The following is a 72089-nucleotide window of genomic DNA, read 5'->3' as shown; positions in this document are numbered from 1 at the left end:
CATTATTATTATCCACATCAAACCAATTCAATTGTTTAATTAAAAACCAGATACAGATCAATGCCAAGGTTCTTCCTACATTAAAACACACATTCGCTAATCAGGTATATATATCGGATCGTTTATATTCAACTTCATGTTATATATTTTATCTTGATCACCAAAGATGTTGATGCATACATGTCCTCAATAAACCTAATAAACCTATTATATGCGCTGATTGACATGGTAATTATTCAAATTTCATAATTAGTTTTCATTTAATTTAGTTGTTTGTATCCTAATTAATTGAAATCTTTAAAATTTTTTATAATAACGATCAAAATAATAACCCATGATTTTCAGTATTCATGTTACTGATCTTTTGTTTCCTTATTCCTTTTTTAGCATAATATTATATCAATTCCCATTACTTGTTAAGTATAATTAGTTTTATTAACATGATTTTAATTTATTTGTAAATGATCAAAACCAATAGATAGTACATATTCTATATAAACCACTCATGACCTACATTATATAGTTGTTTAAATTTCTAGAAACAATGGATAACCGGTCAACCTCTAAGCAGGCTCTGTCCATGAGTCAGTCAACATCACATTGTGAAGGTTCTTTTTTGGTCAATTCAATTTTGAAATGACATTGATAACAGTTTATTCTTGGTCATACTCGTCTGAGTAGTTTATTTTTTGTTTAAATTAGTACCAGTATTCATGTTATTATTTATGTTTTTATAGTATGTGTAGGTTAGTGATTGCTTGTGTGTAGGTTATTTTGATGTCCTTGTTTGCTTATTAGTATGTGTAGGTTATTGTTGATGTTTTTATAGTATGTGTAGGTTAGTGATTACGTGTGTTTTTATTCCATAGGAATCAAACCAAATTATAATTAATTTTTTTTTACCTTTTTAAAGTTGTTTTGATCTTTTATTTGTTTAATGTTTTTGTTAAACATTCTCAACCGCATCTACGGTTCTTACCAACACCATACAAAGTTCGCCGGTCGTTAACAATGCATCCATCGGCGACACAAGCTCGCAACACAATATTAATAACGAACGTACGAACAAAACTCAAAGTTTTCCAACATTATTAACATTTATCGTTCTAAATGTTTTTATTTTTTTCCAATGTTTTAAAGACTGTGGAACCTAATTTTTACTTCTCCCCGGATGGAACAAAGTACTAGATCCTGAGGGTCCCTGCAGCTGAAAAACTTAAAATAGATACAGAATTTAACCGTTGGGAAGATGTTGTCATCATATACAAGTCCTACGCAGAAAAAGCCGGTTTTGATATCAGGATCTTAACCAAAACCTACACAAATGGTGTTCCTTCGCATAGGTACATTGTTTGGTCGAGAAATGGTAAGCGGTGTTTCAAACCGATTTACACTGCAAATGCTAAATCATCTTCAAAGCAACGCAACACGGAGATTAAATGTAACATCCGTTTTTCTGAGAATTATAAATAACAGAAAGTTTTATAATTAACTGTGTGTCATTAACTTAATTAGGTATGTTAATGTTTGGATAATAAATGGAATTAGAAATGTGAGTCGGTTGTGGGGCCCATAGTCCCCTATATAAACCCAACCCCTCCTTCCCTTCACCACTTTCTTCCCTTCCACACACACTCAAGAACACACACATTTTCTCTCAAGACCCGAATCCGAATCCGGGCTAAAGCAAGGAAGATCTTGGTGTTCGAGTATCTCAAACATCAAGAAAACGTCCAGATCTTCGGGGCTGTCTAGATCTGAACCGAACCCGAAGCAAAAAGTTAAGCTTCGGCCAAAGGGTTAAGTTTTATGGTTATAATCGACATGCAAACCGATGTAATGATAGATTGGGTTGTGAAATGTAAGAAAAACATGAACTTGGTGAGTTTTAGCCTCACGGGTGTATTATAGAACAAAAAAAGGTGACGTCTGGACTATGAAAAACACGGGTATAAAAAGTTGGTACAACCTAAAACCCATAAAAAGAGTATAATCGGGTCCTAAGAAGGAAACAAGGAGAAAAATGGCTTTAAAATGGTAAAAAACGACTAAAGGCAATATTTTTGCATCGCACAGTCATGCGAAACGAAATTCCATGCGAAGCGAAATTCTTCTATGCGAAATTTCATGAAATTCATTTTCTGATGCATTTTTGTTAAAGGACTTTTAGTGAAAATAAATTTTTTTCAAGCTGACCTGGCTGCCGCCCCTAGACCTCGCTACCAGGGGGCTGCCCCCGGACCCCCGTTAGTTGAGGGTTTCACTAACTTAGATGTAGGAAGTAGTAGTAATGGATAATTGACACGTGTAATGTGTTGTACAGTTAGCCGTGCGCAACTAAGGAAGGGCATTACCATTAACAGCGAGAGAAACCGACTCCAGGTGAATTCTAGCCCCTATATCTGTTATGTTTCCGGGGCTGTGTGCATACTCCTATGTAGTAGATAATACACTTACTTGATTGGTAGGTGTATGATACGTGTATGATTGTGTATTGAATGTATTGTTACATAACGATTGTATGAACGAGTACGTATATATATTTATAGCTAGAACATATGCAAAGTATGCACGCATGATAAATGTATGGTTATTCAAGACAGAAGGGAATAGACCCTTATAATATCTGTGATGTTATGGATCAGACCCTTATAATATCTGTGATGTTTAAGATAGAATAGCTTATAGTATATCATAGGGTTTCATGAAAGAAAGTATGTAAGAACGTATGCATATATGTAAGGTATGTACGAAAGAAGTGATAGTAAATAAGGTATAAATACGTATCTCCCGACACGTATGAGTATGGTATGAATGTAATGTATGTTAATTGATTAACTAGAACTCACTCAGCGTAGCTGACTTTTAGTATGCACGCAGGTGAGTAGGATGAGGCATGTTACTTGAGGTGGGACACGTGGCAAACAGATGGAGACTGGCATCGAAGACGGAAGATTCACGTGTCGTTTATGTTATTGTTTAAGACTTAATGTATTTTGTTAAGACAAGTACTTATGTTATATAAGAATGTTTAATACTAAGTATTCCGCAAAAAGTTTTTAATTAACTCTGATTTTAGAACTGTGTTTATGAGTAAATCCAACAACAAAGTAGGGTTATCAAGGACGGGACCTTACATTAAACTTACCGGCTGCTGTGCATGTGTAAGAGTTAACATTAAAGTTGTAGAAGGCTCAGAAACATACATTTTCTATCACTTTAACGAGCCCCATAATCATGGGCTTATGAGTGAGCATAATATGGACCTAGCTAGAGGTAAAAGACAGCTATATTTCTCATATAACGAGTTCATTCAAGGTCTCCAATCAATAGGGTTCGACCCAACAAAAGCTCATCGTGTCCAAAGCTCTTGTACGAGGAACTAAGAATGACTGGAAGAACCATATTCGAGATGTTAGGTGTTATATTGCAGACAGGGACGCGTAGATGGTGATCAATAAGTTAAGTAATAGCAGCCTCCATTTCAAAAACAACTTTTTTGAGACCTTGCAAACGTGGGAGAGCTAAGAAATATGTTTTGGGCGGATGATATATCGCATAGCAACTACAAGTTGTTTGGCGATGTGTTAGCATTCGACGCTGCTTACCATACTAATAGTTTACTATCCATATTATTATATATTATTATGATAGAGTCGATAATTTCCATTAGTTAATTTATTAATAGCATTATTTTTTATTGTATGTATTCCATGATTTTTGTCCACTTCACGGGTGTTGATTTCCACCAAAAATGTGTGACGTTTGGGGCAAGGTTAATCTCTAACGAGACAATTGACACATATGAATAGTTATTGGAGGTGTTCATCAAGGCTCATGACAAGCAGCCCCAGTTGGTTTTGACAGACCAAGATCTGGCTATGAAGCAGGTTGTGTCTGCCGTTTTGACGGATTCATATCACAGGCTATGCGTGTGGCATGTGACCGATAAAATCCCTAAGAAGGTAATCACTTCATACATATTACAGTTCCTACATAAGCCAAACACATCTTGCACATACTATTACATTATGCATCCTAAACATATTAGACTCAAAAAATATTATAAATAATTTTTCTAATATAGAAACATTTTTTCGAACAGGAAGTCAACAACATGTAGGAACATATATAATGTAGGAACACATAGTAACCGATAACAATCATTTTGCACTTAGTCATTGCATTAGATTTTGCTGATGTAGGCTCATAGTCATGCATGAAGTCAACCTACATATAGCTACATCATGACGTATGCAAATAAACAAAATTCAAACCGTTGGCTGCTAATAATTATAAACAGTTGCTACACGTAGGTTGACTTCCTAATCAAAATGCACATTAGATACATTATTTGTAACAGCCTACACAGACACTCTTTATAACTTTGTTTTTGGTTCGCTCATTTAAACATTTTATTAAACTTAACTTTCTTCATACATAGATGAAAGGAGAAATGAAGCGTAATATATAAATAAAATCTCGTGTTCATAAGCTTGTATGGAACGTCTTCATAAAGCCATATAGACCTTTGAACAAAGGTGGCATGAAATGATCAACGACTTCAATTTATCCGGTAACAAGTGGTTGACTGACATGTATGCTATACGTCACCAATGGGTCCGTGCGTACTTCATAGAGTTACCCATGTTTTGTTTAATGAAAACGACATCTCGATGTGAGTTCGAACTCGCAGTTCAAAGTCTATTCTAGCGATGGCAACACACTTGTTCAATTCATGCTTTGCTTTGATCAAGTTTGAACGCTCAACGTTTCGTTCTACGACAACTGCAATATGATACTGCAACATCACCACCTCTTTTGACCCAGTTCCTATTTGAACTTCATGCTTCGAAAATGTACACAGAAACTATTTTTAAAGACGTTCAAAAAGAGATACGGTGGTTCAATCCCTCGCTTATCCTCTTCACTGTTTAGCACTAACGACCAGCATTTCACAACATTGTTATTAATGATTATGTTTGGTTGTAGGCTTTCGAACCATGTTCAAAACCCACTACGATCTTCCCTTGTATGGAAAATCAACTCCCTACACAAAACATAAAATTGAAACCCACTATGGAGTTGGTATGGAGTTGATTTTCCATACAAGGGAAGTTTGTAGTGGGTTTCGAACATGGTTTGAAAGCCTACAGCCAAACATGAACATTAATAACAATGTTGTGGAATGCTGGTCGTTAGTGCTAAACAATGAAGAGGATAAATGAGGGATTGAATCACCGTATCTCTTCTTGAACGTCTTTGCAAATAGTTTCTATATACACGTGTGAAGCATGAAGTTCAAATGGCAACTGGGTCAACAGAGGCGGTAACGTTGTTGTAGTATCATACTGCAGTTATCGTTGAACGTTCAAACTTGTTCAAAGTAAAGCATGAACTGAACAAGTGTGTTGCCTTCACCAGAATAGACTTTGAACTGAGAGTTCGAACTCTCACATCGAGATGTCTTTTTCATTAAACAACATATGGGTAACTCTCTGAAGTAAGTAGGGACCCATTGCTGACGTATAGCATGCATGTTAGTCAACCACTTGTTACCTCATAAATTGAAGTCGTTGATCATTTCATGTCATCGGTGTTCAAAGGTCTCGAGCTTTAAGAAGACGTTCCATACATGCTTATGAACATGAGATTTTATTTCTGTATTATGCTCCATTTCTCCTTTCGGCTATAGATGAAGTAAGTTAGGTAAAATAAAATGTTAAAATGAGCGAACCAGAAAATAAAATTATTAAAGTGACTGTGTAGGCTGCATGTGTAGACTGTTAAAAATACCAACGCAGATTGTGTTACAGTGTGTATTATGATTAGTAGCACACGGTGTGAATTTTGGTTCGTTGCATACGTCACACAGTGTAGAATGAGTGTTATTAGTTTCTATGTGTTCCTACATGATAATGTTCCCACATGTTGGTTGACTTCCTATTTGATAATGTTCCTACATGTGGAGTTACTATGTGTAGGCTGAGTAACAAGATACATATTTGTCTATGTGCTATGGCATATTACATATATAATAATGGGGGCTATAATAATGTTATTATTTGTTTATATTATTATTTGTGTTTAATATGTGTAGGATGAATAATGTCATACAAAGTGCAAGACGTGTTTGCCTTACGTAGGAACTGTAATGTGTATGAAATGATTACCTTCGTATGGATTTTGTCAGTCACATGCCACATGCATAGCCTGTGATGTGAATCCGTCAAAATAGCCAAATCAGCCTACTTCATAGTCGGATCCTGGTCCGTCAAAACCAACTTAGGCTGCATGCCATGAGCCTTGATGAAGACCTCCAATAACCATTTATTATAGTCAATTTTCTCATAAAGATTAACCATGCTCCAAAAGTTACACATTTTTTGTGGCAATCAACATCCGTGAAGGGGACAAAAATCATGGAGTACCTACAATGAAATTAATGTTATTAATAAATATATTAAAGCAAATTATTAACAATATAATAATAATAATAAATAATAATAATAATATGGATAGTAATACTAACGATAAGTAGCGTCGAATGCTAACACAGTGCCGAACAACTTGTAGTTGCTTTGTAATATATATCATCAGCCCAAAACATATTTCTTAGCTCTCCCGCATGAGCAAGGTACTCTAAAAGGTTTTTTTGAAATGAAGGTTGTTATTAGTTTACTTATTAATAACAATCTGCGCATCCATGTCTGCAATGTAACACCTAACGTCTCGAATATGGTTCTTCCAGTCATCTTTAGTTCCTCATACAAGGTGCTGACCACCCTTCAAAGAGAGCTTTGCGCACGATGAGCTTTTGTTAGACCGAACCCCATTGATTGGAGACCTTGAATGAACTCCTTATCTGAGAAATCTAGTTGTCTTTTACCTCTAGTTATGTCCATATTATGCTCACTCACAAGCCCATGATTGTGGGGCTCGTTAAAGTGATATAAACTGTATGTTTCTGAGCCTTCTACAACTTTTATGTTGACTCTTATACATACCGGTAACTTTACTCTCCGTGTTGCGTTGCTTTGAAGATGATGCAGTATTTGCAGTGTCAATTGGTTTGAAACGCCGCTTACCATTTCTCGAGCAAACAATGTACCTACGTGAAGGGACACCATTTGTGTAGGTTTTGGTCAAGATCCTAATATCAAAACCGCCTTTTTCTGCGTAGGACTTGTACATGGTGACAACATTTTCCTAGTGGTTAAATTCTGCGTCTATTTTAGGTTTTTCAGCTGCGGGGACATTCAGGATTCGGTACTTTGTTTCATTCGGGGAGAAGTAAAAATTAGGTTGCAAACTCTCTAAAACATTGGAAAAAAATAAAAACAGTTATAATGGGAAATGGTAATTATGTTAAAATAAATACAAAAAAGCTAGCTTCTTTATGTAAAACTTTGAGTTTTGTTCTTACGTTCGTTATTAATATTGTGCGGCGAACTTGTGTCCCGATTGATGCATTGTTAACGATTGGCGAACTTTGTCTCGTGTTACTAAGATCGGTAGATGCTGCTGAAAAGGTATAAGAAAAACATAAAACAAATAAGATCAAAAGTCATAGCTTTAAAAAGATAAAAGAAACATTTAAATATCATTTGGTATGATTCCTATGGAATAAAAATTCACATTAATATCATACACATGATCATATACAAAGCCTACACAGAGATCTAAGACAATGTATAGAAAGGCCATACACATAAATGGATGCATCTAACACAATGTACGGAAAGGTCATACACATAAATCGCATGAAAAACATGGTTTTTTGATTTTCCCAAAAGCAAACAAGGACATCAAAATAACATACATAGACGTAATCAAAAACCTACACATACCGTAAGACATCAACAACAGCAATAAGGTTACTAATTAAAACCTTCACAGATAAAGTGCATATTGTTAAACAGAAAATTACATTAAACTACACAAACTAGTATGACTAAACATAGAGTTGTAGAAAACCACAAACAAAATGCATGAATAATAATAATGACGACTGTGTGAAAACAATTAATAATGTAATTTCACAGTAGACTTGAACAAAAAAGAACCTTCATAATGTGATGTTGACTAACTCATGGACACAGTCTTCTTAGAGGTTGACTGGTTATCCATTGCCTCTAGAAAGTTTAAACAATTGTATAATGCAAGTAATGCATGGTTTATATAGAACACTGGCTTTTGAATCCGTGTATTACACGAGATTTGCCAAATAATAAAAATAAATAAGGTTCGTTATTTGAAAGAAATGAGCAAAATTAAAGGTAAGAACAAAATAAAATATATGGTACAAATAATAAGAACTCAAATTTACAAATTCAAATAAATCTTTTTATATACAACATTTATCAAAATTATTTTGACCATTAACCCATGAATAGTTATAACGAATGAGATAAGAGATTAGAGAATTATAAGGGAAATTATAACCCATTTGTCAAAATTGTTTTGACCCATGACTAATGCATAGGTAGCATACATAATATGGAAAACTAAAGAGTTTAACAGGAAATTATAACCTATTTGCCAAAATTATTTTGACACATGGATAGATAGGATGAATTAGATGAAAGATTGGAAAATTAGAAAGGAAATTATAACCCATTTGTCAAAATGGTTTTAACCCATGGATAAGTAGGATGAATGAGAAGAGAGATTAGGCCAAGAATAAATGTGAGATTGACACATCATCCTCATTATTTTCTATTATTAGTATATTTAGATTTAGATTAGATTATATGTACAATTTGTTGGTTTTGATCCTTTACAAAAAAAAGAAAATCATGTTAATAAAACTAATGATACTTAACAAATAATGGGAATTGATATATATCATGATAAAAAAGGAATCACTAAACAAAAGAGCACTAACATTAATAGTGAAATCATGGGTTAATATTTGATCGTTCTTAAAAAAAATTGTAAAAATTTCAATTAATGAGGATACAGAACTGAAATTGAATAGAACCTGATTAGCAAATTTGAATAATTAGCATGTCAATCAACGCAGAAGATCGGTATAGTGAAGATAGGTATGCATCAACATCTTTGATGATAAATTGTGATGAATCAAGATCTGTGGAATATATAAGATTGAGTTGAGTATAAACGATATATATCCTGATTAGCGAATTTGTCTAATTGAGTTGAGTATGTAGGAAGAACGATCTTTGCATTCATCTGTATCAGGGTTTAATATAAAATTGAATTAGTTTGATGGATAATAATAATGATCTTCTGGGTTTTGATTTCAAATTGACCGTATATGTGTTTGATTTGAACATGTTTAAACATAATAAAATGTTCAAGAATTAATAGGTTCCATATAAACTAAATACAATGATTTACTATACTACCCCTATATTTAATCAAAAGAAAATAAAAAAACAAAAATCTAATCGACTACATCGACTTCTCACACTTAACGCCATAACTTGACTTATCGCCTGAATTTAAACATACATATATATATATATATATTTGTGTGTGTATTCCTTTAAGTAAATCCTTCAAAAGGTGGGTTAGGCCTCCACCGTCTTTGAATATCCTATCTGGTACGCTACCAACTTATAAGGAACAACTATGACAATTGATAAGAGTTGGACTAGATTGCGAAATCGAAATGATCCGGTTTTCAAGGAAGGCCGTGAAAACTTTATAGAGACTGTGAAGAACCATCTTGACAGTGAAGGAAACACTTATTGCCCTTGTAAACTATGTATCAATTCGAATCGGAACTATCCGAATGTGGTTAAAGCCCACATACGTGACAATGGGTTTCTACCATCATATCAGACATGGTTTTATCACGGAGAAGATTTTGCTAATGCTGCGGCTGTAAATGAAATGTTCTTATTGATGATTTGTTTTTTAATGAGGAGTACATTAAGCGTTATAAGAAAAACTCGACTAACAGAAAGAAATGACCATATCCTTCTTGTGGGAGCAGTCCTATGCACAGTACCGATACATTGAGGTAAAAAAGTTGTTAGTATTATCTAACTCGTTAAACGGTCTTAATAATAATATATTTTGTTGTTTAAAGAGAAAAGAAACCAGAAAATCAAGTGACATCGAAGGCTGGAGCAAAATGCATCACAAGATGCAACCCGGTTGGGTAAACGACATGGCGAGGGAGGATTGGGTAAGTTTGTATAAATATATTGCGAACACAGCTTGTTTGGCATGTTTAACCCAGAATGTGTATGTATATATACGTGTATATATGTATGTGTGTATTGATTTGTTTAAATATATATAATTTTGTTTTTTTTATTTTTTTATTCATGCATTTGGATGCGTGCATATATGTATTTATATAAGTGATAGTATTATAAATGCAACTCGTTTTACCCGTTTGACCTGTATGGATATGTGTGTAGCGTATATATGTACATTGTATTAGTGTTAGCATCATAAACACAACTCGTTTGGCCTAGAATGTGTATGTATGTTTACATGTATATATGTATGTGTGTATTGGTTTGTTTAAGTATATATACGTTTGGATTCTTTTAAAACTTGTTATTCATGTATTTTTATGTACATTGTATAAGTGCGAGTGTAACAAACACGACTTGTTTGGCTCGTTTGACCAGGATATGTATGTTTGTATGTATACGTGTATATGTGTATTGGTTTGTTTAAATATATATATAAGTTTGCATTTTTTTTAAACTTGTTATTCATGTATTTTTATACATGTATATATTTACATTGTGTAAGTTGTAGTATTACGAACACGACTCGTTTGTCCCGTTTGGCCCCGAATGTGTATGCATGTTTACGTTTATATATGTATAGGTGTGTATTGGTTTGTTTAAATATATATAAGTTTGCATTTTTTTTTAGTATTTGTAATTCATGTATTGTTTAATACAGGAAAAAAAATACAAATCGAGCTAAGTAAAATGCAAAGTGCCCAACTGAAAGGTGAAGAAATTGATGAGGTCGAGTGCTTAACCCATGCCCTTGTTGAACCTCGTGGTTGGACCAAGGGTGTGGGTCGGAAAGTGAGGTATACACCTTATGATCCATCTTGTGGGACGTCTTTCGCTACACCCAAACAATGGCAAGAAATGCAACAAACAGTGACCGGATTGGTAGCCCAAATACGTGAGTTAACAAAGAGGCAAAATGATAAGTCAAGTCAAATTGAGGAGGGTGACGATGACGAAGGTAATGAGGATGAACATGATGAAGGAAGCGAGGGTGAATATTGCTAGGTATTTGGTTATGACAATTTAATTACTTGTAATACAATTAACCTAAGTAACTTAGGACATTTGGTAATATTTTGTTTAGTTTTAATTATGTACAAATCAACATTTGGTAATTTTTTATTTAGGCTTAATTATGTATTAATCGATGTTTGGTAATATTGTATTAGTTTTAATTATGTACAAGTTTTTTTCATTTATTAGGCATTAAATTTATATTATTCTGCAAAATTAAATATTAAAAAAATGTGTTTTAAACAAATCCTATACCGACCACAAGTCTTCGGTAAATGCATATTTAAAAAACCCTATATAGACACCGTAAAAGCTTTTTAATATTTTATTTTACATTTATTTTTAAATGAGAAAAAAATTGCAACCACTTCTTGTCAGGAAAGGTATATGTATACCGACGACATAGCGCCGGTAAAAGTTTTTTACTTTTTTATTTTACATTTATTTTTAAATGAGAAAAAAATTGAGAGCAAACTTTTTACACTTGTGGTCGGGAAAGGTATATGTATACCGACCAACTTTATACCAACCACAATTCTGACTTGTCCCGACCGTTTTCTAGTGGCCAACCTATACCGACCACATGTGGTCAGTAAAGGCGGTCTGATCATAGCAAATTTCTTATAGTGTGTTCAATACTTCAGTCCATGAACTTACAACTGACATATGTATGTACAGACCATGTTGCAATGCCTCCATGACAACGCTCCCTACCGAGATACCGCTAGCAGGGCTAAACACAACTTCCCTGTTAAACGCAGTTTATCACAACACAAATACTAAAATAAATACATAAACACATTTGCATATTAAAATTATCTTACCACGCTCCACTATACGCTGCGTAAATCATATCTGAAACTAGACTCTCCGGCTTAATTACCTGCTGCTTTAACTCAACAACACGCTGCATATTTTGTAGATTATCAACATAAATCAACATAGAGCATAACATTACATATGTTGTATGTTACGAATATAATAACTATAAACTTGTACATCTAAAGGCAGAGGTGGAAAATGTTGTATATGATATTTTTATATAATTGCTAGTTCTTTTTTCTCAAATAGTTTGTTATATATTTTTGATTCGAATCTATTTGGTCATTTTTTTATAAAAACGTCATTTATATATTTAAAATATATAAATAAAAAAAGAAAAAATTATGTTCACCCCAAATCCGCAAAAAATTTCAAAACTACCTTCCCATACCCTAAAATGCTTTAGGTTTTGGGTATTCCTGTGGGATTCGGGTTTCATTTTTCATCCCTAGAAAAGGGTGTTCGTAATTTTGTTATAATATATAACAGAGATTCTGGCTTACAAGGTATCAAAATCAATGAAAAAACAATTTCATAATTTCAGTTACTATTGAGAAGCAGGTATTATATATGCACTGTACAACTTATACAAGTAAGGGATTGAAGCAAACAAGCAGATAATGCTCAAACTGAACCATAACCAATGTACGCAAATTTCAATAAAAAATCATCATAGCATAAAATTAAGGAATCTTACTTTTTGTTTGTATTTTATGAAACCGTAAATAGTTTTATTTATTTATTTATTTATTTTGGTGATAATATCAAATGTATCACACACTAGTATAGGGGTTAACATTTTACCTAATGTATAAAAATTCCGAGAACACCAATTCCAGCAAGGGACCGAAGATAATCACCACGGGATCTTGAAAGGGATAGATCGCGAACACGCCTTCATGGTTATGAGGAAATTTATGAAATTCGAGGAATTTAGGTTTGGTGGTGAGGATATGAAAACGTGAGACTGTGACGGCTAATTTGATTTAGGTTAAAATGTTAATCCCTTTATATATAGTATGGTGACTTTCTCTCTCTTTCCCTTTTTAAAATTTATTTACCGTAAACAAAATAAAGAGTTAAAAAATTGACGACTTAAAAATGTAGAGGAGGCGAACTGTCCTGGGCTCGAGCTCTGCGTAAGCTAAACGAGCCGAGCTCGAGCCTAGTTGTGCTCAGGCTCAGCTCGTCTCGTTTGCACCCCTAGTTTATGTGTTAGAAATAAAGGAGGTTGTATGAGACTGTGAGGGGGATCGGTCGTCAGGGCCGAACGGCTTTAACTTTAAGTTCTAAAAAGATTTTGGAGTTATCTTCAAAACGATTTTGTTAAAGTGTTTGAGGAATTCTTTGACTAAGATTCTTTTAATTTTGGGTGCATGTCATCCTTTATCGCATTAATTCCAAAGGTAAAGGATCCAACTTCGCTAAACAAGTTCCGTCCTATTAACCTAATCGGTTGTGTTAACAAAGTGATGTCAAAGGTTTTGGTTGGTAGGCTTAAAACGGTGATTGGAGGTCTAATATCCGAGGAGCAATCGGCTTTTATTGCTAACTAGCTTTTTTTTTTATTGATTTAGCTTAGCTTGACTCGTTACTTTATACTATGTTTGTTAGTATGCATAATTTAGAAGATGGCTGACCAATTGTTAACCTTAGATTTCTTGTTCAAGGGTTACGATTATAGAATCTTACTTGAATATATCATTTATGTTCATATGGATTAACCAATCTCGATTCATGAGTTTAATACCATGATTTTAATTATAATACACATCAACTAATTTAAATATAACAATAATCTAACATACCGTATGTAGTTGGATTGAACGGTTTGATTGAAACATTCAACTTGTGGATGTTGAAGAAGAAGCTGTGATGATGATGTATATATAATAATTTTCTTATGAGTTGTATTATACTTATAACATGTAAAGATACAACCTATATTGAATAGGGATTTGAATTAACATATTTTTTTTCAAATATTATCATTAAATGTTACGAGAGAATTAATGCAAAAACTAAATATTTATTATTCATCCTTGCCACATTCTAGAGATGTACTTATCATTGTTTATGAGTTAAAATTTGAGCTTCAAAATTTCAAGATAGCATATAACATTTCATCATAGAAGAATATCAAGTATCCATTTGAGCTCATGATATATATCTAAAATAGTTAACTTTGGTTCAATCCATTCTTGTGGACCCAAACCCAAATAAAAGCCTTCATTCATGAATATAAAAAAAAGCATGTTCAAAATAGCATTGGGAGTTCTTTAATCTTGGTTTGCAATATTCAAAGGAACCAGATGCTATTTGAAATTATTTGTATTACATAGTAAAATAAATAATACAACCATACATTGTAATGCATATTGCGAATGATTGTTAAGAATAAATATAAATATGATACAATATTATAAGCAATATGATTGTCAAGGATAAATATCATACGGAAAACATTTTAAGGATATAAGGGAAGTACCATCGTTTAAAACTACTATAGTAAAAGATCAAACAACAAATAGGCCGTTGACATTTAACCCGACCGGTTAACCCTACAATTTTTACCAGTTATCGAACCAATTGAAGACTTTTTACAAAACCTATAACCACCACATAAAAATAATATGCCACCGTCGTCGTCGCCACCGCCAATGCCAGCAACACCATCACCACCACCATCACTATCACCATCAACACCACCACCATCACACCAATAACAAAGCTATGTCTCACGCCAATAGCAAAGCTATGATCGGGTTTGAGAAGAGTTAGATGTAGACAGCCTTAACTCTACCATGTAGGAATAAAGAGCCTGCTTCCACCGGTGAGACCCCCGGCTCAATTTAATTCTCATCACAATACAACAAACAGATAGCTTGTTACATAATACATGTCATCATCTCTACAAAACATACAATTACCAAACTTAAGTACTCAACGGGCCCAGTTTCTACACTTGGCGGTTTGACTTTACTTTCGCTCTGATTCTTGTTGACCACCTCGGTGTTTCACCATTTCCCCAATCAAATTCTGACAACTTGGGCCCAACCAAGTGAGCTTTCAGGTATTGTTCTAGCTGCTTTCGGCTAGTTATTTCTTCACCCGTTGGTACAGTAAACACAATTTCATTCTTGTTCAGGGTCCCGCCTTCTTTTGGCAGAAACTACATGAAAAGAATTATAAAAAAAACAAATTATTACAATTTCATTCTTCTTCAGTTCAATTTGGTTTTTTCAGTTTTACCATTGGGGATTGAAATTTTTTGGCTACAAAATAGGTTGGCCCAAAATAATGAATTTGAGCTTAAATCTTTTTGTTACATGCAAAACCAACATGGAAGCGAAAATTCAGTTTTTACAAAAACATAAAACCGTACTGTCGGTTATTTTTTTATTTTTCAATTATGCATTGGATTTTTCCATTAAAGATCTGTTTTTTCAATTTCATGCAAAATGTATGTTCGTGTCATTCTACACTAAAAGCAAAAATATTGATGTCCAACAAGTAAAACATAACATCAATAGAGGACATGTCAATTTTTATAAATCAAACGGGCATACATATTTACATATACAAGAACTGTCACACTAAGACAACAATAATAAATCAAAAGATACTAAATTTATTCAAACAACCATAGACCAAAAGATGTATTATACTGTATACAAGTAGTTTAATATATGTCTAATGTCATAATAGTATAGTAAAAAAATTATAAATGTTAATAGGCCCATTTGCTATATATTTAACAGAATTTTTTTAGTTTGTAAATGTCAAATATGACGATAGCGGGCCGAGAAATCATTAAAAAAACAAACTCATTGCATATTGTTTCATCTTAATTGTAGTTGCATATACACAGTTCCCGTGCATTTGGCGTCTGCGGGAGCCTGGATATCAATTATCAACAGTATGTCGTAACGTATTTGACCGTGCTCATAAAGTTGACATGTATTTCCAGAAGTTGTGAATCATCGTTAGCAAAGTGCCCAATAAGCGTTTAATGCTCCAGTGCAACGCCTCAGCGCGCCAGCTGGCAGGTTTTCTTCAGCTTGTAGGCGGACTTTTACAAGATCAGTAGGGTTTGCTACTGCAACTGTAAGAACACTTGCACAAATACAACCAAATGATGAAAGGAACATCTCTCCCTGTTCGGTTCGTTTACAGGCCTATTTATAAAAACTTATTAAAAAAGTGGTTTTAAGCTCACCTTAATTGCTGATGACCCAATGCCATTGCATCATATGATTGAGCAATTGCTGCACATAAATAGATTGGAAGATGAGTAATCATTTAGTCATATAGTTTAGTTACTAAAAACAAACAATACCAAAGAAATAATATCAATTCTTACTTGTTGCAAGGAACTAAGGTTCCATTCTTACGTCCACCTAGACGGAATGGGCCCACAACCATCACCATGTGAAGCTTTTCGATTCGGGCCAAACACCTTAAATATGATTTATAAAATCGAAATACAACACTCAAAATTAACCATTAGCATGTTACCAGTGTCAAGATTGGCAATGATGATGTTTTCACCATATCTTGCTTCCGTCCAAAAAGAAGACGAACCTATGAAACTGTTCTTTTCAAGGTTTAGGAAATGCAAGGACCAGGTTGTGTATAGTTTTGATTCTACATTCTGGATCATAGTCACCACGTCCGTATGCTCTACACGATACAGATTATACAATGATTCTCCAATCCTTCAATTTGTAGAACTGTACATAGCAAACTTACTTTCAAAATTCCATATATGCCCTCTCAATTAGCCATCAACAACAAATATCATAAACACGATGGCTAAAAACATTGCCTTTATATCAGTGTAGTGTCCCGAAGTAACAGTGATTATGAATCTCCACGACACAACGATAAAATCAAACACCTAAAAAAAAGACAGTGACAAAATCTGTTAAAGCATGAACAACAACTAAGCTTAAGAAGCATTTTTGCAAGCAGTTGGTGTGCAATATGAATAAGTAACGAAACTACCTAATCAAGCTTTAATCCTTCACACAGACATGAGGACTTGAATAACCTGCAACCATTCATGTATATTAATTAAAATATTAAACATAATTTAATTTTGGTTAATATTAATAAATTGAAGAAAAAACAGCATACTTGAAATACCCGTTATTATATGTAAACTATGACGTGGCGAATTGTGTTTATACATTTGATATTTATATATTTATATTAATGTCTTAGGTTGAAGTCTATATATAGTTTGTTTGCAACATAAGCATTTTCCCTCTTTTCTTTCCGACTGCTTATAGTTACTGCAACAAAATCAAGATCAAAGCATTATTACTTTTATGATAATTTAACATTTACTAAAAACAATAAATCCATTCAAATATGAAATCGAACCAGATGATAATGGTTCTTCTGATGCAAACCTTTTTGTTGTTGAACACCTTATAGTTTCGAGCCCGCCAAATACTCCACAGGCACAGCGGCACAAAGAAAATCCTGCAAATAATCCTTTGTTTCTTATCATTCCCCGTAACCAAGAAATGGAAATCCAAATAATCTTTTAAGACTTAAGATAGAAGCAGCAACCAATTTGCATGAAACTTGAACATGCCCAATCTATTTCTAGCAAAATTACAATGAATTAAAATATACTCCAAATCTTAGATGCCTCTCATAGAAAAGACCATCATAACAGGAAGCCGATCCATAAAAGCTTTCAACCAAAAAAATTAACCTTAGTTGGAAGTGGGAACCGAAGACTCCCTTTTATACGCAATCAAAGAACCCGAATCAATCCTACCCTTCAGTTTAAAAATGCAGATCTTTTTTTACCCAAAAAGATACCAACATCAAAAATTTTAATCTTACTTAATTAGTATTAAGATTCAAAACCATTAAGACAAAAAAGATCAAAATTATTAACTTTCAGATATGGCATACCGGAAATTAATGATTGTAAATGAATAATTGATAAAGATGAATTGAATTGATGGTTTAGCACCTCTCATCTTATTTGTAAACAAAAACCCTAAATTGAATTGATGGTTTAGCACCTCTCATCTTATTTGTAAACAAAAACCCTAAATTACCTGCAATCGCTAGCTAGCGGTAACAGCGAGACCTCGAGATTTGCTTCAATAACATAACCTTCAAATCGTGAGGCAGATTTCAAGTTCCAGTTAGGGTTTTTGGAATGAACTACAATTCCAAGTTAGATTTGTGAGAAGAGATATGTAGGGTTTGGAATGGAAGAGTTAGTCAGTTTGAGAGGATATAATCTTTGACTCGATCCAAACCCATCACAAGACCCGTGACCCGTGAACTTTAATGCTTAAACAGGTTCAAACCGGATTAAATTAATGAGAGCTCACCATTTAAAAATTAAGCAATCTGGTGGCTTTCATAAAAGGGGTGAGCGACCACATCACGACACGTAGGATTTTAGTATCTTCGTATATATTATAGATCGAAGTATCTTAGATGGGCCGTTAATTAATTCTTAATGAAGTACTTACATGGTTGAATAGAGCTAACAATGTGAAATGCTATTTAAAGTTGATCTCGAGAAAGCCTACGACTCTTTGATTGAGGCTACTAAGATTCGGTTTTGGAGTAAATGGAATTCCCGATGAGATGGCGTAAATGGATCTCGGCAATATTTTCGGCTAGTCGGGCTTCGGTTTTAGTGAACGGTTCCCCTACCCGCATGGGCGGATTTACATAGAAGTTAGGGGATACACGGGAACCCCCGAGTTTCAAAATTGTAGTGTCATTCTATATATAAAATCTGGAGTGTACCCCATTATAAATTTGAAGTGCACCATCTAACCAAACCAAATATTCCAGTTAGATCACTATATTGCCCGATTTGTTAAGAGCTGGAGAAATCAACCGAACATATATTTTTGTCTCGTGTTGTCACACCCAAACAATGTAGACTTGTAGAGTGTAAAAGGGCTTTGGTGTAAATTGCCTAGTATTTTCCTTTTCAGTTTTCAAGAGGATGCACCGAAGTTACACAAATCCTTGAAGCTCCCTAAAGAGAAAGCTAAGGTGCTTCATGCAATTTGTCAAATTGCAACTTGGTGTTTAGGGAAAAAGCCGAATGCGTTAGTTCACTCCGGGTCTCCAATCCATTTGTCTTCATTGATTGAGGAGATAAACATGTTGGGTTATCTTTAGATAAAAAATAGAGTGAGACTAGGTGGCTATCTTAGAATGAGAGGTGCAGCTTTCGCTTGTAACGAATAAGGCTTGATGGGTGTTGGGTACGCAATTTTGTTTTTTTTCTTTTTTTTGTGGCACTTTTTTGGACGTTTGTTGTTTGATTGGTTGGTCTAGCGTCTTGCTAGTTTTTAATTGAATTGCTTTTTGTTGGCTGTTAAAAAAAACGAAAGGGTGATCGGGTTAGGGGTGGCGACGGGTAAATGGGTGTAGGTGGAGCGGGTAGTCCGAAGAAAGGAGAAGAGGGTGTGAGATGCTTTTCATGTACAAAAAATCGGGTTATAGAACCCGGAGAAAGGAGAAGAGAGTGTGAGATGCTTGTTTGTGTAAGGGAGATTTGGAGCAGAGGGTTCATGGGTAATTAGGTGCCGGTGGGGAATGGTTTCGAACGAGTCAAGGACAGAGGCTGACTTGTTGAAATCTATTTGGTTTTCTGGGTAATTGGGTGCCAGTGGGAATGGTTCTGATGGGTTCAAGGACATCGGCTAACTTGTTGGAATCCATTTGATTATGAAGTTTTAACTTTTTCTTTCTTTGCTTTAAGGTAGCGTTTGGTGTGCATGAATGAGAGGCGGAATGGAATAGACCATTATGATGGAATGAAAAAAAGTGGGTTTGGTTGGACAATGGAATGGAATCACCCATTACCATGTCCATTCCATTCCCCCCCTAAAACACCACAAATTCATTCCATCCACCCCCTATGTTTTTTTTTCTCATTCCATCCCACTTTCACACTATGTCACATCCACCACCCTCTGTAAAGCCAAAAATATGACTTGCGATATCAAATGACAAAACCCGTTATATATTTATGGTCAAGATAATATTTAATGTCAGCGAGCAAATCCGGACACGAGATGAGAGCTTCGACACGCGTTTAACTTCAGCGGGAAAGCTTCTAGAATGTTTTTTTGTTTGGCTATAAATAGGACTTTATTTGTTAGTTTTGTGTGTGTTTTTGATGGTGTAAACAACCACACAAGGGGAGCTCACCTTGGATGGGATCGGTTCGTTTTAATATTATGAATCTTTTGTACCGGTTACGAGATCGTTTCTTTATTTTATCGTTATATTATTTATATTTAGTCGTTTGTTTCACCGCACCCGTCTCGAGCAATTATCAAGAACAAAGCCATTCGTTGTCGGATCCGGCGGTTTCGGGACCTACAATTGGTATTAGAGCGGGTCGAATCTTATGATTCAACTTTGTTCTTGATATTCGGGTTCTATTTCCGCTATTACCCGAACCGAGACGTTAAAGAACCGTTGAAGTTTGAAAATAAAGTTTGAAGATCTTGAAAATAAAGTTTGAAATAAAGTGGGAAATAAGCGTGTTGAAGCTTCTCCTTGTAGATCCAGATGTTCGGGATCTACAAGTGCCAGATCCGGGCGTTTCGGGAACCGTTACGCCACACACCGAAATTCCGGCGGCCCTACGGTTCTTCTCCGGCTACGATTCTAGAGATTGGAGATGTAAAAATCAAACTCCGAGCGTGAGTGTCGGTTATATCTGTTTGCTGTGGGAGGTCGGTATTCTGGTGAGTGTGGTGGTGGTAGGATGATGAAGGTGGAGGTTATGGTGGTGATTCTAGCTGGCCGGAAAAAGGGGTGCCGGAACCTTAATCGGTGATGGGAATTATGAAAAAGAAAAACAATATTGGTGCCTTACAATAATATCACAATATACGAGTGGCAGTGTTTAGTGATGTTATATGGCTGACCGGAGCTTGTTTTTCCGGCTAAGGTAATCGGTGGTTTGTGAATGACAGCTGATGACAGGTGGTGTTAGAGAAGAGCGATGGTGATGATGTATATCTTGATTTTGTTAAGCAATTACTGATGATGTTTGAAGGGTGCTGGCCGGAGCATGCTTTTCCAGCGAAGGCTGGCCGGTGAACTCAGGTACATGTACCATGAATATTTTACATGGCTTGCTAGGTTTTTATCATTTTTGTCTCGTTCATCAAATCACCAGCAACAAGTTATGGGCCTACTTAGTGATGGACTGATAGGTTGTTTTATTTGAAAACATGTTATGGGCCTTGTGTGTTGGGCTGGGCTAGCAAATATCTTTTGGCTGTAAAGTGGACATGCCATTATAGATTTGGGCATGGCTATTTAATCACAAATTGGGCAGATTGTATAAAACCGGTCCAGGCGCGGGTTCGAGCGCCAGCGGAATATGCCCCAGCTCAGTTTGAGCTATGATACAATTATGTCACACCCCAACTTACGGCGGAATATGCCGGGGCGTGACATAATTGTATCATAGCTCAAAAGACACTAAAATAAATCCACGTGTCAATATCTAAATTATCAAATTCATATTATTCAAATACGCAAAAGCACAAACATTGTCTCATATAAATAAACATGACAATTAAATATAAAGAAGTAAATAGTCTTTAATTAATCATGCATCCTAAGGTCCAACTACTTTTTAATCCCTTGATTCTTCATCCAATGTAGCTACCTGCGCCAGGCGGGAAAATACATAGTTTGTCAACATAAAGTTGAGCAAGTAAACACGGTTTTTGAATACGTTAATATAAAAATGACAATTCCTTGCGATAATATGAAATACTACAACTAGCATAACGACAATATAACAATAATATAAAAATTGTCTTTTCACTCGAATCACATGGATAACGAGCTACTCCGACGGCGTATGATCATACTAATGAGGATGAGAATGAGATACCAACCACCAATGCATAAATTAAACACATAGTCACATTCGCACATATAACTAATTGAGCAATATCATAATACGCAAATAGTGGAATTGTAGTGAAAATGGTTTAACGCATAACGCCCCCAAAATATAAAACGGTAAAAAAGGGGATGTGAATTACTTACCTTTTAGTGAGTGGTTTAGTGAGGATGAGACAATAATAAAAGAAAACGAGGATGAACACGTTCAAGCCTTTGAGATACGTCAACAAAGATGCCCTAATTGTTAACGATAGTATAATTAATAAATGAGGAAAAGAATTTATAACAATTTGAGGTTTTAGGAGATGCATTATTTGTTGTTATTATAACTAAGATTATTATCATTATTATTATTATTATTACTATTATTATTTGTGTTAATACTATTATTTGGTAAGCGATATATATTTTATCCATATTTATATTTTCTTGTAAATAGATCTTAAATAAATAATAACCGATATTAAGTATTAATAAACATTATATATATATATAAATGAAACATTAATTATATAAAAGAAATTTCATATTATTTATCCTTATATATGTATATAAAAATATATAATATATATATAGGAAACTATGACGCGAAGCCGTGGTCAAAATTACACATCTTGGGTTTGGTTTCATTAAAATAATGTTTATTTATTATTATATTATGATTATAATAAAAATAAAACAAAGATTTAAGTAAAATAAAATAGATAAGTAAAAACCGGATCCAGGGGGCTTGAACCTGCGCCTGGACCGGTTCTATGACTTTTTTGAAAGTTTATGACCAGATACAACCAGCATTAGTTTCAAATAACATAACCCTAGATCATGAATTCGTTGATTCGTTTGCTGTTTGTTTAAATTAACTTAAGGTTTTTGTTAATGGAACAAAAACGAGCAGAAACCATATATTAATTACCGTTTATAGTTGCGGCTTGAGGGTTAACGGCCAACAGTTGAGTCGCGGACAAACTTGAGTTCGTTGATGGTATGGACGCGGTTTAATCAACAATTGAGTTAGGGTTTAGTTTCGTGGGGTTGAGAGGAACGTGTGTGCACGTTTAATTGAAATTTTGTTATGTATTTATAGGGTATTAAGGTTAGGGCAGTCGCGGGTTTATAATCGAAATTAGATGTGATTTTGATTTGTTTTCCATGAATAGAGTGTCGGTTGAACGCGTTTTTGATCAACAAAAGATTTGGCAATATCGATTTTGTGATTACGTTCGTTAATTACGGCTCAAGAAAGGAAGGGGGTATGGATGCTGACGGGAATTAGAGAAAGAAAGGAGGGAAAAGAGATAATATTGCACTTAGGTCCTTGAGCTTTAATGTGTGATGCAAAGTGGTTTAGAAGTAAGTTTAGGGGTTAGTTTTGCATATTGTTGATAGTCTAATAATAAATATATAAAAGAAAATAATTAAACAAAAGAAATCTTTTATTGATATCTCCCCGAACACGATCCGGGTCGGGTAACGATTACAAAGCATTAAACGGAAACCTAAAATGTTACAATTTAATCACAAATTGGGCAGATCATGGGAACTTTTTATTGTTGTCGTGAAATAATTTTATGTTCGGGGTTGACCAAGCTGAAGAAAGTCAAATGCGATCGGGTTTTTCGTCATTGTTAGACCGTGTTCAAAGTGTATTATTTCCATATTATTTTTCAAGGTGCTTAAAAGGGAAATAATAAGCTTTGCCATTTGATCGTTGACTCCGGTATTTCGTTGAGCTCGTCTTAACCTATATAGCTTAAAGATCCGAGATGGATAAAGAAGTGAGAACTCCTTCATGAATGAATTAGGTGGATCATACCTTGAGGGGGTGATTGACGAAGCTTCGGTTATCGGGTTGATTTGCGAAAATGCGAGACACGGTTCGACGATGTTTTGAGATCACAAGTCAAGGGGGTGATTGTAAGGCCAAAAATGTGACTTGCGATATCAAATAACGAAACCCGTTATATATTTATGGTCAAGATAATATTTAATGTCGGTGAGCAAATCCGGACACGAGACGAGAGCTTCGACACACGTTTAACTTCAACGGGAAAGTTTCTAGAATGTTTTTTTGTTTGCTATAAATAGGACTTTATTTGTTAGTTTTGTGTTGTTTTTGATGGTGTAAACAACCACCCAAGGGGAGCTCACCTTAGGTGGGATCGGTTCGTTTTAATATTATGAATCTTTTGTACCGGTTATGAGATCGTTCCTTTATTTTATCGTTATATTATTTATGTTCGGTTGTTTGTTTCACCGCACCCGTCTCTAGCAATTATCAAGAACAAAGCTGTTCGTTGTTGGATCCGGCGGTTTCGGACCCTACACCTTCCCACCACCATTACCCATTGCCTTCTCACCACCCACCACCACCGCCTCCACTGCCCGCCACCACCCATCACCGGCTCCGCCTTCGCCACTGGCCATCACCACCACCCTCCTCCGTCGACCGTCACCACCACCCTCCTCCGCCGCCAGTCATCACCACCACTCGCCTCCGCCGCCATCACCCACCACCACCTACCAGCACCGCTTACCCCCGCCACCACCAACCATCGCTCCCGCCATCACCACCATCGTCACCGCCACCACCACCCACTATTAGCATCACCTGCCACCACGAACAATCGCTCCTGGCTCCCGCCCATCGCCACCGCATCCCACCACCATTACTACTCGCCGCCTATCTATACCGCTGCTCACCACTCACTATCCCACCGCCACTCACCACCGCCACCACCAACCATCGCTCCTGCCATCACCACCATCGTCACCGCCACCACCACCCACTATTAGCATCACCTGCCACCACAAACAATCGCTCATGGCTCCCGCCCATCGCCACCGCATCCCACCACCATTACTACTCGCCGCCCATCGCTACCGCTGCCCACTACCACTATCCCACTGCCACTCACTACCATTTTTATTTATTCCAGCTTTTCTAGCTTATCATAAAATAAAGACTAATAATTCATTTCATTCCCACATAGTAACCAAACATGTCAATGGAATGGTAATTATCCATTCCATTACCTCGTTCATTCCATTCCATTCCATTGCCCATTCCATTACCCCATACCAGACAGACCCTAATTGTTTTTATTTTAGATTGTAGACATACAAACAATACGGGCATACACAAGGATATAGCTGAACTAGATGGCTGGATATAAATGAATGTAACTTAGTGAACACCAAATAAAAGTAAGCATGAATTCTAATCTGTTGGGTTCAAATTTTAACAGAGACATTGATATATAAAATTAAGAAAACTAGATGAATGCACACTGATGAACATTAATGGATGTAAACGAACGGACATAATAGAACTTCATAGACAAGACACGTTTTGGTTCGTTTAACTAAATGAACAGAACCTGTACTGATAGAATTACTAAATTACTTTTGAAAGTATATATTGCTGGTGAAATTTACAGTGCGTTATCAATTGATTTTCTTACTACTTAGCTTTGAAGCATTTTTGTTTGTTTGGTCACATTGCAATGCATTAGAGATTAAATGAGCTTGCAGGAAAAGGTGACGTCTTGAATTTGACCATTCAGAGAAGTATCCTTTAGGACAACTAGGACTACAAGTTCATTATAAACCATCTAATTAGTTATATTTGTGATTAGTAACAAACTCAAACTTTGCATGTTGTATCTTTTCTTTGTTAGGAATTCGGATTTCAAACAGTATTTTGTGAAGTTAGGGGTTGGTCACACCCGTTTTTTATTTTATATAATTTTAAAGTTGGAGTTTGATCAAGTAAAAACTAAAGTTGTAGATTAGTGCAAAATGGTAAAATCAATTTGACTTTTGAAAGTCAACATTGCAAGTTTAGTTGACAGTATTGGAACTGGGTAATTTAGGGATACAAGAGAATCGGTTAATTTTAAATGTACAACTTTCATTTTGACCAAGTGAATCAAACGGGTCCATAGTTACAAAAAGAATCTTTTAGTCATCTTGATATGGTTCAGAACATTGGTTACGAAAATTTAGGCTGGTTTAAAAAACTAATAAATAAAAACTAATGTGTCACTTTAACTTCAATGCAAGGATTAAAATTGGCACGAATTCAAACCAAAAATATTACGCCCAAGGGTGATTTCCTTTGCATATCATACCTATTATTTGATTCATACATTTGGTAAACAAACTGGCTTACCTTTTCATTGTATGTAGGACAAACTTAGTGTATATAGGGTTAAATATAATATTTGTGTAACTACTCATTTTGTGTTGCATTTTTGTACTGACCAGCTATGATGAGAATTTTGTACTACTTGGTCATAAAAACCATATGTTAACATATAATATATTACTTGATTATGTAACAATGTAGCATGGACGATATAAATATGTAGGTCACATCCCAACATGATGGAACTATTTGGACACCACTTGGAGTTGGAGTTGGAGTTGGAGTTGAAATTTTAGATTTTTTATGTCATTTTCTGTGAGCCTACATGGAACAGTCGAAACCCTTTGTGAGCTGTTTGTTTGTAGAAACAAATGTACACCATTTTTTCATGTAAACCAGATAAATGTACACCATTTTATGTGTTGTAACAAGCTGATGAGCTACAGACACGTGGCCCGGGCAAATTACGGATAATCTGGGGGTTAAATAGATGTTTCCCACGAGGATGAGGTCCAGCAAAGAAAGTTGTTCTTCAGGTGACCTGCAAAACAGACACCGTAAGCTCGTCACTGAGAAGGGGGGGTTCCTCCTTGTGACCACCCTCCGGTGTGAGAATCAGACTAGATTGCTCTGAATATAAGTGTATATTAAGAGATTGCTAGAGAAGATAAGATAATGAGATATCAGATAATCCCCTTACCATTCCAAGGTGTTGGAGTATTTATAGCCGAATGTAGGTTTCCAAGAAGGTACAGCCGGCTGAATAGAATTCCTGTTCTACCAACAGTGGGCTACGCACGAGCCATGCTGGTTGGTGGATAGGCTGCGGCTGATAGTGACAAGGCCGGCTGTATACTGTTCCTTTACTGCCGGCTATGCACTGTTCCACCAACTGTAGGCTACGCACGTCCCACAGTGAGGGTTGGTGAGTAGGCAGCGGCTAATAGTGACAAACAGTACTAGAGGGTGCTCCTCCTCGTACTGTTGTCGGTGAGCTGTCACCCTGTGATTGGTTCATGGGCTGCTTTGGTCAGATCTTGTCTATTTTGTCCATACCTTGGCAGATATAGTTCAAAAGATCTTCCAGAAGCATACGGACTGGCTCATTTGGGCGGGAGTATTCCCGCCTTGCTCATTCCTTCAGGTGACATTACTGAAGTATCAAGAGTTAGTGCCTTGTGCGTGTAGCCTTGCTATTAGTGCGGGTAGCCTTCCCTGATGGCTTGTATCCGCAGCTGCGGGAACAGGCGGGGTACTTCACCATTGGGAGGCTTTCCCTGCGGGAACAGCTGGCGTACTGCGCGTAAGGTCTTCATCTCTGAGCATGGTGGGTCCTGCGGAAGCAGTTGGTCCTTGCGCAGACGTCCCTCTTCAAGGTGAGTCTTGCGGGTCCAACTGGGCTCTGCTGGGACCTACCTCTTCAAGTCCCCCCAGTCCAATGTTCTTCTCATGAATTACTAATAAGTGAGGTGAACTTTTGGACTTTAGCAAGGGGTTTTGAAAAGGGTTTTTAGTTTTGAGGTTTTCCGTGGGGATTCTTCCCGCGGTTTTCCTAATGTCACGCAGAAATTCCCGACTTTTCTGCTTGATCTTTGGGTATGATGCGGTTAGGTTTGTAACCTCCTCGCAAGTCAGGAGCGTTGAGTTTCACTTGTGTAGAATCACCATGAGGTTTTGGTAGTTTTAACATAGTGATCAATTATGTTAAACAACCAATTCCATCTTGGAGCTTCAAACAATCTAGTTGTCAACGATCCCGCTATGCGGGGATGTTATTTCCCTTTCCGCGAGCATGGCCCAGAAGATCCTTCTTGGTTTCAATTCCCTGCGAGTGCTAAGTATGTGAAGGGTTTCGCCTTGACACTGTAACCGCACTCGTCTTATAGTTAGTTTACTTCCAAGGTATTCTTGGCGTCCATTCCCTGCGGGTGCTAAGTATGTGAATGGTTTTACTTTGACACAGTACCCGCACCTGTCTTATAGTTACTTGGTTGCCCAGGTAAGGGGATATATTCCCTCTTATTTTTGAATATTTGAATCTTTTTGAATTTCTTTGAAATTCGAAGAGTTGGTGAAAGGATAAGAACAGTCCAGACTGTTGAAGGGACGTTAGTGTCTGACGGTTTCTTCTGACAGTTTCAGGACGTGCAGGAAGTTATGACGACGTGACAGTATATGGTCATTCCAGGCGCTTTTTCAGGCGCATGGGCGCGATTTTTCGGGCGCGTGGGTGCGGATTTTACGGCACACGTCCCGTCAACAGCTGTTGCCAGGTTGCTTTTTCCACGTGTCATAGTTTCATTGCACCAGCTCTTTCCTCTCTCCTCCTCATTAAATTCATCGCATTTATTGCGATGAGTATATAAAGGGGGTGAGGGTTCACAGTAATCTACACTTTCACTTCTCTCTTATTCTTGTAAACGATTTCCGGCGAATACTCACTATTCCGTCGAGCATTCTTCTGAAATCATTCTGTTACATCCAAAACATGTCTTGTACCCGTGATTTTGAGGCCACTGCCGAGGAGTCTGAGATGTTCGTCGAGAACCCGACGTCGACGTCCGATAAGGACGACAAGAGCACTGCTGGTGAGTGCCAGTGCGCTCTACTACTGATCTCTACCAGTACATCGTCCGGAAGTTCATGCTCGAGCCTTTCGAGCCTGAGTTTCCGGAGCTTCATCAGACGGTGTACGATGCCCCCAAGGGCAAGATAGGGGTGTACGCCGCATTCTTCGTCTATGGGAATCTGAGGTTCCCATTGACGAAGTTTGTGTACCGTGTTCTGGAGAGGCACGGTGTACACTTGACGGAGGTACACCCAATGACGATCGCAAAGATCCGCCATTTCGAATGGGTGTGGCTCATTATGGGTGTGGAGCCCCATGTCGACCGCCTGATGACCTTCTACTCCTGGAGGTGCATCCAAGGGTGGTACACCCTGGTCAACCGGATCAAGGGTCTGAAGATTTGCGCAACCGAGCGCAGTCTTCGGTCGTGGAAGCGTGAGTTTTTTTATATCTCCGCTCGCGTCATCCCGATAGCGATGACGTTTAAAAACGGGAGCGCGCTCCCGAACCTTCCCGCCTTGAATTACCAGGAGGCGGAATGGTTCTCCAAGGTTTCCCGGATCCAGTCCCCGGTTTACCGCTTTGCGGAGTCCGGGATGGTGATGCTCGGGATGAGCCGGGTGTGGAAGGAGGCGTCACAGATTCCCATCGTCCTAGAATACGGTTTGAACTCTGTCCCTTACGGTATGCTTTGTCTTCTTTGTTAATTTAGGTTTTTCTTCTAACTGTTTCTTCTTTTATTTCAGAAGGGAATGACTTGCAGTCGCTCCTGCATCCGAGGGAGGCTGATGGTCCCGCTCGGATGGGTACTCGTGCCCTAGATGAGAACGAGTTGCCCATCCTTGAGCAAACGGCGGATCGGTTTGTGGAGGTCTACCCGCCAGGCCACGAGATCCTAAGCGCCCGGCGGCCAGGTAAAGAACTTTTTAACCCTCGCCCTGTGAATGCAGAAACCTCTGCGGGAATTCCTCTAATTCTGTCATCTTCTGATGAGGAATCCGCAGATGGTCCTTTGTTGGCGAGGAAGAAGAAGGCTGCCGGCGGGAAGGGCAAGGCGACAGTTGCCTCCACTGCCGATCCGGTGAATCGGTCTAATCAGAGACCGAAAGTGAGGAGGTGGCGGGGAACCCTGGTGGTGAGACCACTGTTCCGGAGGTTCAGACGGCTGTCACCTCCGAGCAGCCCCGGACGACGACGGTCACCGGCGTGAAGAGGCCGGCTCCATCGGGTTCGTCCCCGCGTGTTCGCACCTTCAAGCTCAAAAGGACTCGTAAGTGTAAAGTTAATAATTTTAACTTCATGTTTCTGCCATTATATTTAAATATGTTGTCTTCGTGCAGGCGTGGATGCAACCGCATTCCCGAGTGGAGCGGGAAGGAGTGCGTCTGGACCCATGACGGTAGGTTTGGTCAACCTACCCGAGGCGATGACCCAGGCGGCTGCGCCTGCTTCGAGTGTTTGTTCAGTTGCTCACCCTGTTGAGGCAACTGTTCCACTCGTAACTTCATCCCCGCCGGCTGTGAGTGCCATTTTTACGGAATCCTTCACTGAGCCGGCGGTGGTTCCTTCTGCGGGCTCTTCTGCCGCCGCGGCCACGTTGTGAGTTCACCTCCGTTGGTTTCCACCGCGACGGCCTCCACCATGCCTCCTCCGGCACCGGCGAGTACGGCCGGCTCTTCAGGTACATACGGGGCTTCTCGCCAACCTCTGCCACCTTCCCATCTGCCTGACCTCTTGGATGGATTTCCCTTAGGTTCAGGTGATGGGTTTGGCGGCTATCGGCCTGTTGTCGACCCTACAGGTGCGTAGGGTTCTTTTGGCTGTTTTTTTTTTTTTATCATCTTTTCCTAACTGTTTTTTGTTTTTTTGCAGTGTCGGATTCCAATGAAGTGTATGTTCCACGATGGAACATCCGCCGAGGAACAACCCTTCGCACGTCTGTGGACTGCGTGGAGTGGGCGCGCCACGCACCTCCCAATGGTGCGTTGGGGGAAGCAATGGCTAGCTACCAAGAGGGTAGGCTTAGCACGGAGCTTCGAATTCTCCTGGCCCGGATGCAGCCGCGCGTCGAGCTGCTTTGTCGTGAAAATGACAAATTAAAGGCGGCGCGTATGTAAGAGGTGGCTCAGGCGCGGGCCATCCGGGAGGAGAACAGGAGACTCTCCGCCACTGCTGCGGAGAAGGAGAAGGCGTTCAAGGCCCTCGAGGTTGACGTTCAGGCCCGGCTTGAGGCCCGTTCCAAGGCTGCCCAAGCTGTTAACTAACAGCTTCGGTTAGCTAAGGAAACCGCACGGAATGCAACTGAGAGGGCCGTCAAGGCTGAAGCTGTTGCGGAGCCTCTACGCGTGGAGAATGAGGAGCTTAAAGCCAAATTAGAGGCTCTCCATCAGGCTCATGATGCCTTGGCCATGGAAGACGCCAAGAAGCTCCAAGAGATCCTGGACCAGAGGGGGGTGCTTGAGCATACTGAGCGTAAGCTAAAGGGCGTCGAATAGGCTGCAGCGAAAGATGTGTTGCTTGCCAACCTTACAAAGAACGAAGCCGAACGCGCCCGTAATGAAGCTCAAGCTGCCCTCCAGGAGGCTCTGGTTACCAAGGAATGGCTTCTTCGAGAAGCTTTGTCTCAGGTATGTATAGTCTTCATAATGTCTTCACGCTTTTCTTTATACCTGGAAAAGTTGTCATTTATATTATTTTTTGTAGGTTGTGCATCGGGTCTTCACGGATACATCTTACGATGATGCTATGAGCGCAGCCCTCAACGCTTCTCACGATGATGGGGAAAAGGCAGGTTTCCTGCTTGGTCTGGGATATGTTGAGAAGGGCATCCCGCCTTCTAACTTCCCTCTATATAACGTAGATAATGACGTTGCTTACGACCAAGCAGTGAACCAATACGCTGCCTTCCCACATCCGGTGGTGGAGAAGGTGGACGAAATTGCTGCCGCTGATGATGGGCTAGCTATTCTCAAAGCCTTCCTTGAACCGCCACCGTCAACTGATGGTGCGGGAACGAGTGGGTTTGGGGGGAGTGGTCCTGAAGTTTGAACCTGAAGATCCCTTCCCACCGTTAGGATAGATTTTTACTTTTGTATAGATTCTCTTGTATGCGGGTATGTACCCAGCAATCCTTGTAATATTTGAATTTCGATGGAATAAAGATTATTTGCCAACGCCTTGCCTTGTTTATTTCACGCATATTTTGATTTAACTTAGGAATTTCTTGAGTACTTGGATAAGTTAACTTTTTAACGTGGCAGATTATAAGTTTAAGTTTTGCTTCCTCTTTCGTGATTGTGCGGGTATGACCGTCACTTTCACTTAGTAGGATGGCTAAACTTTACTTATATCTGTCCTGCGTGGAAGTTTTCCTCATCTTTTCCTTAGAAATTTTCTAAGTATTTTGAATAAGTTAGCCTTTGTACGCGCGGTTGTTAATAGGTTAATGTTCAGTTTCCTCTATCATGATTGTGCGGGTAGGACCGTCACTTTCATTTAGTGGGATGACCAAACTTTACCTATAACTGACCCGCGTGAAGGTTTTCCTTATCTTTTCTTTTGAAATTTTTACCGTTTTATGTGTTTATGCGGGTTTTGCCGCCTTCCACACGTAACGACTTACTTCTTCCCATATTTATGCGGTGAATACCGGCATATCAGTGTGGGAAGTTCATAAGTATAAAGGTAAGGCTATTAACACAATGTGAAAGGAGAATCATTTCCATTAGAAGTGGCTCTAGGCCTTTTCTTTACAAGTTTGGAATTGATCTACATGTAACATTTGCGTAATTGAGCTCCATTCCATGTTCTTGGGATGGGAGTGCCATCGAGCCTTTCGAGCCGGTATGCGCCCTTTCCCAGAACTTCTTTGATAATGTATGGCCCTTCCCAGACCGGGGCCAGTTTTCCTGGGCGTTGTTGGTTCGAAGCCTCGTTGTTACGCAGTATGTAGTCTCCTACATTGAAGTTGCAGAGTTTTACCCGCGTGTTGTAGTACTTTTGCATTTGTCGCTTGTAGTTCTCTTCACGCACTGCGGCTAAGTCTCTGCGTTCCTCGGTTAGCATAAGGTCTAACCATCTTTCCGCATCATTGTCTTCTGGCTGAATCAAGACCCTTGGTGAGGGTAAACCAATTTCGACCGGGACCATGGCTTCAGTGCCATAAGTGAGGCTGAACGGGGTTTCTCCCGTACTGGCCTTTTTCAGCGTTCTGTTTGCCCAAAGGACGTGCGGAAGCTCGTCCACCCAGCCGGATCTGTGTTCCAAGAGTCTTTTCTTTATGCCTTCGACGATGCTCTTATTTGCTCTTTCTACCTCACCATTACCCTGCGGGTGCGCCACTGAGGTAAAGGTGTGGGTGATTTGAAGTTCTTCCAGCCACTTTTGTAGCTTCTTGTCAGCAAAGTTGGTGCCGTTATCGCTCACCAAATTCTGTGGAAGTCCAAAACGACAAATAATAAATTCCCAAATAAATTTTTTGATATGTTTCGCGGTTGTTTGGGCTAAGGGTTTTGCTTCTATCCACTTGGTGAAGTAGTCGATGGCTACCACTAGGAACTGAACGTTTCCTGCTGCTGTAGGAAATGGGCCTGTCACATCGATGGCCCACTTCTGAAATGGCCATGAAGAGGTGACTGGAACAAGTTCATTCTTCGGGCGATGCGTGTTGGGTGCGTAGAGCTGGCAAGACCTACACTTTCTGATGTATGCCAGCGCATCCATATGCATCCCCGCCCAAAAGTATCCCGTGTTGTTTAGCTTAGCTACAACAGCGCGTGGTCCTGCGTGTACTCCACAGATGCCTTCGTGTACTTCCCTTAGGAGGTAGTCAGCATCTTGGTTGTCCACACATCTTAAGAGTGGGCCAAGAAAGTTACGTCTGTAAAGGATGTCATCGATGAGTTGATAATTCAGTGCTTTACAGCGTAGTTTTCTTGCCTGTGTTTTTGGCTCTGGTAGTATACCCGCCGCAAGGTAATTTATTATTGGTGTCATCCACGTTTCTGTGCCGGTTTGGATGACACAAATTTCCTTGTGCGGGACTGAAGGTGCCCCGAGGAGTTCAATGCGGATGTCCTTTCCCAAGTGGGTGAAGGCTAATGATGCAAGCTTGCTTAACGCATCCGCAGATTTGTTTTCGCTACGCTTGACGTGTATGACTTTGCAATCGTCAAAATCGCGCATAAGGGTTTTTGCTTGTGCGAGGTACAGGGCCATTGTGTCGTTCACGGCCGTGTACGTCCCGTTTATTTGGTTGGCTACTAACATGGAATCCACGTGGGCTTCCAAGTATTTCACTCCCATCTTACGCGCAATTCTCAGCCCGGCCAAGAATGCTTCATACTCGGCTTCGTTATTCGTACTTGGAAAATCCGGTCGAATAGCGTAAGTGTATTCTTGGCCTGCTGGGTTGGTTAGTTTCAACCCTGCGCCTGAACCCTCGTTACTGGCTGCTCCATCAGTGTAGAGTCACCAGACATCATTGATGTCCTGTGCTGGAGACGGTTGAGCCTCTTCCTGGCACTCTTTTTCCCGCGATGCAGGCACTTCCGCAATAAAGTCGGCCAAAACCTGGCTTTTTATGGCTGGTCTTGGCTTATACTTTATCGCGTATTCCCCCAACTCAATTGCCCATTTGGCTAGGCGTCCCGATAACTCGGGTTTGTGTAGAACGTTTGCAAGTTTGAAGTTGGTGAGAATGGTGATTGGGTGACCTTGGAAATATCGTCTTAACCTGCGTGAAGCGTGTACAAGTGCTAAGACTAATTTTTCGAGGGTAGAGTACCGGGTTTCTACGTCTGTTAGGATACGGCTGACATAATAGATTGGCGTCTGGATGCCTTTCCGTTCTACTAGCAGGACCGCCCCGGTTGCTCTATCTGTTGCGGAAAGGTATAGGATTAACTCCTCCCCGGCTTCTGGTGCTGTGAGCGTTGGGAGTTCGATCAAGCGTGACCGAATCTCCTGAAAAGCTGCTTCCGCTTCTGGTGTCCAGCGGAAGTGCGTTTTCTTTAAACAGTTTCTCAATGTTGACACGAAAGGAAACGACTTATCCGCGTGGTTTGCCAAAAAGCGATTAAGTGCGACTAGTCGTCCATTCAGTGTCTGAGCCTGTTTGATGGTAGTAGGCGATTCCATTTTGATAATGGTTTCGACCTTTTCAGGGTTCGCTCTGAAGCCATCTTTAGTGACGATAACCCCTAAGAACTTCCCTTCTTCCATCCCAAAGGAACACTTGCTCGGGTTGAGCTTCATGTTTATCTTCCTGAGCGTGTTGAAAGTTTCTTCGATGTCTTTCAACATCGCTTCTGCGTCAGGGCTTTTGATGACCAAGTCATCCATGTAGACTTCCAAGTTCCTCCCAATTTGGGCATGAAACTGGTTGTCCATCAGGCGTTGGTATGTGGACCCGGCATTCTTAAGTCCAAATGGCATCATTTGGTAACAAAATGTGCCATCGGGCGTCCGAAAAGCGGTTTTGTCCTGATCATCAACGGCCATGTGGATTTGATGGTACCCCTTATACGCATCCAGGAAGCATTTAAGGCGAAACGGTGCTAACGAATCCACCTTAAGATCAATTTCGGGTAACGGATAACAATCTTTGGGGCATGATTTGTTTAAGTACTTGAAATCTATGCACATGCGCCATTGTTTGTTATTCTTCGGTACCATAACTGGATTTGCAACCCATGTTTGATATCTGCTAACGCGTACGATGCCTGCGTCAAGGAGTTCCTTGACTTGGGTTCTACACGCGTTAGTTTGTTCTGGCCCCATTACTCTGCGCTTTTGTATGACTGGCGTAACAGCTGGGTCGCACTTGAGCTTATGCTCTGCCTTACTTCGGGGTACGCCAGTCATGTCAGCTGGTGTCCACGCGAAGATATCAGCGTTTTTCTGTAGTAAGCGTTTGAGTAAGGTGCGCGTGGGATCAACGACTGTTGGGCCAATGGTAACGGCTTGGTCAGGGTATTTGCCATTGAAGGCCCATCTTTCCGATTCGGTGATGGTTGGTTTAGCCATCTTTGGTTTGGGTTTAGATGAGACAGATGCGATGCATACCTGGGGAATGTCGGTGATCATCGCTACACCCTCAGCTGTTGGCCATCCCATCATGCCGTGGACTGAAGATACCACGGCGTTGAATCTTGCCATCCCGTCTCTCCCGAAGAGAATGTCGTATGTGTGGTGTGGCTTCCTCATCACGACAAAGTCCACATCTTCTGTGCGGGAGTGTTTCCCGTCCGTAAGAGTGACGGGGAAAGATAGGATACCCAGGGGGGTGTTTGTGCTGCCGTCGAACCCTTCCATCGAGGCGTAGACCGTTTCCAGGCGTTCCTTGTCTTCGTCATCTAGCTTGTCGAAGAACTGCCTGTACATCACCGTTGACGAGGCGCCGTTGTCAGCAAGATTGCGGGAAGTGATGTAGTGCCCCAGCTGGCTTTTGATGACGATAGGGCCTTCTTTGCTGGGTCCTCCTGGCACTCGCGGGAAGCGCACCTCAGCTTCCTTCCACGCGCATGGTTCTGTCGTCCGCCTTTTTCTTCCTCTGATGTTGCCATGAACCATGTTGATGCTGATGTCAACGGGCTTTCGTCCGTTGCCTCTGTACCGGTTATCATTCCTTCATCTTCTTGATTGATACCACAAGGTGTGCAAGTCTTCCATCCTTGACGAATGTTTCAACAATATCCTTCAAGGTTGTACACTCCTCCGTACTATGACCCTTTGTCCCGTGGAAGTCACAAGATTTGCTTTGATCCGCATTAGGTCGCTGCCGGATCATTGGAGCTTTTGGCCATGGGAGTTTTTCGGTGGCAAATATCTCCGTGACGCTTTTGGTGAGTGGCGTCCACCGGTGTTTTCGGCTTGAAGGGTGTGTGTTATCCCTTCCGCCAACAAGAGGGCGAGAGCTGGATGAGGTGTCAAAGTTTACCCTTGACTGCCAAATACCTAGCTTCCTCTTTTTGTTCTGCCGGGCGATCCGAACATTGTTTTCTCTGGTCCTCTGCGTGTAGAGGTGTGTACTCTGGGGAAGATCCCTACCCAGTTGCTTCTCTGTCTCGGCAAAGCGCTTGGCCGCCATCATGATGGCATCCCATGTGGATGGCATGCCGTCCTTACCCGTCAATGTGCAGATAAGCTCTGGGTATTCGGCGCCCTGGATGAAAGCGGCGCGAACAAGATCTTCACTTATGTTGCCCAGACTCAGCTTTTTGGAGTTGAAGCGAGTGATGAAGTCTAGTAAAGATTGATCCTCCTCTCTAACGCGGTTGAGGATCGTCCACTGTTCTTCAGTATATTTCCTCTGTTGACTGAAGTGTTGGCTGAACTTGTTCTGAAAGTCCGCCCAATCATAGATGTGGTGGACCGGTAAACGATCAAACCATGCCCTGGCCGCTCCAACCAGTGTCATCTGGAACATATAACACCACGTGGGTTCCGTCCAGTTGCTGACGGTTGCCCCCGCAATGAATCTGTTCAAGTGATCGTCTGGGTCGGATAGACCATCATAAGTGCCGATGTTGGATATTTGTTTGGCACTTCTCGGGGCGATTGCTTCCGCAATGTCCCTTGCAAACTTGGACTTTCCCGCATTTGCAGCAGTTGGTCTAAAGGTTTTGGAGAAGTCACGTGGGTTTCTCCCCGCGTTCGTTGGTTTAAAGGTTTCTCTAAAATTCCTTGTCGGTTGGAAGTCCGTTTCCTTACGCTTCCCTTTCGCCTTATGGCGAGGGTTTGCGTCGGTATCGGATTCTTCCCGCTCATCGTCCGAGTACTCGCACTCACTGTTCATGTTGAGATGTTGGCGAGTACTGCCGAATTCGTCAGCCTGTTGAAGTGAACGCAAGCGTTCATCCAACTCAGCTTGGAACTCTTTCTGACGTGCTTCGGCCCACGCCTTAACTTGATCGAGTGTTTGGCGAGGGAGCCTCGCCTGTTTTTCCAACCGGGCATCAGTGAACCCCAGTGAAATATTGTTTACTGCACTTGTCCCGGCTTGGGTAACAGGGGTAGTGTTCGTAAAATTTGTATAACCGCCGGTGTTCCCCCCAGTTGCTGGGGTTGTGGTTACCGGGGTTTCTTGGTCACTTACTGGCCTTGGGACCGGAGTAACGTTAACCATTTCTTCAGAAATTTTGAAAAAACTAAGAATTAGTTCTAGCTTTTATGCACGGATGGCGCCAATGAAGAAACACTAATCGACCCCGGGCAAATTACGGATAATCTGGGGGTTAAATAGATGTTTCCCACGAGGATGAGGTCCAGCAAAGAAAGTTGTTCTTCAGGTGACCTGCAAAACAGACACCGTAAGCTCGTCACTGAGAAGGGGGGGTTCCTCCTTGTGACCACCCTCCGGTGTGAGAATCAGACTAGATTGCTCTGAATACAAGTGTATATTAAGAGATTGCTAGAGAAGATAAGATAATGAGATATCAGATAATCCCCTTACCATTCCATGGTGTTGGAGTATTTATAGCCGAAGGTAGGTTTCCAAGAAGGTACAGCCGGCTGAATAGTATTCCTGTTCTACCAACAGTGGGCTACGCACGAGCCATGCTGGTTGGTGGATAGGCTGCGGCTGATAGTGACAAGGCCGGCTGTATACTGTTCCTTTACTGCCGGCTATGCACTGTTCCACCAACTGTAGGCTACGCACGTCCCACAGTGAGGGTTGGTGAGTAGGCAGCGGCTAATAGTGACAAACAGTACTAGAGGGTGCTCCTCCTCGTACTGTTGTCGGTGAGCTGTCACCCTGTGATTGGTTCATGGGCTGCTTTGGTCAGATCTTGTCTATTTTGTCCATACCTTGGCAGATATAGTTAAAAAGATCTTCCAGAAGCATACGGACTGGCTCATTTGGGCGGGAGTATTCCCGCCTTGCTCATTCCTTCAGGTGACATTACTGAAGTATCAAGAGTTAGTGCCTTGTGCGTGTAGCCTTGCTATTAGTGCGGGTAGCCTTCCCTGATGGCTTGTATCCGCAGCTGCGGGAACAGGCGGGGTACTTCACCATTGGGAGGCTTTCCCTGCGGGAACAGCTGGCGTACTGCGCGTAAGGTCTTCATCTCTGAGCATGGTGGGTCCTGCGGAAGCAGTTGGTCCTTGCGCAGACGTCCCTATTCAAGGTGAGTCTTGCGGGTCCAACTGGACTCTGCTGGGACCTACCTCTTCACATACCTATTATTTGATTCATACATTTGGTAAACAAACTGGCTTACCTTTTCATTGTATGTAGGACAAACTTACTATATAGGGTTAAATATAATATTTGTGTAACTACTCATTTTGTGTTGCATTTTTGTACTGACCAGCCATGATGAGAATTTTGTACTACTTGGTCATAAAAACCATATGTTAACATATAATATATTACTTGATTATGTAACAATGTAGCATGGACGATATAAATATGTAGGTCACGTCCCAACATGATGGAACTATTTGGACACCACTTGGAGTTGGAGTTGGAGTTGGAGTTGAAATTTTAGATTTTTTATGTCATTTTCTGTGAGCCTACATGGAACAGTCGAAACCCTTTGTGAGCTGTTTGTTTGTAGAAACAAATGTACACCATTTTTTCATGTAAACCAGATAAATGTACACCATTTTATGTGTTGTAACAAGCTGATGAGCTACAGACACGTGTCCCGCCGCAACATGCGGGCTCTCTTGCTAGTAAAAGTAAAGAACAAATTGTAATTTCATTTTTATGCAATTCCTCTCATGTATTTGGATGGTCCTTTTTCATGTCTTTGCCCGCTGATAACGGCAAAATTTTCTTCTTTGCTTGATATTTGTATTCATCATTAGATTGGTTGTGTAGCATATATTTGTTTCACTAAAATTTCTTCTGACATATACACTTTTGAGAACGCCTTGAATAGCAACACCAATAGCAAGCTGCTTATTTTTATACATAAGTCCACATTCTAAACATGATCAATTTGCTTTTTATTGTTTATGTTTACATTCTTTATTTCCCCGACAAAGAATGTTCGCACATGAATACGACTAAAGAGAAACTTAAGGACTACAAATACGCTCAAAAGCTTTGCACTACGGTTAGATAGCATAGATGTGCTTTTTTGTTTGTAAAATTAAGATATTATTCTGTACTTTATAAAGCTAATATTATTATTGTGTGAAAATAGGTGAAAACGGTAATTTACTAAGTTGTGGAACTCAAGAGTACAAATGTGAAGACTTTGTAACAGAGGGCAATGTTGGTAACTAAATTTTCACTACTATGTAAGTAGGTAGGGGTGTTCTTCGGGTTTGTTTTTCGGGTTTCGGGTTTTTCGGGTCAGGTTCTTTGGGTTTCAAAGTTTTAAATATTGACTCGAAACCCAACCCAAATCTCTCACAGGTTTTTCGGGTTCGGGTTTTTTCGGGTTGGGTTAATCGGGTTTCGAGTATCCTAGAAAACAAACAAACAAAAGAAAAAAAAACACATAAACAAAAAAAATTTAAAAACTAAAATGCTAAAATTAAAACAACATATACTTTTTTGCTTATAACACAAATAATCAAATAACAAACCAACATAACTTGGTAAAACAATTCAATAGAAGAGTAAAACTAACTCGCGTCTTAATCGTATTCAATCGGGCGTGATTTGGTTGTTCGATTTCGGTTGCTATTAGTAATAAACGAAAAACATAAATTAATAATAAATAAGTTAGAATGACAACAGTCAATTAGAGCTAGATTATGATAACTTTAGTGGCTAAGACTTAGCTTATTATACCTAAAAATATATTTAATTTTAAAACTAAAAGTTTATTCGGGTTGACCCGAAACTTATAAATCAAACCCGAGAACCAACCCAAATTACTTCGGTTTGGGTTAGTCTTTTCTCGGGTTCGGGTTCTTCGGATCGAGTTAGTTCGAGTTCGGGTTTTTTCAGGTCGGGTTTCGGGTAAAAGTGATAGCCCTATAAGTAGGGCATCACTAAAACTATTCTTACTACTTGGAAAAAATTTGTTTATTTAAAATAGAAGTATAACGTTAGCTGTCGCAATATCTAATTAGGAAAATATTTCATATATCGACTCCCAGCAAACTCACAAACACGCCCGCTTGTTTTATTTAAAAAGTTAAGATTATTATTGAATTTTTTTTTTGAAACCTGAGTTATTTTAAGGATACTTTTGTTTAAAAAGTTGTGTTTAAAATACGTAATTGTGCGTAATAAAAAATAGATAAGTATGTGATTAATTTTATCTAATTTATTTGTATGAAAATGTTAATTTGCTATCATTTGTGTGATAAACTATACCGTTTGCAATAGCAAATGGCGACAATATCATAATGAACCAAACTCCTACGTCGACCGAATCTCTTTTGCGTCCCTGTCGCAACGTGAGGGCTATTTTGCTAGTGTATGTATAGGAGATGGTTCATGCGAGAATTACAAGCAATTAATATGGGCCACTAGTTTAATTTGAAATCATAAGTGTTTAAAAATATAATAAAATATAATATGGGTTGATCGAGCTTTTTAACGAGCCGATCTCGAGTAGCTCGGATCGTTTGCACCCCTAGCGGTGATTATAGTGCAACGACGGCGCTGACTCTATGTGGGTGGCCGAAAACACAGTGACATCGTCGCCTTAGGGACGCCGATGGTGGTTATGTTGCTCGAACAAGGACTGAACTCGCTACTTCGGCTATTATAGTGTAGCAGCGGGCAGTCCAAATTCAACTTAGATCTGTGAACTTGTTTTGGTTTAATTTGGATCAAGAGCTCCACAAGAACGCGTCACAACCCGACCTAAGGCGGAAATGCCGTGGCGTGAGCCGATTGTTCACTGCTCAAAGGTACTATCATATATAGGATGACAATATCTATTAAATTAATTATTTCAAATTACAGTGCACAAATATTTATAACACAAACAAATAATTTAAAACAAATAATCCAACAAAGATTTAAATAAAGATAGTCTTCATTAAGTTCCCTATGATCTTTTCTAGATGTCATTCACGTCAAAACTTCAATTCAAAAGACAACCTGCATATGCGTAGAAAATAAATAGAGTTTGTCAACAACACATGTTGAGTGAGATGATCACCAATTTGTCATGAATGAAAATAATATATATATATATATATATATATATATATATATATATATATATATATAGGCTAAGTATAAAATGAAAACCCACTTGAGTTGTGAAAACTCTAGAAACCCATTCTCAAACACATGTTTTTAATTAATGTTTAAATCTTGTGGTCCACAATTAAAGTGAATAAAAAATGTAAATATAAATATAACTTTTTCTCTTTTCTGAAAACATATATAAAATTAGTAAAAAAGTGTTAAAAAATAGCAAAAACATTTTTTTTTTGATGTTTCGATGTTTTGTATTAAATGTTACAACATATATTACATGTAACAAAAAAAAAAAAAAAACCGATGTTACAAAGGGTTTTCGTGGGTTTTTTCACAACTCGAATGGGTTTTCATTTTAACCTTACCCTATATATATATATATATATATATATATTTGCTTTGTTAACACTTCAACTTTAGTTAGTCAGTCACTATAAGTCTACACGTACATTAGATTCAATGTTGTTAGTTTTTGTTAACAAATATCGCTCTGCTTTGCATGATGCATTTAAATAACAAATAGACACTGAAAAAGAGCAGAATGGGTCTGTGTCAATGCTACAACATATGAAATTAGTAATCTAAGCAATGATCATTTGTGTTTTGATGTGAAATAAAAGTTTATGCTCTGAATTAACAAATTTTTAATAATTTAGGTGTCTAATTTGAATTTGTCAAGTGTCAGTGTGTTATTCTATTCAAAATTAACTTCAAAATTCTCCAGTTTACACTATTTCAGTATATCTCCCTTCAACTTCTTCTAGAGGTGACCAGCATGAGCATAACCTTGTTGTATATCTTGCAGGAATTGTGCTCAACTTCGTCAACGGGGTATGAATCATTACTTTGTTTCAATTTTTGTAGCAAAAATTTTATTAATCGAGATTGTTATAAGCACTGATATGAAGCTTATTATGTGTTTATTTTTGTAAACAGTTTAGCGATGTAAGAGCATTCTCATTCCTATCCCCTAAATTTTTGTGAGGAAGTTGGTAAATTATAGGGTGAGATTTTGAGTGGTAGTGGTTGTGCGTATAAATTATAGGGTGGAGAGAGAAAATGTAGTGATTTTTTGTAAATTTGGGGAAAATGTAGTGATTTTTTTTGTAAATTATAGGGTGGAGAGAGAAAACTGTAATGATAAAAGTATAAATAAAATATTATTTAATTAAACAGTACAGAGAAATGTAGTGTTTTTTAGTGTAATTATAGAGATGTGGATGTGGGATAGGTTGACAATGCTCTAAGAGCCGACAAAAGGTGTTTTGATTTCTGTATAGTTTATGCCATATCATCAACTTGAGGTGGAATGCCCGCTAGGTAGCTGCTAAATTACTTTGATGAATTTAGTCATTATTTTTTTTTTATATAAAAATTGTTATTTTGGACGTGAGTAACTGAGTAGAACATGCTTCTTACATTGTATTTATCAGGTATTATATCATGTTAGTCTTAATCTAGATGGTTGAAGCTCGTGTGTTACCTTATTCAATGATGCTGCACATATGGTAGCTAAACATCATTATTTTAATCGGTTTAATAATAAGGGTAAAATAGCCGACAAAATTTCCAAACACCAGTTTGTAGAAAGAATGAAAAGTATGTTGCGACAACATTTTAACATAAACGATGATTTCTGGTTGGGTTCGGTTGGGTTAACGGTTATGAACTGGTTCATACAGAACCGACATGTTCTATTTAAATAAATATTTTAAATAAAACTGTTATTTTTTAAAATGCAAAAGAATCTGGATAAAACTTGAAATTAAAAAAGTTGCACCACGCATAATCTTTTTTAAAATGAAAAAAAACTGAAATTTCGAAACTAGTTGCAGTGAGTATTTTTAAAGTCTATAACATGTACACTCAAGAGGTTAAAAACTCAAAACGTGCTTCATGCTAGTTTTTCCCTAAAAAATTTTGGATTTTATAAAATTTGGCCCAATTTGTGTCTGCATAAGTAGTGTTTTTGAGTTACATGATTCCAAATTAGGTTTCTATAATCCTTTGTAATTATGCAAATTTACATTGTTTAATTCATATTATCTGCAACAACAATGCTCATTGTCACTTTCACTTGACTCAATTTTGGATTGTACCGATAGCTACCAAAGAATCATCATTTGAGGCAAGGGTAATTAGAAAGTGGCAGCCTTATAGGCGATCAAAAGAAGGCCTAAGAGTTGTATTATGAAGAGGTGGATAACCACGGATATTATGGGAATTCAGAATATCCTGAAAACAAAGATGCGTTTGGTTATTTTAGGGGTTTGGTCAAAGTTGACTGTTTAGTCATGGTTGACTTTTAAAAAGTCAATCTCGTTACGTAAACAAATTTTAGTTTTTTATTCACAATTTGGATGTTGTTGACTTTCATTGGTGGGTCATGTTTCTACACCATTTCAATAGAGTAAACGAGACAAGCAACGAGCAAGCCTTCGTTCGGTTCGGCTCGGCTCGTAAACAACCCTACTTTCGATAAGCATATATGCTTCACATAATAACAGGTGAATTCAAATTTCCAATATTTCAAATTTAAGATTTCTCCTTGTGTTGAATTGATGATGCATACTTTCATAAACGGTGTCACACTTTTATTTTATTTGACTAAATAAAATATCAAAATATTATGTTGCTCGTACTTGTGAACAGTAAGATAATTATGTCCAAATTGAAATAAATTTAACACTTTGAGGGCTAATTTAAAACATTTTAAACTCAAGAGATTAAAATTGTAAGAACTTATAGTTTACTGTAGCTATAGACTTCCTTTTATATATAGTATAATTCTTTTTTGAGCTTAATTAGTTTACTTTTATAGTTGTAGTAAATTCTTCTTTGAGCTTAATTAGTTTTTATTGTGATAAATCACATACTTAGTTTGAGATCTTATCTGTAATTTTTTTCACTTTTGATTGCGTTAGGGTAAAACTGTTTTAGTGGAGCCCCAAACAGTTAGTTATTTTTATCTGCACAAGCTAAATCTCAATATAAGCAAGGGAAATTTTGTTACTTGGAAATTTAATTTTTGTCATTAGATATGTTCAAATATTTGTTTGTGGCAAAGTGAATGTCTATTGTGAGTTCAACAGTATTTTGAGCAACTTTGATTTTTTGTGAGTCAACTAACATGTAGGGTATGCTAGGGTATGCAGTCGATATCGTCGATATATCAGTGATATATCGGTTATCGGTCCCTTGGCGAAATATCAGTCAAAATTTTGGTACCGATAAATCAACGATGTTAACCGATATTTGACCGATATTGGACTGATATTTGACCAATATATCACCGATATTCCCGATATCAATGTTTTAAGTCTTAATTATCAACTTTTGGTGTTCAATGTTAGTGTTTTAAGTCTTAATCAATTCTTACTTGCCACAATTTTTAGTGTTTTGCAATTTGTAAAAGATTAATTTGTTAATGGTGGAAGACTATTATGAATTATAAGTGTTAAAATATATATGAATTTTACATGATATTAAAATTACTAATATCCTACTGATATCTCACTGCTATCATCGGTCCTTGACCAATATCCGATATTTTTTCGCATTAACTGCTTAGCTGCTAGGTTTGTCTGTCTACCAGTTTCGATTTTTTAATAGAAATTTGAAAATCAAAATGTTTTTAGGTATCTCAAAATTGAAATAAAAATCTTTCGGTTCGATTGATAAACTGAACTTGATAATGAGAAACTATCAATGCACTTTCTTTTAATTGAATTTTGGCTTTTGAAATGACAACGAGTCAAACAAAAGCAAATTTCCAAACAACCAAAATAAAAAGGAAAATTTTCTAAAATGTCCTTGAGAGATATTCCAATTTTTCCTCTTAAATAAATTTTTTCATAAATCACTTACAAACACGTCTTTGACGACGTGTTAGGCTTCAACGCGTCTTTCATGACCTGTTAGCCTATAACGCGTCTTTCAGGACATGTTAGCTATATTAATTGTTTTTTAATATTACATTATTATAATTAACTTTACAGATATTTGTTTTTTTAAAAACTTGCAATGCATAAAGTTTTATAAAGTTTCAAATATACCATTGAGACTTACTTATTTTTATCTACGTGTTGGTATAAATTTTACTTTAAGCGAAACTGGTCAACTTTTATTAAATATTTATTGAACATTTTGATATCAATTTGACACTCGGTTTTGAGTAAAATTTATGACAACATGTAGAAAAAATAAACACATCTCAACTACATATTTAAAATTATATGTAAATTTAATTATTACAAGTTATAAAAGAAATAGCAAACATGTATTAAATTAATTATAATAATGTAATATTAAAAAAAACAATTAAAAGGCTAAACATGTCGTGAAAAACACGTTAGAAGCTAATAGGTCGTGAAAGACGTGTTAGAGGCTAACATGTGGTGAAAGACGAGTGTTGGAAACTAACAGGTCGTGAAAGATGAATTGTGTTATGTTGTTGTTAAAGATGAATTGTGTAAAACAATGTATGTTGTGGTAGTTTTGGTTTAGACGTTTGAACAACCACAAATAAAGATCGATGAACAAAAGAAACAAAATAGGAAACGATCAAGCCATACGATAAATAAAAATCCAACACCACAAAGAAACAATATAGGAAACAATGAACAAAATGACTTAATAAAATAAAAACACTGAAACAGTGTGAGCCTGTAGAGAGTAGTTTAACTCCATCACTTCTCAACCTTTGGGGTGAGAAGAATGACCCCGTCTTCAACATTCAACCGCGAATCTGCCTCTTCACTTTTGCTTTTGGTAGCGGACATACTTCTGTCGTCATCAACGCCATAAGCATCAACCAATTTCCTTGAGTTTTAGGTCTTTAACAAGTTCATATTCAAGTTTCTCATCAGTCAATGGAACTTGTAAATCAACAGTATTGGAAATAGGGGTGACTTGCTCTGAGAAAGGAGTTGAACACTCCTATAAATATATTGAATAAATTTAAAACCTTCAAAAATTGTACAGTAAACATAAAAAAAAAAACAAATAATCCAAATTTTAAAAAAACTCATACCTCTAAAGTATGTGACCTTGTCAAATTGAAAATTGAACTCGAAGCCACTAAAGACTCATTTTCATTAGGCTTAACATGAAACAAAACAGTGAAGATTATTATATTAGCATACAGTTGTAAAAACTATGAAGATATTAGGTCATTATACAATCAAAAGCATATTTAATCATACCTGATCAAGTACAGCCTTCTTCTCAAGCTCGTAAAAAACAACTTCATCATCCGTCAGCTTAGTTACACCATACACCTCATAATAATTCTTTATGTTGTAATCACTAATGTCTATTTTGAATGCAACTTTCTTTCTAAGATTACATTGAGTTCTTGAGGAAAACTTTGCATGGGATCAAGCTATATTGATATGTAAATATAATGAGTATTACTTCATAGACATCGAATCTAAAATTATTCAAAGCAGTGTATATAGTTATATATAAGACGAACTGAAAATATTATTATCACACATCTCCAACAACTAACTCATGCGTCGACTTGTTCAACAACTGTTTTTGGTCTTGATCAAAAAGTGTGAGAGACACTACACCATTTGTGTCTTGCACATGAATTGGAAGCTTTAATCTATTATAAGAAAAGATGATCATTAATAATTTATAATAATATATTATTATTATCATTAATAAACTATAACCTTTATAAACAAAAAATTAGATTACCTTGGACCGGTGGATACTCCTTATGAGTCACAGTTGAAGTTTTTGCATTGATAAACTTTCTGACCATCGGCAAATGTCGTTGAAACCTTACGAGTACAACGTGTGCAGCCAATGTAGTACCATTCGTTGTTAGTAATTAATGCATTGATAGTATATACTACTAGAAAAAAGGCTTTACATGACACGTATTGCGTGTCATTAAAGGGCACTTATGACACGCAAATGTGTGTCAATGAAGCCGGTCATAAATTTAGTGACACGCGTTTACAACTCACATTTACGACATTGCATTTATGACTAACATTTATGCGTGTCATCATATTATTATTAAAAAAACATATATTTTACTCTTTTTTTCATAATTACTATTTTTTACAATAATAACAATAATTAAATTCTCAAGACAAACATAAAATACATAGCAAAGGTATCCATTTCATTTCACAATTATAGATCCGAAGTCAATAATACAAAGATTCCTAAGTTAATTGCCAATACAAAATACATCAATGGAATTTAAACTATGGCACATAAGTCGACCATTGCTCTCGAATTCCATCAATATCTTTCTCCCCATATACATCTTTGCCTCCCCAATCTGGATATGCACCCAATTAGATAAACTCTGGATGTTTTTATCTGCAGCAGAAGTTTCAAAACAGATTGTTGGTAATTTTTAAGTAATGGTACAATAATATGACCATTTTCAGTCATAGATGGCGCATTCTTAAAGACTGTTTAAACTCAACTTCCATGTTTAAAATTTAATGCAAAAGAATAATATACAGACCACACCGGGATAACATACCCTGTCGGATGGCAGCTACTTTCAATCTATACTACTTTGGCTTCTTGTTGCTAACAATCATCCACAAAAATACTAACAAAAATAATTTTTACAATTATGTTTATTATATTGGTTGCCCACGGGTCAACCCAACCCTACGACATCATTTGACCTGTGAGCTGTGACATGTTTTGTGCCAGCATCAAAGTGTACTGAATTTGATGATCATATTATTTATTAAAAAAAGAGAAAAAAAGATGAAGATTTATAAGCTTACCATTCTCTTGCTTATATAAGGCTGTAAGTGCAGTAATTAACCAAGATATTGGTGTTCATCTTTAACCAGCTTCTTAACCTCCATCGCAAACTCTTGATGGTGTGAATACTGCAATCTAGAAATCTGATTCAGAACGCCAAATAAGAGCAATATAACAGTAGTAGATATCTTAATTTAAAACCAAGACATGCCACTATATAAATGTAACTTCATTTCTTTACAATTGCAAAATCAGATTCACAATCAGTGTCTAACCAAGCTAATAAGCGAATGCCAATTGTAAAGGCTCAGATCTATAACAGGAGAATCAGAATGGCTGCAAAATCACGGTTGCATAGTCCATGACCATGCCATCCGGATATTGCCTTGCCACGGTTCGAATCTGATTATCGATGTCCCCTTAGCTTACACTGATCATCATAGCCACGATACGATACAACTCTGATCAGCGACTCCTTTTAAAGACACATGATCCCAACATATATAAACGACACTTAAATTGATGGTGCAAAATCCATGATTCAAAATGAATTTAATTGTAAACGATGGGGAAACCACGCCTCAATCCATGGCGACTCAATTAATCAATAACAACATCCAAATCCTGACCGTGGTGACTGACAATTGCCCACCACAACACACAACCGCCACAACCACACAACCGCCACATGGGGTTTTGAATCGGAACCTGACAACCATACAATCGCCCATCGCAACAGACTGTTGCGACAGGCACTACACCACCACCTAGTCGTCTGCCACCACCATAGCCGAGCAGGGCAACACCCTTTTCTCTACTTGTTTCCCTCTTTATAAATAAAGAAGCATTTGTACAAACCAAACACGTGCAGATGGTTTAATTATCAATTTCAATTCATATAATGAAGGAAAGCAGATCAAGTTACCAGGGAGTTGTTATGGGTAGACGATTCACAATCGAGGCTCATCGAGCATCATAGCATTTCATCAGCACAGAACCAAATGCTACCTGACAACAATAGAAACAAATCCATTACCGGCATAAACAATCATCACCAGAACCGTCTAGGGCCATAGACAATCACAATCGACACCTCCGTGCGCCGTCGCCTAGGGTTCCCAAATGGAACCCGGCAACAACACAGATTAGTTAGTTAGGCATCATCATAAACAATCACCATTGCCACAGTCGTGCGCCGCCGCCTAGGGTTAGTAAATGGAACCCAGCAACAACACAAACAAATCTGTCACTGCCACAAACAGAGAATAGAGAGATATAAATGAGTATCTGAAACAAATCTGTCACTGCCAAAACATTCTCTTCTCTGCGGATATCACGCATTCCGATCTCGTTCCCCATAGCATCCTCTCCTCGTGAGCATCGAAAGGTGAGATGGATATTTCGAAAAGCCGTAAGTTATGAACACAGCTGAGGTTTTATTTAGAAAAGATAAAAGAGAATAATATGACAAGCATATTGTTATGTTGTACCAGGTTTATTCTATTTTTTAAATTCATAGACATCTGACATGTGACACGCAAAATGCATGTCATAACTTTTTAAAATTTTTAAAATTATGATAACTTTTTAATGACATCCACATTTACATGTCATAAATTAGCGCGTGTCATTGTGAGTGTGTCCTTAATGGGTTTTTTCCTAGTACCCGTTATTATGACATTCTTGCCTACAAAAAATATATTTTCAAAGCTCATTAGCAATAAAAGTAAAGTTTTACTAATATAAATAAAACGGAAAACTTACTTCTAGCATGGTGCAAAGTTCAGCAACTGTATAAAACAACGTGTTGTTCAAAAACTCATCCTTAATGGTCAACATTAGGAGAAGCCTACTAGTTTAGGTATTTCAACTTGTACATGAGATGCACTTTCAAACAACTTGATGATAACAAATAGTTGACAAAAAGTATATCAATTAGAGAACGTTTTAATATATAACAAAAATAAGGAATTGACAATTTGTTTTAACATACCTTTTCTTGTAGTTCGTAATCTCGTAGATATAGTCGTCATTGATTAGTAGTCTTGAAACAATGTACCATATGAATTATTAACGTGTGGCTTTCCTGTAAGTAGACACTTTGTAGTTTCACTTAATTATTTATAGTATATTGTTAAGTATAAATAAATTATAAATGAGATTAATGAAGATAAAATGAAAGAAATTGTTTTAATATACCCCCATTGAACTTCACTCTTGCAAACTGAAGGACAATAATTGGATACTCTTCATTGGGATTTTGACCACATACAGAAAAACAATGTTACCTCCTACAAATTTTATATGTAATGTAACAAAATATATAGTTAATCAACATCAGAAAATTAACTGAAGTATAGATAAGAAAAACACAATTACTCTAAATCAACAAATTTCATTGACCTACGATTTTGATATTGAGAATCACGCAAGCGAATAACATACCTCAAGATGGAAGCAAATGTAGCAAATATTAACCCGTGCAACTGGCCTTTAAAGACATAAGAACTTGAAAGATGAGTATCACCATTGAAGTAGAGTTTGTTAGGGCAGTCAATATATTGACAAATTTGCCCCAAGGAATAGCTTCCTAACAATTAACGCCTTGTTTTCAGCAAGATGCACATCATGCCTTGGAACAAGCCTTCACGACATAGGCTATTTGGTTACCCTGTATAATTTACATGTATTAGTATATCATTATGGATGAAAATTTGTATATATTGAATAAATATGAATTATCATCTCATCTTGTAAAATCATCTAAATTGACCAGTTTTCAACGGATTAGTTATTGTCTTTAGACGCCATAACCTCAAAATACAACCTTCAGAATACAATCATTCTTAAGGACGCCCAACTCATTAAAAAAATATGGTTATATTTTGTGTAAGGCCAATATTTGTGACCTGCGATATCAAATTACGAAACCCGTTATATATTTACGGTCAAATTAATAATTAAAGTGGGCGAGAAATCCGGGCACGAGACGAGAGTTTCGACACGCGTTTAGCTTCAACGGGGAAAAGACTTCTAGAAAGAATATTGTTTTTTGGCTATATATATGTAACATGTTGTCATATGTATGTGTGTGTTTTCCATTGTGTAAATCATCCACCCAAGGGGAGCTCACCTTGGGTGGGTCGGTTCTAGTTCAATATATAAATCTTTTAACCGACAACGAGATCGTTCTTTATATCTTATCTCTACATTATTTATGTTCGGTTGTTTGGTTTATACCACACCCGTCTCGAGCACCTATCAAGAACAAAACCGTTCGTTGTCGGATCCGGTTTCGGGACCTACAATTGGTATCAGAGCGGGTTTGAATCAACTGATTCAACTTTGTTCTTGATATTCGGGTTCTAATTCCGCGATTACCCGAACCGAGACGTTAAATTTCTTGAAGATTTGGAAATAAAGTTTGGTGTTTGGAAAAAAAAGTTTGAAGATTTGGGAAAATAAAGTTGCTCGAATTTCGTCTTGTGTGCAGATCTGGATTCGTAGCCGTTTTTGAGGTTCGATTTATGAGTTTTTATGAAAAACACAAAGAACAGTGGCACAAGATTCGATACTGATAAAATTCAGATCTATTCGTTACCATAAAATTGAAAATCAACTCGTGTTTAGCAATAATGGTTATTGGTGGCTGTGAACGGCGGAAGGTCGCTGGTTTTGATGGTGACCGGAATATTACGGTTCAGGTATGGATATGTTTTTAGGTAAATTGTTTTACGGCTGGGTTTCCTGCCAACTCAGTTCCGAGGTGGATTACTCAGTCAAGCGAATTGGGGTATGGTCAGCGTTTGGTAAATGATTTGTCGTTGGGATTGACGACAACTACTAGCGGTGGATGAGAAGGCGGTGGTGGTGGCGGCTGCTGCTAGTCAGATGAATAGCGATATGAGAGAGGGTTTAGTAGTGGTGGACGAAGTGGTAGTAGAGGTTTTGATTCAGGTTGTGGCGGGAGCAGAGGCAGTGGCGGTTGTGTTTGTCACACCCCGATCCAAGGCCTAGGAGTGTGACCAGCAGTTGGTACCTGTTTTGTAAATATATCAGAGTAGTGGATTCATTTTAGCGGAAGTCTTTAAATATTAAAATATTAATTTACATTATCAAAACTACTCGGGAATTAAACACCCGAGTTTCAGGTTTACAATATCGTGATATTAATAATACAAGGATTTGTAATATTAAAAAACGAGCCATCTCGAGCGATCTTCTATGACTCCAATCCTTGTATACCATCTATTATTATCTAGTTACCTGCAATGGTGGGAAAAACACGTCAGCCATATGCTGGTGAAACGTTGACTCGATAAAACATTTATAACAGTCGTTAAATACAAACATAGTTTCCTGTTTCACAAACTCAACAGGAATGCCTGTCCATTCTCGGGATTTGTACCACTGCCCTACACACACAATTCAAAGGTTCCCCGAGTACATAGCCCCTGTTCGGAGACAACCTTCCCCTAGGCTATGTAACCCTGTTGGAGAACTGGTTATGACTGACTTGGTTTTGTATGCCAATTATCAGTTATGTTTGGATCCAGACACATGTGTATTCGGTCTGAGTTGCTTTTTATTATCTATTTTGTATTATAACGATTTTAGAGATTATATCTCATGCAATCATTTATCAGACTCTTTGTAATAAACAACAAGTCTATTACAAGAGTAAAATCAATTCAGACACTAAAAGGTTAACGTGTTCACCTTATATTATCAGTAGGAAATATCAACCTCTTTGGCTTCAGTATGCTATTAACCTATATCCATAATAGATATGCATAAATACCTATTTGGTATTATTTAGCAGACTTTAAGTCTGTTTCAGTTTCAGCAGACTCGAGGTCTGATCAGCAGACTTGAAGTCTGATTCAGTTCAGCAGACTCAAGGTCTGATCAGCAGACTTGTGAAGATGGGAGACACGGTTTGACAAAGTTTAGATCACAAGTCAAGGGGTGATTGTAAGGCCAATATTTGTGACTTGCGATATCAAATTACGAAACCCATTATATATTTACGGTCAAGTTAATAATTAAAGTGGGTGAGAAATCCGGACACAAGACGAGAGCTTCAACACGCGTTTAGCTTCAACGGGGAAAAGGCTTCTAGAAAGAATATTGTTTTTTGGCTATATATATGTAACATGTTGTCATATGTATGTGTGTGTTTTCCATGGTGTAAATCACCCACCCAAAGGGAGCTCACCTTGGGTGGGTCGGTTCTAGTTCAATATATAAATCTTTTAACCGACAACGAGATCGTTCTTTATATCTTATCTCTACATTATTTATGTTCAGTCGTTTGGTTTATACCACACCCATGTCGTGCGAGCACTTATCAAGAACAAAATCGTTCGTTGTCAGATCCGGTTTTGTGACCTACATTTTGTGACTCCGTTGTTCTGTTTGTAAATTAATAACAATAGAAAGAGGTAACTCAATTGATATTTATTCAAATTTATGCATATATTATAATACTACGTATGAATGGAATAAGTAGAATAATGAAAATGACACTTACCAAAATGAAGTTGCTTTCTTGCTTTCTTGATTCAAACACTTAATTATATAATATAATTAAGTGCTTTATGGATCTCATAGAACACACAGATAAATGGGGTTTAAAGAGCAAAGTTTTGATTGTTTGCTATTCTTTTGATTTATATTGTTTCAAAAGACATCAATTGAATAAAGATGGCCATTATCACTTCATAATTAACTAGGCTATTGAGCCGTGTACGACACGGGTGGAATTCTATAATTTGTGTAACAAACACACGTAATTTTAAATGAGAAAACAATTAGTGATATATTTTTTGAACGGCAAGGTGATGCATATTCGTATTAAAACGAGTATGCAAAGAAATGATTGTTGAGCATAACTTTAAATGAAAATAATATTCAATTTACAATGACTTGAATGATAAATTAAAAGTTAGAAATGTAAAATTCATAAACTACTAAACACTTCCTTATAAACCACATTTGTAGTTTTATTTGTAACTTTACCTTCCTTGTCTAATTTAAGCATTTTAACACCATCTCTACTCTTCACTCTTGATAAAGCTATATAAAGTTGGCCGTGTGTAAACACCGGGTCTCGCAGGTAGATGCCAACTCTTGCTAGTGACTGACCTTGAGTTTTGTTAATGGTCATTGCAAAACAAACTGCAACTGGAAATTGCCCTCTTTTCGATTTAAACAGAAGTTTCTTATCTGAAGGGGTTAGACCACTACGAGTTATATAAGTGCGATAACCAATATTAGTACATGAGATAACCTTTACTTCGATAAAACGTCTGCCCAAGTTAATTACTTGCAATCTAGTTCCATTGCACAAGACGCTCTTCTGGTCAATATTCCTTAGTAACATTGTTGGCACACCAACTTTAAGAACTAATCTATGGTTAGGCATTCCAGACATTTTTAAACCATTTAGCAAATCTGGTGAGTGTAATGCTGGATTAAAGCCAGGGCCAACACTATCAGACTGATCTATGCTGTCAGGATTGAGGTATTCAACTTCGTCTCCGGGAAATAACGCCAAAAATCGGTCATTAATGTCTTGGACAACCTCATTTAAAGGTGCAAGTATGGCCCTTTCTTTAAAATATGTAATATCATTAAAATTTTCCAATAATGACGGATATAAAAAATCAATCAACTCAGAAATTGGGTCTGATGAATCACCAATCAAAAGATCATTCGGTATATCTATAATGGCTTCACCGTCATTTTCACCACCGAGTTTTCCTTCACCAAGTTCCAAAAGCCATTCTGCAAATCTTCTGGTAGCTTCCATATCTGAAGATTGACCCCCCTACGGTTAACTTCATGTTTTTGGTTAACCTAAGCACCTTGCATTTTGACCAAATGTGGGACGAACTAAGTGATGCATTAACAATGTCACTTCATGATCCATTTTGTACTACTGGTAGGATTTGTCTAAAATCACCCCCAAAAACAATAACTTTCCCCCCAAATAGGTCTTGACAACTACTACGATTGGCACCTTTAAAAATGTCTTTTAAAGTTCTATTCAAGGCTTCAAAAGCATGTTTATGTATCATAGGAGCCTCGTCCTAGATAATAAGATCTGTTTTCTTCATTAGGTTGCAAATTTCTGGATTTCTTGTTATTGAACATGTAGAATCCTCCGTCAAATTTATAGAAATTAAAAATCTAGAGTGGGCGGTTCTACCTCCCTCTAGTAACAAAGATGCTATACCGCTAGAGGCAACGTTTAAAACTATTTTACCTTTAGATCTTATGGAAGCCGATAGCGTCTTCCATAGAAAAGTTTTTCCCGTTCCACCGTAACCATACACAAAGAAAGCACCCCCCCCCCCATTTACATGGACTGCTTCCATTATTTCATTACAGACATCACGTTGCTCAACTGTTAATGAAACAAAGAGTTGTTCAAACTCACCTGTCGTAACAGCTGTTTCATACGCTAGCTCCTCGTTCATAAACCGATTCGTTGATGCAGATATAGAATCCTCATCAGGAAATGGCATTATAGGAAAACAACGTAGAGTAGAATTATTTCGAAGAACGAAGTTTTGAATTTCAAGTAACGCCAGGTTCTTTAGCTATGCGTCTGAAAGTACCAAATCTGTAAGGTATCAAAAAAGATTGAAAGTGAATATTTTTTTTCATCAGATTGGTTAGTGAGGTAAAGAATAAAAAAAACATAATAAAGTAAAATTAATTCCATACCTTTATTTTTCTGCTCGATTTGTTGTTTGTAAAGAATGCCATCAATTAAATATTGCCAACTCTTTTCGCACACATCTTCTGATCTAGCTAAGCTGTAAGTGATTAACATGGTAGCAAATAAAATTCTCAGGTAATAACCACTTGCAATATGACTTGCCTCTTCAATAGCTTCTATGTACTCGTTGTCATCGTCTAGCAAACCTCTTTCGTAACACACATCTCGATAAGTAGCACACACTTCACCATCAATCGTACGAATATCTTCAAAGCATGTAGGGCCTCTAACCTTGTTTAACAGAATTCTTAGGTAGTATGCTTCACTGAAAGCTGGAGGAACATGATGAACTCGTCCAATAGAAAAACCTCGTTTGCTAGCTCCCAAGCGCGTTTATCCTGCTTCCAACCAAATTTTGTTGGAAACTCGGCGTATGTTAGAGTTCGGACAACATCATATTTCTGATTACACTTCATCCAACCTGAAAAAATTAAGGAGCCAACACTTCATTATATTTATGTTTAGAGCATCTTCTACATCATCGTCGTCTGCAAACACAAGAGTGTGTTGGCCAGGTAAATGAAACGGAAGTCTAGTAACAGAAGGAGTTCTATAATTGACTTCAAACGAAAAGAGTGTGCTGGCCAGGTAAATGAAACGGAAATTCATTTAAGTTAGCCATGCGTATGGGTGAAAAAGTAGGCAAGTTTCTGAGATATGTGCGATGTGTTGACGACGACTGAACATTGGATGTACTTGCAGTGGACGATGATGCAAGGTTTGAAAAAATCGATGAAGACATAAAACGTTGTTTCATAACATTTGACAACGGTGTCAAATGATAAGAAGATGAAACATTGGCACCTAAAAAATAATAGTTATTTAAAGAAAAAAAAATTCATTGATAGTAATAAAGCAACATATATATTAGAAAAAAAAATTTGACGTGTGTAAATAAAAGATTATTTGTAATAACATTACCTACTGATATTATGCATTGCTGGAAATTTGTATTATGATGAGTATTGGTGTTTCGCCTTTCTTCTAATGGTAACATCCGATGTGGTTGGTTATTCGCCGAGTAATTTTGTAATGTGCTGGTAGGACAATCTACATATTATTGTGCGAAAACATATACTGAATAGTAGACGAAAAAAGTTTGGACACATATAATAAGCGTAGACGTTACCGTTTGATGTGATGCTTTTGTTTCGCCTTGGGTCCAAAACCATCTTTCTATGTCTTCGATTTTCAGCTGCAATTGTTTCTTTGGTATTTATGGTGACAACTATTAAATTTAAAACTCAAAAATGGTACAATCACAAAAATTTTAGTATAACAAATGAAATCAATTATGAATAGATGTAGTATGTCTGAAAAGTAAATGATTATAAATAACTAACCTATATTCCTTGAAGTTGTACATATAGAACCTTGCACTGTATTTGGTGCTTGATTTTCTTTTCCCGCGTCCAATCGAGTATCATTAATTGTTGATATAGGACAAGTAACTGCAAGGTTAATTGTAATTAAAATAGATCACAAACAATACTAACTTTGACTTCCTTAAAAAAGCAAACTATGTTGGGAGTTTAAAAAAAAACATTTGTGGAAAATTATCTTATAATTTGGTAAATGAAGGTTAGAGTTTTTTAAACCGAATGGTCCTTGATTTGGTAAATGAAGGTTATAATTTGATGATTCCTCGCCAGATAAAGAACAAATTGTTTTCAATTATAAATGCAATTAGGCAAATAATTTGTCATCATTCTGAAATTAAATATTATTAATAATAACGAATTACGTTATAATTAAACAAAATTGAAGCCAATACGTAGGTCAAAGGAAACTTAAGATAACAACACGAAATTTTAACCTACAAATTTCCATATCTAGTCGCTCATAACATATATATCTAAAAATAAAAACATTTATAACGAATTTAACCATATTAATGTTGAAAAATTCACAAGCAGATGCTACAACATACAGGCATTTATATATCAAATTAAGGCCAACACGTTTAATTACAATTTCAAATAATTGAAAATCTAATTGAGAATTTGATGTATTATCACCTTGAGTAAACCACGTAGTACAATTTAATTATAAATTAAGGCCAACACGTTTAATTACAAGTTTCCCACCCGTTGTTGTGTTGGCATCCACACCATACGTTTATAAAAAATGCATTATTATATAGCATTTAAAGGGTAAATAAAGAATATGTAAATCACTAACCGTTTGAATTACTTCTCTTATTAGAAGATGTTGAATCTAAAAAATTGCGCCTGTTTGAATTTGGATGCATTTGTAATAGAGGATAATAAGGTTATCATATGAAAATACGGAAAAACATAAACATGTACACCCAATTATGTAGATGTAACTCGGATTTTAGTTGACAAAAAAGAGTATTTTGTTTACACAGATTTTGTTGGTTTGTTATACTGTATTTTCATAAAGATTGTAAAGACATGGAAATTATAAAATTTCCCGGAACACATAAAAAACGTACCTTAGTGTACTCCAAACCACGAATATCTTAAAATTTATAACGACATGAAGGATTTATAGATCGTTATTGTATAACTTTCTAAACCACCAAGATTATGTGTTGACAATTTATGTGTTGAAAGATTGTGTATTGAATGTAGATGAAACACATGTGTACATTTAAATAGTTGGTTAAGTTTCGATAGGTAAGCTAGAATGTTGACTATGTATTTAAGGTATAATAATAATAATAATAATAATAATAATAATAATAGATTAGTGAAACCGTTTGTGAGAGTATATTCATGCTTTATTTGTGGCATAACTAGTGGGCCTCATATATATGGCATAATGTGTGGATTAATTTTGAGTAAGTTGACTGTTATTTGGTAATGATTTGTAAACTTAATTCTAACTAGGATAGTGGCCCGTGTTACACACGGGTGGAAAAAATTTCAAACATCACACACACACGCATGCGCGCGCGCGTGCACACACACATATAGGGAAAATTTTAAATGAGAACCCCTTTGAGTTTTAAGAACTCGAAAGAACTCAGTGTAACAATTTTTTTTTCGAAATTTTTTTTACACATACGTAATATATTTAGGTTACATATATGTAAAAAAATTACAGAATTTTTTACGCGCCGAGTCGACTTATTACACATGTGTAACGGACGTAGAAATTAGTTTAATCACTTACAACTTTATTTTCTCTCCTACTTTGATTTTTTAGTCAGATTTAATCTCAACCACACAATCCAATCCATTTAATAAAATGTGTGCCTAAGAATTGCGTTCTTAAGTTCTTAAAACTCAATATGGTTATCAAAATATCACTCCCCTATATATATATATATATATATATATATATATATATATATATATATATATATATAGGATTTGGTTTTTTTCAGAAGTATTTTTATGGAGAGAAGTGCGAGAAGTCATTATAACCACTCACAAGTTTTCTTTTAATTTTATTTTTAATTTGTGTAGAAGGGTATAGTTGTAATCTCTATTAATTTGTGAATATGGTAGCTAATAAATGTTGCAGGAGGTTTCAAATAACAATTTATTTTTATTTTTTCTTAAATATTTGTAGGATGTTACTCAATTAAAAATTTTAATTGAAATATAATACATATCCAACTTATCAAAAAAAAATATACATCTATTTCATTTTATTTTTAATTTCAAGATTTTTATCTAAATTACACATAGACACTTCAAATATCACCTACACAGTATATAAATGAATCTACACATGATAAAAATTATGCGTACATAATTCGAAATACCTCCTACACAGTACAGCTATGAACCTACATATGATAAAAATTACACATACACAGTTCAAAATACCACACACATGACACCTCTATTGACCTACAGAGTACATACATGAACCTACATACTACATATGATAAAAAGTACACATGCAATTCAAAATACCACTTACACGGTACATATATAAACCTACACAGTACATAAATGAACCTACACACGATAAAAGTTGTGCATACAAAATTCGAATTACCACTTACACGATACATATATGAACCTACACAATACAAATAACCATTTCTTTATTACATTTAACTACATATAATAAATAACGGATAATGCTAATAACTCACACTTGTAAAATTTTCACATACACAATAAATATATAAATCCTACACAGTATAAAATAAACAATTTCTTATTTTTCACATTAAACTACATATAATAAATAACTTATCATATTGATAGCCAATAATTGTAAAATTTTCATGTACGCATTCGTGACTCTACCTATACAATATACTAATAAGTGTAGGCAATACATGATATTTGACGCATTTGAATAAATATAATTGAAGATATTGTAGTATTAGATTAAAATAATATTTGTTTAACATTAGTTTGATTAATAATGTCAATTAAAAAATAACAATTAAATAAATTATATGTAACTTTTAAAAGTTAGTAATAATAACAACAAATAAATGTTATTAATGACTTAAGTTTCACACTAAACACTCTACAAATCAAAGACTTAACTACCCTTATTAATTAAATTTTTGGTAAATTAATATCTTAATAATTACTAGTTTACCTTAACCAATCTATCCATTGATTACACATAGTTAATGTTAATCAATGGTTCATATTGATTTCTCGCACTTCTCGCTATAACTTAACTTCTCGCATGATCAAACCCCTATATAGCTATCATAAGAATTCTTTACATTGTTTTCTGCAAAGCCACAAGTTGTAGGAAAAATATGTATAAATGATTTGAATGAGAAACTGTATAAATATGCAAATCATTGAATTGCTAAATTAATATTCATATTAAAAAAGGTAGCAAAAATTAGTTATAAATAATTAATTGTAGTCAAAATCAGTTTTTAAATCATTTGAAAGGAAATAGTTTGTTATGATTCTAGAAAACATTAATTAATGAGGTTATAATTCTAGAAAATATTAATTAGTGAATTATGTGTCAATTCTAGAGATGGAAAGCTTGTAAGTTTATGTGGACATCCTATTTGATGGCCATGTGAATATCTTGTTTTGCTTTAATAGTATAGTAAGAAAATTAGCATTATGATTAAAATTAATTGATTAATTATGTGAAAATTATAAGCATGGAAAGTGGATGATAACATGAAATATTAGGTGAGCACCCTAGGAGGACAAGTAGACAAATTGGTTTTGCTTTAATATATTAGTTAGATTATATGTAATAAAGTCAAAGTAAATGTTAAGTTGTGAGTTCAAAACTTTAAATGTTAAGTTTGACCCATGCTTGTGTTATATATTGGTTTAAATGCTAATTGGCATCATGATTAAAATTAATTGATTAATTATGTGAAAATTATAAGCATCGAAAGTGGAAGACATGGTACATTAGGTGGACACCCTAGGAGAAGGACAAATGGACAAATTGGTTTTGCTTTAATATAAGTTAGATTAGATGTAATAAAGTCAAAGTAAATGTTAAGTTATGAATTCAAAACTTTAAATGTTAAGTTTGACCCATGCTTGTGTTGTATATTGGTTTAAATACTAATTAGCATTAGGATTAAAATTAATTGCTTAATTACGTGAAAATTATAAGTATGAAAAATGGATGACATGAAATATTTGGTGGTCACTCTAGAAGAAAGACAGACAAGTGGATTTAATATATTAGTTAGATTAAGTTTTGAACATATTTTGGTAAATCAAAAGATATTTTTGACCAAAAGATATATATGGATCCTCACTTTTTTGTACTAGTATATAATTGCGCGGTAAACCAAAAGATATTTTGTGTTGCCTAACAAATATTAACATTTTATATGTCAAGATGTAAAACCATTTTCATGAAATTCAACGGGAACCTCAATTGTATCAAATTAAACACACAGTTACACACATATTTATTAAAACTTAAAAAATTGCAATGATCTAACCGGTTCGGTTTCAGTTTCAAACCGGTTTGTACTGAATCGGTTACAAACCGGTTTGTACATAATCGGTTTCGACCTGGTTCGGTAGTTTCCGGGTAGGTTCGGTTAACTGGCTTATTTGATGACCTCCCTATATTTTAGAAAAAAGTTTTAAACTCTAATACCATGTCTACGTACATATCAGGTACTGGACATCAAGGCCGTATTTAAGACCGCATAAACCTTTATATACTTTATGCGAGTAAAGAAAATAGTTCTTGCTATAAACTCATATGTGTGTGTATGAGTGAGATTAGAATTTATAAAATTTAGAACACAACGTAGGAGACATTCAAAAAAATAATTATCTTTATTATTCAATATATAAAACACCTATAACCGTATATAAAATTTGGTCAATTTTATAAGTGTTAGTTTAAAAATCATTCATTAGCGTAAAATATATTTGTTTGTAGAAAACATAGTTCACAATTAATAATAACTTCTAAGTATGTGGTCAATTTGATCTAATTATTCGTTTTTTGTAACTATGTTATAATTTGGATTATAGAAATCCTTTTAGCTAAAATATATTTTTAGTTGTTTTTATAGGGATGCTGCTACTGTCATGCTTTCTGGGCAGATAGCTGATGGATTCACAACCATTTTTGCTGGTGAAACATTCAAAGACATCAATTCATTTATACTTTTCAAACCATGCCAAACCACCCCTTTAACTTTTACAAATTAACAAACCAACCCCTAACAATTTCTTCTACAAACAGGACGAGAACCATTCATAACCAGCTAGTCATTTCTCTTTACACATCCCTGTGCTTGAAGTGTTGCAAACAAACTGCACAATAGCTTACGTTATAACATAAAATATAAAGTACCAAATTATGAAGCAAAACATAATATAAAAATCCATAGCACCAATAAAAACCAACATGTAAACATGAATAAAAAGTCTTAACCAAACAAAAGACAGTAAAACTGGTACCCCAAACAAAGGAAAAAAAAAAGAAAACCGTCTTGAAATAGTGCATTTATTATGAGACTTCAAAAATCCATCACTTCTAAACCCTTGGCATGCCCAAAATAAGTCCTTCATCGGCATTCAAATGGCTAGTTGAGTCTTCAATCTTGGTTTTGGTAGCTGACATACCTGTGTCGGCGTCAACCAACTTCCTTTTCAGTTTCACATCTTTGGCAGTGCAACATTGAATCTTGTCGTCAATTGATGAAACATGCGCATGTAAAACATCTTGAGAATTTGAAATAGGAGTAACTTGATCGGACGAAGGAGTAAATGGTTCCTGGAAAGACATTATAGAAAATGTTATAAAGTTATATTTGTTAAACTCATGATATTTTATAGCAAGACTATAGAAATAGTAAAATGTTTTGTTCGAAAAGGCACATACCTTTTCGTTGAGTGAGTTGTTTGACTTCAACCCAGAGCTTGAACCAATTGATAAAGACTGATTTTCGTTAGGCTGTAAATGTATACAAAGGGTATGAATTAACAACACAACAACCATAGTCCAATATCCGTATGCAAAGAAGTGGTCAGGGAAAAAGAAATAGACGAATTCGTACCTGACCAATCGCAAGCTTCTTCTCAAGCTCAGACACAACATCCTCATCATCCGTTAGCTTAATTACACCATATACCTGATATGAGTTTTTGGTGTTGTACTCACTAACATCTATAATGAACGCAAACTTCTGTCTAAAATGACATTGACTTCTTGAGGAAGAGGTTGCATGGGATCAAACTACATTGAAATGTAAAGGAAATAAGTATTTACGAATATTTAACTAGATTTATAAATACTAAAAAAACACAGGCCACATAACCAGTATGTAGATATTATATATTAAAATATTACCTCGACATCACCAACAACTGATTCGTCTCCTGTCTTGTTGAACAACTGCTTAGCGTCACGATCAAACAGTGTAAGAGAAACCACACTGGTTGTGTCTTGCACACAAATTGGAATCCTGAATCTGATAAAGTTTATCAATGCATAAAGTTATTATGTATTATTTAATAGAAATCTTCAAAAATGTCAAGTTATAACAAATCAGTTGTCTTAAAATGTAACAAAATAATTGTTATAATAAACAACAAAAAAACAAAAAAAATACTTGATAAGTTATTTATACATGGTTAATGTAAATACTTGATAAAGTTGTTTGTTTCTACATAATAATTATTAGTTTAACTTCACATTCAGTTTGTCCCTACCCCTGCATATTAAATATTTAGTTTCAACCAGTCAACATATATATTCCCGGGTATATGAGAAGTTTATTTGTTACCCCAAATCAGCAAACTCCATTGTCCTTCAGTTTTGATGCTGAGATTCACGTAGAAAAGAGTTTCTGTTATTGAAAAACTTGCTGACATGGCCAATAACATCTGCAAAACAAATTAAAATAACATCATCGTAGTTAAAACCTTTTGTTGAGTGTGGTCACAAAATCTGTTTGAATGAACATTTTATTGAAAATATGGAATAGAAGTAACCTATGGCTCCATTGTGAGGTATGTTTTTTGCTTTTATATCATCAAAGCTAACAAATGAAAAGCCATATAGATGACCTTTAAATTCATAGGAATTTGAAAGGTGAGTTTTGGCAGTGAAGCATGGTTTGTTTGGGCAATCAACATATCTGTTGGTGGACAAATTTGCCAAGTGAAGCCTTCCTAACAATCAGTGACCTATTCTCACCAAGATAAACATCGTGCTTTGGAATACACGCCTTCCTTACATACGCTTGAATTCGCTTTGGATAAACATCGTGCTTTTGAACAATATATAAAAAATATGTAACAATACCATTTCGGCCTGCAAAATCATCTCTATCGACCAATCTTCATTGGTTTTGTTATTGTCCTTGAGACGCCATAACCTCAATATAAGAACCTTGAAGATGCAATCGTTGTTGAGGAGATCCAAGTCATTAAACATTGTAATGTTTGTTGGCTCCATCTTTCTGTTTGCAAAAAAAAAAAAAAAGAATACAAACAAAATATTAGTTTTATAATAACTATAATGAATTAAAAATATAGAAGCAAAATAAAAGATATATGTTGCAAAAGAAAGAAAAATGATTGCAAAATGTAGAAGGTTGTCTGACGGTGTAGTTCGCGTTTCAAAGACAGTGTATATATAGGTAGGTAGGTAATACGAATTTCTTTTTTGGATAGTTAATTTAAAAACGGTATGTGCTCCTAAATTACAGTCGGAATATTCGTTTGTGTTTAATGGGTTAATTTAGTTTCTGAAAATAGGAATTGTCAACCACCTTGAAATATGGATAATTATAAAGGGTTTAATGACATTATAAGTTAGTTGATAGTGATTTGATTTAATTGTTGTAACCACACCTTTGTCATAAACATAAATCTCAATTTCTATAAATTTCTATTTCTATAAAACATATATATGTCATTTGTAAAACTGGTTAAGTAAGCAACAGGTTTTGTAATGTAACAACTTTTTGACTTAAACACATGGAATAATCTTCCAATTTGTAGACATTAACCATTAACCAAATTACATTAACAACCAAAAGCTTCTAATTAAGTAGGTATAGAATTTGTAAACCATCTAATTGATCTTTCCATAACATATTTGCCAAATTGTATTCCTTTCCATATTACTAACCCGAAATTAAACAGAAATTAGGGTTTATAAAACAGCCGAAATTAAACAATTAAGATGAATAAACAATAGACTAACCTTGTTGATTGTGAGCTTTATTAACCGTTTGATGATAAAAGTAACATTTGCGATTGATTAAGCGATTCATGAACTCCGAGAATTAAGGGTAACCTCCACCGAAGTATGTAGAATTATCAATCGTATCTGTTGTGCCGTCCAATTGTATTATTGTATTTGTTTTTTTGATTTAGCCGAAGTTTCTGTTCCTTTTTTATGTTTTTGATTTATTTAAATATGAAGAAATATATACATACGGATATGGACCATTGTTTAAAATCTGAATTTTTTTAATAGAGATGTAGATTAGTTATTACTATCAAGATGCAAGCTAGTATTGGAGCAAACAAGCAGATAACAACCCATGTTTGCAAATATTGGCAAGTAATCATCATAGCATAAAATTTGTAAGGAAACCTGCTTTTGGTTTGTTTTATGAAACCTCAAATATTTCAGAAATTTGTTCTATTTTGGTGATGATGCATGTCAAATATGTGACATACTGACATGATCCCTAGTGAATTTTGTGCAAAACAAACCAAAAAGATGATCCATAGATACAATATCAATATATGAAGCAATATATAAAATATAAAAAGGGATTAACATTTTACCTACTGTATAAAATTTCCGAGACCACCAATTCCAACGAGGGGATCACCATGGGATCTTGAAAGGGATCGATCCCACGCAAACTTTCATGCTGTTGTTCTCAGTTGGTTGGCAAGCGGATCCAAACAATATTCAAACCAAAAGTGGCTGTGAAGATCGGTAAGAGGTTATTTTTGAGGGATGACGATCGGAAACGTGATGGCAGGTTTGGTGGTGAGGAGATGAAGGTGTGACGGCCTCATTTGATAAGGTTAAACAGTATATATAGTGACTTTTAATCTTGCTTGACTAATGGCTTAAATCTATTATGGCAGCTACGTAAATAAATGGTAACCGGTTGACTAAATTAAAGCTAATTTTAAACTTTAGAAATATATAGTAATGATTAGCAAAATCCCGTATCCATTTCCTTTTCTCCCTCCAACCCAGTCCAAATTTAATCTTGCTTTCAAAATCAAATCATTCCAATAATCAACTAATTGAAAGGTAGAATACAGAGGAAAAAATAACTGGTCTTCAAAACAATTGAAAAATCAATCCATAACCAGAATGACCACAAAAGCATAACTATACTTAAGTATCAGAGCCATTATGGATTTTAAATACACAAAACACAAAAAATGAACAAATATGATTAAGAAATCCATTATACAATTTACAAACGTAGCTTACACAATTTTACAAAACCAAAATTATATTTTCTTATTTCGTATATGTAACACTTAGTGTTTTTTTCTGTATCATATATAAACATGTATAGATAGATATTTATGAAAATGTGAGAATAACATATTAAATAGTAATGGTAATAATTAAAGTTTTGTGTATTTTCCTTTTATGTTACCTAATTCGACAGAGAAAACATATGTATACACACTAAAAAGAAAAAGCAATTTATATATTTATTAACTACGAGGATGTCCATGCGATGTTGCGTGGTGACAATTTACAACGCTATACTTGTTTATATTGGTAAGTTCGTGTTATATATTGTATAGTACTTCAGTTAGTTATGTTATTTGTGTAATCTTTTACAAAAGCTTACTCCGCTAATTGTTTTAATTGCTACTAAAGTTTTGAAGTTACTAGCATTAATGTGGTCTATTTATGTCATAAGCATTACACATGTCAAATAAACAATAGCTTGGCAAAAAACTTATTGTCTACTTTCATAAACCATTATAACAGTACACAGTGGCGGAGCCAAAGTTTTTTTCCCTATGAGTTATGGGCTTGAATTTTATATGAACGTCAAAGTTTTCGATCCCGAACGAGATGGGTCGATAAATAGAATGTAATATCATATATCACAACAAAAGTGCATTGTCAACATTAAATGCAATACAAAGGCATTTTAAATAAAGAAAAAAAAAAGTTACTACGAGCAATAATTGTTTTTTGCGCGTTTTCATGTTTAAAAAACGTTTCTTAACATTTTCAATCGCGACTTTCAACAATGTTTTTACTTCTATTGGATTTGATTATTTGAAAATCAAAATCAAAGAATGAAGAATAGACGCAATGATAGAACTTAAACATTTAAGTTTGAGGTTAAAAATATATCTTAGATTTAGATTTTTGAATTAGAATGGACCTTACCAAATAGAAGTTGGTAAGAAGTAATGTTACTCAAATATAATGGACTAATATTAATATAATTAGTGGCTAAACGAAAAGATTTTAACCGGAATCCCCATTAATTTTTATAGAATTCACTTATACCGTAATTTTACATACCATCGTGAAAATAAGAAGACTTCAAATACAAGATTAGGATCCTTACTGTTCAATCATCAGTACCATAGGTGGTCGTTAAAGTTTTTTTTTAAAGACCAAACAAGTGAACAACCATTGTTTTTTTTTTAAAAAGTCAATTTATGCTTAAAAACTATATCCCAATACTTCATTTGGTACTAACCCCATTAATTTTTCTCGTTAAATCTGGTCCTGTGCAAGACACATGAGGATAGTTTGGTAATTTTACTAACTTATTTAATCATTAAAACTAAAATATATTTATAAAAAAACATATAAACTCTCTCTCTCTCTCTATGTTGCACTTCATCCATGGCCCAACCCCACACCACTCCGGCAGCCACCGCCATCTTCGCCACCCCCTTCCCTTTGGATGGCAGCACCAAACTTATGTCAGATCTGGAATTTGGAAATCGGTCTAAATTACCAGCGCGCGCCTTGTTTTAAATCAATGCAAAGGATTTGATCGACGAGAGATCTGAGTTTGACCAGCAACATTAAACGTTGTTTCAGATCTAGCCATCAAATCGACAGCCGCAAAAACACCAGAAACTCCCCAACAAAACCAAATTGAGGTGAATCCATACCTGAGTTGGATCTTTGCTTGTGGGTTTTGACCATAACACCGGAAAATGGTCGATAGGTTTCTGGGGCTGGATTTTCTGGCTCGTTTTTCGGATCTAATCAGGTGGTGGCGGTGGCGGTAGCGGGCTAGACCGATGCTCACAGATTCATCGACTCTTTTTTGGTTGATGAAATCCTTTAGATCTTGATAGATTGGATGGTGGTCAATGCTGTGGTGGTGATAGATTGGATGGCGATGATGAAGATGATGTGGAGTAGCGGAGGGGATGGTGATGGTGGATGAACAAGGTAGGTGATAGAGGTGTGTGAGAGAGAGTGGGAGGTTATTTTATGTTAGTTTTAATTATTAAATAAGTTGTAAAACTAACAAACTACCCTCATGTGTCTTGCACATGACCAGATTTAACGAGAAAGATTAACGGGGTTAGTGTCAAAGGACGTAACGTGATATGAGGCTTTAGCATAAAGGATGTTTTCTATTATTAAGTTTGCGAAAGGACAACCATTGAATAAACGTACAAACATAAAGAACGAGTTTTGCCATGTTGTCTAAAAAAATTAAACAAAACAAAATTAATAAGTGAACCCATATGGGCCATATTCTGAAAAAAAAAAAGTAACTGGACCCATACATATAATACCAAGCATGACCCCACCCGCTTTCTTCCTCACTCGTACTTACGATTTTGACGACCCATATGACCAACAACTGAACACCATTTTCCGGCCAAAAGCTTTCTAATCGATGTCACCGTGGTAGTTGTTGGAATATATGTGAAATTGGACGACAGCAGTGGGTGCTGTTTCTTCATCGAAGAAGAAGAGAGGATAGGGGTGGGCTGGGATTGCTGGAAAGGGAAGAAGATGTAATTTATTTTTAATATTCTTGAAGGATAGTTTGCTCACTAAATTAATGACCCTGATAATTAAATAATCAAAAGGGATGTGCAAGAAAGGTTAAAAGTATTATACGTTGGGCTAAGAAATGGCCCAAAAGACAAAACACACTTAACCATAAATAGAAATTCTGAAAGGATATCACACGCCTTTATTCTTTTTTTTCAAATCACCCGCAAATACAAAACTCATTCCCATCACCATCAAATTCCTAAACACAGCAAGTACACTTGTTTTTTTCCCTACTTTTTTTCACTTTCTGTATTGGGTTCGTTTGTCGAAAAAGAGTGGGTTCGCTCGGTAATTCGATATTATAAGTTATATATAAAACCGAAAATGATCGGGTTTGGACGAACCTGATGGCCAAGCTGAACTTCCGCCACTGGCAGTGCAATAAACTAAAACAAAAGGGAATATTGGTTTAAAATAATCCCAACTATGCCCTATTAGTAAATAACAGTTCCAACTTCAAGCTTGCCTGTTGGCGGTCCCAACTAAAGAGGTATTTGTTTATAGCAGACCGCAACTAACGGATGTTAACTCCGTTAGTCTTATGATGACGTGGCCATCCCAGCTGTCAAAAAAAACTCTTATATGGCACTATTATGTGGCACTGAACCCTTTAATAAGAATTTTATGTAATATTCAAACAAAAAATTCATCTCCATCCTTCATCTCTTTTAAATCCCACCATCCATCTCTCACCATCACCAGCCAGCAACTACTGCCACCACCAATCGCCACCTTCTTCATCATCATCCCAATCTCATATTATTCAAATAAACCTTCAAACATTATATACTCCAGCTCATATCTCAATCCACCATCACCAATTTTAACAACGCCATGCCGGGGACGACCTTTCTCCGGCGACTGCAAATAAGATCTCTCCATCTCATCCTTCGCCTCCTCTACATACAGTCCATATATCCACCAACAGTAGACATTTCCCCTTGCCGCCGGGATGTATGCCAACGTTTAGTCTTCCGGCAATCAATCCATAACACTCGCATTTCCCCTCACCGCCACGATGTATATCGTCTTCCACCTTAGCATTCACCGTTATCTCCGCCGTGACATAATCAAGCCAGATCCCTAATTTCCAGCTATATAAACCCTAACCCCTGAAAAAGAAACAGATAATGAAGGTGAATAGGACTAGGGTTTAATGAAGGTAATGGTAGGTGTTGGTATGGTAGTGGTGCTGGTAGCGGCAGGTGGTGGTGGAGGACCGATGATGGTGGAGTAGAGAGAGAGAGAGAGAGAGTGTGTGTGTGTTTTGTCACACCCTGCCAAGGTGGAAACGCGAGATGCGACGATCATGGTTCTCGTAGCCTTTGTTTATGCGAAATCATTCCTAATAACGTTGTGATTCCAAGTTAGCTCCCTGAAAAACATACTTAAAAACGTCAACATAAAGTTGGTGAGTTCACGGGTTTAAAGACACGATGTAAAGATTAATTACTTGAAAACCTCAATTGAAAATATGTAACTGTTCCTTTTGAAAACGTTGCTAATATGTACGTGTTTTATAGTGTCTCATAGTTTTACTCAAAAACTATAATAATTATATGTAAATGTTTTGTAATACTCCATAGTTTTATTCAAAACTATATTAATATGTAAATGTTTGGTACCGTTCCATACTTTTACTCGAAAAGTATGATAATAATGTGTAAATGTTTCGTAATGTAACATGATCTTACTCAAACTATTAATATATAAATGTTTTGTAATGTTTCATAGTTTTACTTGAAAACTATAATAATATGTAATTGTTTCGTAATGCTTCATAGTCTTACTAAAAAACTATAATAATATGTAAATGTTTCGTAATGTATATATATGTTCATAACGTTTGATAGTTTTCCTTAAAACATTGGTAAAATTTACGTGCACTTGATAACAAAACAAGGCAGTGAGACCCTCGCTGTATAGCTAAAACTATGGGTTATGTAATTATATATTTATAACGATAAACAAAACAAGAACTGTTGCCTATTCGTAGACTTGCTAGGAAAATGAAATATATGTGACGCAATGAGCTCATAACCAAACCAGACAATCGTATTTTGCCCCTGTTCAGCAATGCTCACCCAATTAGGAAAATAAACATTCATAATGGTAAGGTTGAGCGACAACCTTATGAATGGGGCATGTCTTACCCAATAGATCTATCAATATTTCCTCGGCTTATACAAGTTAATGGTTATGATAATGATATGGGGACTTCTAGCGCTATGTTACATGAAACT

This window comes from Bidens hawaiensis, unplaced genomic scaffold (assembly GCF_021521415.1).
Source record: "Bidens hawaiensis isolate Kalapana, Puna unplaced genomic scaffold, B.hawaiensis_p1.1 tig00048826_1, whole genome shotgun sequence".
In the NCBI taxonomy this organism is placed as follows: Eukaryota; Viridiplantae; Streptophyta; class Magnoliopsida; order Asterales; family Asteraceae; genus Bidens; species Bidens hawaiensis.
The sequence above is the reverse complement of the archived record's forward strand: the minus strand, read 5'-3'. Positions refer to the sequence as shown.